The sequence below is a fragment of the Lampetra fluviatilis genome, chromosome 61, assembly GCF_964198595.1.
Source record: "Lampetra fluviatilis chromosome 61, kcLamFluv1.1, whole genome shotgun sequence".
Taxonomy (NCBI): Eukaryota; Metazoa; Chordata; class Hyperoartia; order Petromyzontiformes; family Petromyzontidae; genus Lampetra; species Lampetra fluviatilis.
The window spans coordinates 7027788-7099876 of record NC_136335.1 but is presented as its reverse complement, the minus strand read 5'-3'; positions in this window follow the sequence as shown (position 1 = coordinate 7099876).

The window sequence follows — 72089 nt, the reverse complement described above, 5'->3', positions numbered from 1 at the left end:
TGAGGGCAGCGGTGGAGCTGCAGTGAAGGCAGCCGGAGGACTGCACAGGGGATTCTGCAGCGGAGCTGCAGAGGTGTGGAGGCTACGGGAGCGAGGGCAGCTATGAAGCTGCCAAGGGGAGAGCTCTGAGCGATGGCCGTGTGGGACAAGTGTAAGAACCCGAATAAAGGACAACGGAGACAGACCCAGGATCGAGTCCTTTATTACACTGGTGTCAGAAGTGAAACGGCATGTCAAAACAGCTCAGAAGAAAGAATATTCCTGCGCCATCATCTGCTACATCATCCGACGACGACGACCTTCCTCGGGCGGTCGACCTGCCTGCGATGGAGGAGGAGATCCGTGCGGGAACAAGTGCGGGTCCGGGAGTCCAAGATGTCGCCGCGTCGGTGGACCCGTCTGCACCAGAGGACGTGGATTGGCGATGGAGGCAGATGGCGGCGCAGCTGGAGACACTGAATATCGTGCTCGCACAATTGTGCGAGCTCGTCACGCCGAGGACGGCGTTGGGGAGAGCCGATGGAGGTCCGCAGGTCGCTGCCTTGCCTTCGCTGTCGGCGCCATTGGCCACGCGGCAAGAAGACACCATCTTGGGCGTGGCAGGAGAAGAACGGCGGGAAGCCGCCATCTTGCGCTCTCCGCGGCGAGAGGCCGCCATCTTGAACACGTTGCGATGCGACGCCATTTTGAATATGCCGCCTGGTGACTCATCGGCTGAGGACGGTGCAACAAGGAGTCGCAGTCGTCATCTCACGACCGTCAAAGAATTCTCCATCGGGGGCAATTGGAGTGCTTTCACCTGCAGATTTCTGGTGGCGGTACGCTCAGCAAGGTGGACGGACGCTGAGGCATTGGAGGTTTTACCGACTCTTCTCGATGACGAGTCGGTGAGATTCTTCCACTCTATAAAGGCCGAGAAGAAGAAAACATTGAGAGGAGTTTTCGACGAGATGGCAGATGCATATGAGCCACCGGATGATGCTCATCGCCGGTTTGTTCAACGTCAGCGAGCACCGGAGGAGTCGCCGGTGGCATGCAGGGGTGCAGTATTGGAGTTGGCCATGGCTGCATACCCGGAGACGGAGCCTGACCTGCTCGAACCTCTCATCTTGGGTAAGATGCTCGAGCTGTCCCGGGATTTGGGGATTCCTATGCCGGTGTGTGGCCATGAAAAGCTCACATCCCGGGCGGCCGCTAAATATCTTGATGCCCAGTTCAACCTGCGCCGCTGGAAGCAAGTCACGGCGTGGACGGGGGGGCCCATCGTCGAGGGAGGTGCCGCGGGTTGGGATCCCAAGAAGGCGGTGTACGTTCCTGACGGGGGGGGGCCCGCAGGAGCTGACAGCCGCCTCTGCTCAGTGGTCGGCCCGCAGTACGCCGGGGCTGCGATCTGCGCCGCCGCCACGGGAGCGTCGGGACGGGGTGCCTGCGGCGCGGCGCAACAACATCGACTGCTTCCACTGCGGCCGTAAAGGCCATTACGCTAAGGACTGCTGGGCCCGCGTCCCGGGTCCGCCCCAGCAGGAGGCCTCGTCAGTGGACGTGCCACGGAAGGATCCTCCAGGACAGGCAATTCGGTGTGCACCAGACACCCGGCAAGGCTTGACACCTCACTCATCACCGTTGTCGTGCGATTCGGGTGTTGTTAATAACGGGGGGAGGCCATCGACTGGGCCACGTCGCTCGGTAACGCAGTGGCATAAATTGGCATGGCGGGTCGTCGCGGCCACTACTGGTTCGTCCACTGTACTTGGTTCTATACAAGGGGTGGACGTACCTGTGTTAGTGGATTCCGGGGCGTCCGCAACCATTATATCGGATGTCATTTTCCATCTGTTGAACATCCCACCTGAGGCCGTGCGTCCGGTTTACGATTCCTGCGTCGCTGCCAACGGGGGTAGCATGGGCATTGTGGGCCAGGTGGACGCTACAATATCTATCGGGGGAGTGTCGGCCTCGGGAATTGTGTTAATTTCGAGGTCCCTCGCGGTTCCTTGCTTGTTGGGAACTGACTTCCTGGCCAAGATGCCCATTCTAATTCGAATTAATCAAAACTGCATTGAATTACCGGGTGGGCGAAAAATTACATTAATACCGTCGCCCTGGGGGCGACCTGCTCCGGTCGCTCAGGTGCAGGCGCTGTCCGAGGTATCTGTTGATATTCCACCTGGCTCACAGATGCTTATCCCCTTGCGATATCGGAAGCCTGTACCTGGTCGTCAGGGTGCAATTGGGATTTTGTTGTCGCCGTCCGCCACTATAACGGGCGGAGCGGCGCTCGTTGGGGCGCAAACTATTGTCCGGCCTGACCAGCAGCCGTTTCTGCAGGTGCTTAATGCAGGTACCGAAAATGTGTGTGTGCCGGCTGGTACGGTTGTGGCACATGCCACTACGGCGTTTACGGCACAAGATCATCTGGGCAGCCAGGTCGTGGTTGGTGGTGTTTCAGGTCCTGCTGCCGCTGATAATCGCTGGATCGCCGAATTGTGTGGGGAAAATTCTTCCCTTTCCGTTGAACAACGTTGTGCGCTTCGTAAATTATTATTGAGTTATTCTGATGTGTTTAGCTCCGACGATTTGGACTTGGGACGCACCTCGTTGCTTTACCATCATATTGACACAGGGGACGCTGCCCCTATTCGGTTGAACTCGCATCGGATGAGTCCGGCGGAGCGAGATCAGGTTCGAGGGGCAGTGGATGACATGTTGGCTGCGGACATAATATCTCCATCTAACAGCCCATGGGGCGCGCCTGTTGTTTTGGTTAAAAGAAGGATGGCAAATTGCGATTTTGTGTCGACTTTCGAAAATTGAATAAAGTGTCTGTGGCAGATGCGTACCCCCTGCCGCGTATGGACGACTCCCTCGATGCCTTGTCGGGGGCGAAGTTCTTTTCAACGCTAGATCTCTCTTCGGGATTCTGGCAGCTTCCCCTTGACGAGCCCTCCCGGGAGAAGACTGCTTTCCGTACGCCGCAGGGGTTATTCCAATTTAATTGTCTTCCGATGGGGCTGAATGCTGCCCCTGCCACATTTCAAAGGTTGATGGAGTTGGTGTTAACGGGGTTGCAGTGGGAGACATGTCTGATATATTTAGATGATATTATCGTCTTCAGCCGCACATTTGATGAGCATTTACTGCGATTGGAGGCGGTGTTCGCCAGGATGCGTTCCGCAAATTTGAAATTTAAGCCTAAGAAATGTCACCTACTGCAACGGTTTGGCCAGACATCTCGGAAGAGGCCGACGCACCCACACCAGAGGGTCGGGCAACCTGCGGCTCCGGAGCCGCGTGCGGCTCTTTAAGGACTGCGTCGTGACCGTTAGTTATTAAAGGCCCCCCACTCGTGGGCCCCCTTCTCGTGTTCACACGCATTGCGGCTCTTGGAATACTGAGTTGGGTGGACAGAGGCGGTGGTGGGAGAGGATTTTAAAAGACTTGCCCCATTGTTTCAACTGAGAGCAACGTGGACGTCTCCACGGGGGTCGTCGTCCCGGCCGTGTGCGGAGTCATCGCCGTGCTGCTGCTGAGCGGCGTGCTCGCCAAGATGGGGCTCGACAAGGCTGCGGACGCGGCCAGGAACATCAACTAGGCCTACATGGAGGCCTACATAGAGGCCTACGTCGGGGCCCACGTGGGGGCCTACATAGAGGCCTACGTCGGGGCCTACGTCGAGGCCTACGTGGAGGCCTACATAGAGGTCTACGTCGGGGCCCACGTGGAGGCCTACATAGAGGCCTACGTCGGGGCCCACGTCGAGGCCCACGTGGGGGCCTACATAGAGGCCTACGTCGGGGCCTACGTCGAGGCCCACGTGGAGGCCTACATAGAGGCCTACGTGGAGGCCTACATAGAGGCCTACGTCGGGGCCCACGTCGAGGCCCACGTGGGGGCCTACATAGAAGCCTACGTCGGGGCCTACGTCGAGGCCTACTTCGAGGCCTACGTCGGGGCCCACGTGGGGGCCTACGTGGGGGCCTACGTCGAGGCCTACGTGGAGGGTGCTCGTCAATGGAAGCAGAACAATGAAGCTGATGGGCCAAACATCTCGCCTCTCCACGTCCACATCATACAACTATTCGGCCTCGGCGCCTCCAGGCCGCACGCCCGCTGCTGCTCTGCTGTAGTACACACAGCTGCGGCTGCTTCGTGTATGACTCCTGCAACTGCAGTTGGGTCGGCTGCAGCTGCTACAGCAGCTACAACAACAACAACAGCAGCTGCAACAACAACAGCAGCTGCAACAACAACAGCAGCTGCAACAACAACAGCAGCTGCAACAACAACAGCAGCTGCAACAACAACAGCAGCTGCAACAACAACAGCAGCTGCAACAACAACAGCAGCTGCAACAACAACAGCAGCTGCAACAACAACAGCAGCTGCAACAACAGCAGCTGCAACAACAACAGCAGCTGCAACAACAACAGCAGCAAGATGGCGGCGGCGTGTGCGGCCGTGTGTGCGTTGTGCTGCATGGGTGTGGGCTGTGCGTGAGAGTGGGTGAGGGTGAGCTGCGTGTGAGTGAGCTGTGTGTGTGTTTAAATTTAGTGTTTTAAAGATGTCAATTCACCTGCTGTGTATCTTACTACTGTCCCTCCCGGCCATATCTAGTGCCACACTCAACTCTACAAACGGCTACCCGCGTTACTTCGCGTCAATACTTATTGCTAAATTTGCCACTACACCTGCTAATGAAACAACTTATAGACACTTCTACACTCCATCATTGTATCCTTTTAAACCCTATCTTTGTCCCATTACTTCACCAGCACTCCTTCCAAACTTCATTCTGCTCTTAAAAATAACACCATCTGCGAGCTGCTGCTATTCGTCCAAGGTTCGTCGCTCTTCATCCTTTCACAGAAAATACCTGTGCAAACTATTAATTCTACTTTTCTTATTTCTGGGTGGTATTGAGCTTCATCCTGGCCCAAATGTAAAGAACTCATATAATTCTGTAGATTTTTCTGGCAGAAAAGGTGTTGGTGTTCTACATGTCAACATCAGAGGGCTTTTGATTAAATTAAGTCAACTAAAACTAGAAGTGGCAAATCTTGACCCGGACATATTTTGCCTAACAGAAACATTTCTCACTCCTGCCGTCAATGACTTGCAGATTACGATTGACAACTACAACCTTTTTCGGCTTGACCGAGGATCTAAAGGAGGTGGAATTGCCATCTATGTTCGTAATACTATTGCATGTTCACCAGCTCACTCCTTGTTTAAAAAATGTTGCTTTGAAGGTCTGGCTCTCAGAATAACTCTCCCTAATAATCAACACATATTGGTAGTGTGCTGCTATAGACCGCCTAGTGGTAAGGATGTTGAAGCTGCATCTGCACTGAGAGAGCTTCTTGGGGGCCTCCCTAAAGGTGAAATAGTTTTAGTGGGTGATCTAAATTGGAATTGGCTAAACCCGCCGGCCGTGGCCACAAATTTTGCAGATGAATTTAACCTGTTTCAATTAATAAATGTCCCCACAAGACCCAACCTAAAAAATCCGGGACAGTCATCTCTGCTTGACGTCCTATTGACAAATGCCCCTCACAATTTCGCACTGACTGGTGTTCTAGGTAATAACCTTAGTGATCACTCCTTCATTTTTGGGGTGAGATCATCAGCCAGACACAAAGCCCCCCCTAAATTGGTTGAGAAGCACTCCATGAGACACTTCAGCATACAGGCATTTACTAATGATGTGCTTCACTCGGATATTGACAAGGTCTGTGATATTCCAAACCTGACTACGGCTTGGGAGACCTTCAGGTACACGTTTCTACAAATTCTTAACAAACATGCTCCGTTGGTTAAATTTAAAACTAAAGGCAATCGTCCACCATGGTTTGATCCTTTGATTACAAAACTCATGAAAACTAGAGACAAGGCTTGGGCATGTGCTCAGAAAAGTAATTTGGTTAATGACTGGCTAGAATACAGGATTTTAAGGAATAGATGCGTCAAAAAAATACGGCATGCAAAAAATGACTACTTCTCTTCTACTCTCCTTGAATCTCATGGAAATGCCAGGATTTTCTGGAAAACAATCAAATGTATCGAAAAGGCATCCAAAACAGATCATCTGCCCGTTCAGCTTAACCGAAATGGGGAATATTTTTCAGATCCCCAAAAAATAGTTGACAATTTTAACCTTCATTTTTCTGAAGCTGGTACCCTATTTGATAATCTATTGGGAGTCACCCCTGCTCATGCAAATTCCTACACCCCTATCCAAACATTAAGCGAATTTAGTTTTCAGCCAATCCACGAAAGTAATGTTCTGAAACAACTGTCCTTCCTCAAAGGGTCCTCCTCTACCGGAGCAGATAGTATTCCCGTCTTTGCTCTACTAAGTGTTGGTCACCTAATATACAAACCTATAGCCCATATTTTCAACCTGTCCATCAAAGAAGCATCAGTTCCTCTAGAATGGAAACATTCCTATGTTCGTCCACTTCACAAAGGGGGCCCTAAAGATGATCCAAATAACTACCGACCTATCTCAATTTTGTCCCCGTTGATGAAAATTTTTGAAAAATTATTGAACTACCAAATTATCAGTTTCCTGTCCGCCAACAATCTATTACATCTAAAACAATCTGGGTTCCGAAAAAAATACAGCACCACATCTGCTGCATTAGACTCTATGAATCACATTTACAGTAGCCTTGATAATAAGCAGTACTGCGCCTGTCTTTTTCTTGACTTGTCCAAAGCTTTTGATACAGTAGACCACAACATCCTGCTTAGTAAAATAAGTTGCCTCGGTTTTTCCGAAAACACAGTAAAATGGTTAAAAAATTACCTCTTTTCTCGCACCCAAACTGTATTCACAGATGGTTGGAGGTCAAACAGTGTTAAGATAACAAAAGGGGTTCCACAGGGTTCCATTCTCGGCCCCCTCTTGTTCTTTCTTTATGTAAACGACTTGGGCACTGAACTGGATTATTCCAGGGTAAATCTTTTTGCAGATGACACGGTACTAATTACTGCTGGCCGCTCTCCGGATGACGTGATTGCTAAGCTCCAGAGTGATTTCAACAAACTACAACATCAGCTAGTTGCTCTTAAACTAGTCCTAAATCCTGCCAAAACCAAGGTGCTATGCTTCTCACCAGGACTAAAGCGGGAAGTTATTTTCCCCAAATTACATTCCTTAAATAATGATCAAATAGAGCAAGTTAAGATCTATAAGTATATTGGGATCATCCTGGATTCAAAACTGAATTTTGAAGATCACATTGATTATATTGGGAAAAAGACAAAAATTAAAATTGGTTTTCTATATCGACACAAGCACTGCTTCCCCCCTATGTTCCGTTTGGAATTGATTAAAGCTACCATACTGCCTCTACTTGATTACTGTGACATTGTTTATAAATCAGCCCCAAGTACTGTACTGAAGAAGCTTGACTCAATGTATCACTCGGCCTTAAGATTTGCATTGAACTGCCCATATAGGACTCACCACTGTGACCTCTACATTGGGTCAAACTTAACATCTCTGAATGTTCGACGGCTTGTGCACCAGATCTTATTTATTCATGATGTACTTGCAAAAGAATCTGCAGATTACCTGCTGGATCTCATCTCTGTTTCAAAGAACAAATTTGACCTAAGGTCTACACTCATTTACCAGCTTAATATTCCCTATTGCCGTACATATACTGGAGGAAGGGCCTTTGCTATTGATGCCCCCAGGGTCTGGAATGCTGTTGCCAATAAATTGAAACTTGAGTCACTACCTATGAGATCTTCACTCAAAACTGCTCTAGAGGAGTTGTACACCCCTAGCTGCCAGTGCTATTCAGTGACCTAAAATAAAATGTTTCGCTCCGGATGATCGCTACAAAGTATGACCTGTGTTTTGATTTAGTGTGCTGATCTTAAAGGTGGAGTGACTCATGCAGCCAGCTATGGCTGCAGGGTTTTGGTAGTACATGTTGTTTATGCCATTTATTGTGAAAATTCTGTCACAGTTCCTATGATTGCTTTTTCATTGCTTTCATGGCTTTATTTTGGTGATTTCGAAAAGTGTATTGGTTTAGCCATGTTTGTTTGTTGTAGTACAGAGTTAGACTGATGGCCTTAATCTAAGCTGTCTTGTGGTTGTTGTTGTTGTTGTTTGACTTGCATCCCACTGGGATTTTTGCACACAGCGTTGGTGTACGGTGTTTTTTCTGCAATATTTTGCTGTCTTTTCTTGGATTTTCTGTTTGCACTTAGTCACATATTCACTTTAAGATGTTTTTTGTTCATGTTTTTGTTTTTTGTTTGTTGCGGTTGCACCCGATTCAAGAGCTGAATGGCTCACAGGGCTATACCTAATAAATGAACTTGAACTTGAACGGTCCGTGCGCTATTTGGGCATGTCGTAAGTGCGGACGGGGTGGCCACGGATCCGGACAAGACAGCATGCGTCCGTGACTGGCCAACCCCGGCCACGGTGGGGGATGTACGTCGCTTTTTGGGGTTTGCCTCATACTATCGGAGGTTTGTTCCGGATTTCGCGACAATCGCAAGGCCCTTGCACCTCCTTACGGGTAAAGGAAGGAAATTTGCTTGGGGACCGCCGGAAGAGGCGGCGTTTCAGGGCCTGCGTGATCGACTGGCTATGGCACCGACGTTAGATTATCCTGATTTCGATCACCCCTTCATTCTGGATACGGATGCGAGTGACACGGGCATGTGTTGTCTCAATCAAAAGGTGGTGTGGAACGCGTGGTGGCGTATGGTAGCCGGGTTTTGTCTCCCGCAGAAACTCGCTACTGCGTCACACGCAGGGAACTTTTGGCTATTGTTTTCTTTCTCCGCCAATTTCGACCGTATCTCTACGGTCGTTCGTTTATTGTTCGCACGGATCATGCGGCCTTGCAGTATGCTCTTAAGATGGACCAACCATCCGGCCAGTTGGCGCGGTGGTTGGACACGCTGCAAGAATTTTTCTTCCAAATTCACCATCGGAAGGGGGTGCGTCACGCGAATGCGGACGCGCTTTCTAGGTTGCCGCAGCGATCCCCTTGCGCGTGCGCGTCGGGGACGCATAGATGTGCGCCGATTCAGCAACCCCTTCAGCCTGTTGCGTTGGCGGTCGACGTGCCTGAAGCTCCAAAGGAGCCGGGACCGGCTGATGGGATTCTGAATCTTCCAAGGGCTGTGTGGATTCGGGAACAAATGTTGGATGGTTCATTGGTCTCGTTACGGAATCGGACTGCGAAGAAGAGTGGGGGACTGGGTACGGGGGGTATGCCAGAAACCGCTCTCCGCGATGGTCTGCTGATGTGGAGGGAAGGGTTACAGGAATGCTGGCGTCTGGTTGTACCGGCATCCTTGCGGTACGAGTTGATTAGGACTCTGCATGGGGACACGCTTTACATCTGGGGGTGCAGAAGACCCTATTGACGCTGCAGCTAGACTATTTTTGGCACGGCATGACAACGGATGTCGTCGGTCACGTTCGCGCGTGTCCCGATTGTGCCCGGCGAAAACCACCTAAACAACCATATGTGCCGCCCATACAGTCTATTCAGGTGTCTAGAGTTAACGAATTGGTGGCGTTGGACATTTTGGGACCCTTCCCGCCATCCGCTAAGGGAAATAAATACTTGCTAGTTGGGGTGGTGTACCTCTCCCGCTGGCCGATGGCCTGGCCTTTGCCTGACCAGTCAGCGGCGTCTATCACGGACGCCTTTCTATTCAGGTACGTTATGGACAAGGGGGCGCCGGAGAGGCTCCTCACAGACCAAGGCCGTAATTTTTCTTCTAAATTGTTGGGGGAGGTGTGCGCGGCTCTTGGAACTAAAAAGATACGGACATCTCCCTACCATCCGCAAATGGATGGTATGGTCTAACGGCTAAATCGGACATTGTCCGCCATGTTGTTTCACACCGTGAGTGAAAAACAATCGGATTGGGATTTGCATATCCCTGGGGTACTTTCGGCATACCGAATGACGCCGCATGCGGCTACAGGATATTCGCCGTTTTTCCTTATGTACGGTCGCGAGAACGTGCCGCCAATGGATGTGCAGTTGGGAACTGGAGTGAGGGGACCGGCTAAGCCTCTTCCTGATTACATTCGGGATACTGTTCGCCGGGTTACTGAGGCACGGGAGGGGGCCCGCATGGCTGCTGCCAAAGCCCAGGCCCGGAACGAGCGGTGTGCTCGACGCTCGAAGGGGAAGTGCCCCTGGAAGGTGGGGGACATGGCCTGGCTCCATTGCCCGCAGGTGCGGCCAGGTACCTCTCCTAAATTACACAAACCATGGCAAGGGCCGGTCCGCCTCATCGAGGTTCCCAACCCACAGTCTGCGAGTGTTCGGTTTGGATCTCGGCGTTGGTTCGTTCACACGTCGCGCTTGAAACCATATGTGGCCCCTCGAGACGATGCGTCATCTCCCGATGTTGCCTTGCCGGGGTCTGTGGCTGCCGACTCATCCTTGCCTGTGCCTGTTGACCTTGCAAGAGCGCCTGTCGTGCCTTTTACAGACAAGCCGGCCGTGACATTGCTGGAGACAGGAGACTCTGCTCGGGGTGTGCCTACCACAGCTGCGGGGACTCCGAGCCCCGCCGCCCTTCCGACCCCGTCGCAGACACGATCGCGACGCACCCCCGACGCTGGGCCTTCAGGGACACGGGACCGGGACGTTGACGGGCCTCCAATAGCGACAGGAGGACTTCATCCTGTCGCTCCTAAAACCCCGTCACGTTCCCGGTCTGCTGGAGGGCCGCCGCCCGTCCGGGACGGACCGGCGACCCGAACGCGCTCAAAGTCCCTTACATTTCGTTGATTTTTACTGTTGTGTTTTGTTGTTGTTGTTATATTTATTGTATGCTTCGTTGTCCTTGAATGTGTGATGGTTGTGTTCGCTCGCATTACTTGTCTCGTTATTGTTCAGCCGAGGTCGGCTGGATTTTCTCTACGGGGGAGGGTGGTGTAATGCGGGCGTAAACGGCTTCGCGGATATGACGTCACGGGGGGGAGGAGTTAGGTCACGTGTGAGAGAGGGGTGAGGTCTTAAGGGAGAGATACCGGAAGAGACGGGAGAGTGTGGGAGATAGAGTTAGAGTGAGGCCACGCAGGGCGGAGGTCGAGGAGTGGCGAGATCGCCACACACACGGAGAGTAAGACTTGGCACCGTCGGCCAGCGGTGACCAAGCACGGAGGAACGACGGGCAGCGGTGGAGCTGCAGTGAGGGCAGTGGTGGAGCTGCAGTGAGGGCAGCCGGAGGACTGCACAGGGGATTCTGCAGCGGAGCTGCAGAGGTGTGGAGGCTACGGGAGCGAGGGCAGCTATGGAGCTGCCAAGGGGAGAGCTCTGAGCGAGGGCCGTGTGGGACAAGTGTAAGAACCCGAATAAAGGACAACGGAGACAGACCCAGGATCGAGTCCTTTATTACACATGTACAAATTTGCTATAGCAGGAGATAAAGGAGAGGCCATTGCTGCTCCCTCCCTTTGTTTAAAGAATTCGCCTCTCCATAAGAAGTAAGTGTTATTTAAACAATGGTCTGCGAGTTTCGGAATATCTTTTGGTAAACCTGTATTCTTTACCAGTGTATCAAGTAATTTAAGCGACTCGCTCACTAAGGTTCCAGTGAGCGAGTCGCTTAAATTTCTTGATACACTGGTAAAGAATACAGGTTTACCAAAAGATATTCCGAAACTCGCAGACCATTGTTTAAATAACACTTACTTCTTATGGAGAGGCGAATTATTTAAACAAAGGGAGGGAGCAGCAATGGGCTCTCCTTTATCTCCTGCTATAGCAAATTTGTACATGGAAAACTTTGAAACCAGAGCACTTGCCTCGAGCACATTAAACCATCCTTTTGGTTTAGATATGTGGATGACACTTTGGTTGTCTGGCCACATGGTAAAGATACACTTAACGATTTTCTAAATCATCTCAATGCACAAAACCCGGCCATTCAGTTCACCATGGAAATGGAGGTGAATAACACACTCCCGTTCCTGGATATTTTACTTGGGCATGGCCTAAATGGTAAAATAACACACAGCATTTACAGAAAGCAAACGCACACTGATGCCTATCTGAATGCAGATTCGCATCATCACCCAGCTCAGAAATCCTCTCTTATCAAGACGCTCATACATCGGGCTAAAACAGTGTCAGATGGTGAAAGTCTAGTGAGAGAGATTAAACATGTTAAAGAAGCACTAAGACAGAATGGCTACAATAATGCTCAAATTAACAGAGCACTAAAAGCCAAATCACGATCCAAAGCAACACTGCTGAAAGCGATCAGATTATTAAAACAATAAAAATACCATTTATCTCAGGAGTAACTGACAAATTAGCCCGTGTTTTGCAAAAAGCAAAACATTACAGTAAGATTTGGTACAGTACACAAAATTCAACAACTAGTAACATGCACTAAAGACGAATTACCTAAATTATCAACAGAAGGTGTATATCGGATTAATTGTGTATGTGGCAGATGCTATATTGGACAGACAGGGCGTAACGTTAGTGTAAGACTAAAAGAACACCAGATAAATATTACACTATCACAAACACAACTGTCGGCAGTGGCAGAACATGCATGCCAACAGGGACACTCAATTGATTTTGACAACGTGGAAGTGTTGTGTAAAACTAGTTACTACTGGCAAAGACTAATTAGAGAATCGATTGAAATTGAGAAAAACAGAAATAACTTTAATCGCTCAGACAGCTACAGGGTTAGTGCGGCCTGGAAGCGTATTATTAAATAAGATACATTACAATTCCTTATAAGGGAAACAAACACTAACTGATTACTAATGTAGCATAATCACAATAAAACACATTCCAAATGATTACTAATCTACAACTCGCATCGTAACAACAGCCTGATTACTAATCTAGTATATAATTACAATCACTCCCCCCTTGAATCTTTGCACCTGATGAGTTAATGAGTTAATGATGACGTCACCCTGCTGCTGCTCTATATAAGAACGGGAGACACAGCAGAGCCTCACCATTCTGGCGAATTGCCCAATGATGCTGGATGCAATTGCCGGCGAAACGTCGTACTCAAATTGTAAATGTTGTGGCTTCAACACACCGGTGGGCTAAAGCAGTGAACTATTTGTCTTTTGTCAACGTGACATATTTTTACTGATTGGCCGTGTCGGGTGGTGGAGGGTTACGACACATTTATAAATAACGCGATCTAAACCCAAAAACGTTGATTATGAATTACCTTGTTATCTCGGTATCTCTTTAGGAAGGCCAGCGTCTCGAGAAGCTGTGACTTCTTGTCTCGTTGTCTGTTAAAAACTCTAACAGATAGGTGGAATTCCTCCCCGTAGAGGCTATTAATTCTAGATTTGAAGCTTTCGTGACTGCAAGGATTCATATTCTTAAGTTTTTTCGGTAAAGTCACGTAGGTAAAAATTTTAAATTAATAAAAGTAAAATAAAAAATAAAATAAGAATCACGACGTTTCGGAGGCAACACAAGCTTCTGTCTTCAGGTGGAACTGTCACAGCACGATAGCTGTATCAAGTGAGAGAAATTCCAAGAACACAGTATTTGTATATATACTGGTTGAGGGTGGGAGGAGCCAAGGTAGGCCCTGAATATTATTTTGTGAGGTTCGGTGCGGCTGAAGCACGCTGTTAAGAATGAGCCTTTGTTTTTAAACTAGATGCGGATGATGTAAAGGTGCGTGTAAAAGGGACTGAGCCTTTTTGTTATGTAGAGATGATGCGGCTAAAATCCCTGCCAGGAAATGAGTATTTGTTGTGTAGAATGGTTGACTGAGCCTATTATTATGTAGAGGTGGTGCTGCTTAAATCGCTGTCAGGAAATTAGTCTTTGTTGTGTAGAATGGTTGACTGAGCCTATTATTATTTAGCAGCATCACAGTCGTTAAAAAGTGATAGAATCTGCAGGTGCAATATTATAGGAATGCAATGTTTGTTTCTGTATAATAACCCTATTTTATTTATTTGAAATGTGATCACTATGGGCTTAGAATGTTAGTTTGTAATCCATCAGTAAACCCAAGTATTTGAAGCACTCCGCTCGTTAAATGACGTTGTATCTCATATCCATAATGTTGAAGAGAATTAAACTGGATTTTTGTTTTAAGAAAAGAGCATGATCTTCGTTTTTTGGGGGATTTCGGAGCGACTTTGGTGATGACACTTGATATTGCATGAACTCGAAATCGTGTTGGAGAGTATGTTTGACTTCGTTTGGAAATTTACTCCATACTAGTGTAGTGGGTTCACTTGAGAGACACACTTAACTCAGGAGGCAACATGTTTATTCTACGACCACAACGGGGTCAATATATAAACATAACCACAACGGGATAACTACATAAATGGGTCAGGTCAGTCAGCACACTGCCTGACCCACGATGCCGAGCACGAAGACCGGAGACCGAGGAGAAGAAGTAGCACGGCGGGTTCCATGCCAGCAGACAGCCCCAATGGGACCCCGGGACCTCCCTTTCATGCCCCCCAGTGTGGCCTCGCTCCGCTCTCGACCACGCCCCCTGCTGGAACTTCCCAGAAGGTTCTGGGCCATACACATCGTGACCCTTCTGTCACCTTTGACCCACATCCTTACCCTGTCCTGTCACGTGCCCTTGCCAGCCAACCGGGCTGCTATGTCCTCAGATGTCCCCTCTCTGCCAGCCACCAGAACCATGCCCCCCAGGGACCATTTTCCATGACATAGCATACCCTGCTGGCAAAGAGGGCTACTTACACTCCCAGTTCTCTCTGTCAGTAGCTGGCGCTAGGCGCCATAGTGACCCATTATATATCACTACACTAGCATGACAATGTTATCAGCAACGATATTGAATTATGAGCGATTTATGTGGTCCAAAATTGTTTAAATATAAAGGGAACAGAATTGCAACCAGCATGGAACCTCGTGGATCACCCTTTGTTATTTTAATATTTGTGGACGAGATGTTATCGCCATGCACATTTTTCGAGAACGGTCTGAAAAGTAACTTTTAAACGATTTTAATGTACTGTTTGAAAAATGTAGTTTCCCAAATCTGGCGAGTAGAATACCATGATTCAGCGGTGTCAAAGTCTTTTGACACATCGAAGAAGAGTGCACAGCAGTAGTGGACTTTATCCAGGTTACTGAAGAGAAATTTTAATTTTAATACTGTCATCTTCACGAAAATCAGACTGTTTACTGTGCAGCAGATTGTGACTTTTTAGGTCGCAGTTCATTCGTGATTTAAGTATATTTTCGAATATTTTAGTAACTGATAAATATTTTAGTAATACAAAGCTGCTTATCGCTTGATTACATTTTCAGTGTACCGGTATACCCTAAGCTGGCAATATCGGGTTGTCAGGAGCTCTTGGTTGGGACTGCACGCTCTTGGGTGGCTGCCAGATGCACCTCGCCATTTAGGATGAGGAAATCCCCTTACGGACACGTGCCACATTTTCAGTTACACAGTGTTGTCGGGGGGGGGGGGCGGGGGTGAGCACCAGAAGGAGAGCCGTCCATAGGGGCCGGGGGCAAATCCCACCGCGTGGGCTTCCCGCCGACGCCCTCCAATGAAACTGGAAAAATAACATCTGACAGTTTTTTTTACGTGGAAGCGCGTGCCCCGCCCCCCCCCCCCCCAAGCGCGGGGCCCTGGGCGGTCGCCCCGATTCGCCCCATGCCCCAGGGGGACAGCTCCGACCGGACGAACCGTGTGAGTGGATTTGGCGGAATACAAGGGAGATGATTACACCTCCATGTCCGCCACACCTCTCAAAGATACGACGCGTGGGGCCTCCTTTTGAAAAGAGGTTTGCCGAGTGCTCAGCGGTTACAGCCGTGCATTACGCGGAGGTAAGGTGCTCATTTAGTGCCACAGGCTGCAGGGTTATCATTGTCCAACAGGCGGGCGGGCGGGAGGGCAGGCGGCCTCTTGTCCCCTTTGATGGCCTCACCCTCTCTCGACCACAGGAGACGGACCACCTACGAGGGTTGTTGTCTTCCGAATGCGACTTGTTTGCTCAACCTTCACGAAAACAATGAGCATCACCAATGGGCAGGGGCGGTTTCTTCATTAGGGCGATTGGGCGACGCACCACCAATGTGTGAAAGGGACTTTTTCAATCACATTAACAATCTCATTCAACCACAGAGCTATGCTAGCCGTTACTGTGCCTCTGGATATAGTCCAATCAGCGTCATGTCACGTTCTGTGGAGTACCGCCTCTTTTTGGGCGATTTCACTCCGGCTGAGAATCGCCCAGAGTGGTCCCATAGACTTACATTCAAAGATGATTTTTTTCGAAAGGCGGGCGCTGCAATGCATTCTCTATGGCTTCCGGGAGGGCTCGCACTAACGTGCTTACGTCATCATACGTCAGCACGTTTCAGTCAACAATTTTATTTGTCGCCACCTAGTGGAATTTCGATTTAAAGCTTTCGTGACTGCAGGAATTCATCTTCTTGGTTCTTTCGGTAAAGTCACGTAGAAGGGAAGTAATAAAAGAATAAAAATAAAACATAATAAAATAATTCTCACGACGTTTCGGCCACAACGCAAGTAGCCGTCCTCAGGTGAAAACCAGGTCTGTCGAGGCGACAGCGTCTGAATAAAACAGCACACGTGCTTGGAGCATGTATTTCAGCTGGGTTGGAAGGGGGGAAGAAAGGCGGAGCCTTAACAAAAGAATATGAAATATCAAGAGGAATTTAGCATATTTATGGGAAATGCAGGTATGTGACTAGTACTGCATATGCCCGTGCATTATGCAGGATTAGCAGCATCAAAGGGAGGGGATAAGGGTAGCATTAATGAAGGGAAGGAGTGTTAATAGTATGTAGCTGCAGTAACTAAAACCACCACGTAAACAACTAAAGTATAAACTACATATTATCATCAGTATACTAAATATACTCTACAATACGTTGAGTTACTAACAGTAAGTAATACATTACAATTCTACGTCCTAAAAAATATATATATAATATGCTTGCATCTAAACTTTATTCTCTTACATCACACGAGTCTACACCCTACTATATACTGCCATAGACAAACCCAACATTAAATTATATACTGTATTGCACACCAAAGAAAGGTTCTCCTTTTCCGACCACCTTGTAAGTGCCACGCTGCTACAAGGAGAGATGTTTCAACAGCATGGCCATACATTCCCTGTTGAGGCTCTGAACATCACTGTCAGGGCATACCCTATGTTAAATAAGGCGAAGCTGAAGACTGAACTGTCTGTCATTTATGAGAGTCCAGAATTCAAGGGCTGCTGTGGTGCACTAGCGCTGTACCAGGTTTTGCTGAAGTACAACCTCCATGATACTTTTTCAGAGACTGTTGCTCTGTTGAACATCCTCATAACCACTCCCATGACAACTGCTGAAGCTGAGAGGTGTTTCTCAACCTTAAAGAGAATCAAGACATTCCTGAGAAATGTAATGGGACAGGAACGTCTGAATGCAATGGCTATGCTTTCCATGGAGAGGGAACTAGTCAGGAACATGCCTGCTTTCAATGAGAGAGTAATTGATCACTTTGCTACTTTGAAAGAGAGAAGAGCAAAATTTCAGTATAAGTAAGCAGTGTATTAAGCGAGTAATGTGATGTAAGTAGTGTAATAATAGTGAGTATAGAAACAAACAAGGAGATGTATTGTAAGAGTCACTTTATTTTTCATTAATATTAAAGTAGTGAAGTTGCCTTTACATGCTTAAGCTGTTAATTTATCCATTGCATGGGTGGACCTTATCCTTATCAATCATCCAAACATTTGCCCCCCCTGAGAGATTTTGCAGGAGCCGCCACTGCCAATGGGTGGAGGGAAGATCGCAGAGGAAGGCGCGACTCTATTTCCCGGGCACCGGGGCCGTCTCGCGGTGACCCCCAAGCGACTGGTGAAATGGGCCAGAGGCGGGTCGCTCCGTGCGTGGGCGACACGCGGGAGCCAATCGCTGAGATTGCGAGCTCCGGGTGGCGGCCGTGGCTGAGAAGCCGAGTTTGTAGCATTGGAACTCGGCGGGGGAGGGGGTGTGGGGGGAAGGGGGCTGAGGATTAAGGGCAGAAGGGGAGGTGGGGGCGCCTAGGAATATTTCCACTCATCCGCTGGAATGTTTTCTTCAGCTCAGCCACAGGAAGCTCAGCAATGAATGGTGGCGCATCGATTGATGTTGACGAATGGATGAGCGGAGCACTGCGATATGGGCCCAGCGACCCGCGTTCTATTCTCGATCCGCGACCAAAAACAGTGACGACTATTTTAAAATGAGTACCCGGTTCTGCGTGGAAACTTCAACACTGGGGAGACAAAGGTGGAATGGCATGCTGTATCGGCCTTCATAAGTGCTCTTTAACATCACTTGCCTCATCAGTCTGTTAAAGGCTATACGGGAGATATTTGTCTTTGGAACGAGTAAAGAATTTCATTGCGTGAATGTTGAACAGAGTTAATGGCTGGGTGAGTTTCTGAGAGTTATGAATGAGTCTAATTGGCAATGACTTTTGTCGGTGAATGATGAGAGAATGACTAAGGGACGAATGAACGAATGGAAATCTGTAAATTGGCGGGGGTGAATGATTCAGCGACGAAAATGAAATACATTCGTGAGTGGGCGAATGAATGGCGAAATTAAGAGATGAAGAGTCAATAAATGAGTAGATGTCATGAATGGATGAGTGCACAAATGAATGAATGAATGCATGAATCTATGAATCAAGGAATATATTAGCGAGTTGAACGGCTGTTGTGGGTAAGTGGAGGTGCGAGGCGCTGGGCCTCAGGCGTCCCCGTGGCTCTGAAGAGCCGAGTCCGACTCTTCTCCCAACTCCTCTGGCACTGGCTCCAGCTCCCTCCCCCAGTTTCCCTCACTGCCCTCATAGCCCTGCCCAGGTACCTGCCCACTGCCCTCCCAGGCCTGCCCTGGGACCTGCCCACTCCAATGCCTATTCTGCCCACTGCCCTCCCAGGCCTGCCCTGGCACCTGCCTAATGCCCTCCCAGCCCTGCCCGGGACTCTCTCCGCTGCCCTCCAAGCCCTGCCCTGGGACCTGCCCACTGCCCTCCAAGCCCTTCCCTGGGACCTGCTTAATTCCCTCCAAGCCCTGCCCTGGCACCTGCCCAATTCCCTCCCAGCCCTGCCCGGGACTCTCTCCGCTGCCCTCCAAGCCCTGCCCTGGGACCTGCCCAATTCCCTCCCAGCCCTGCCCTGGGACCTGCCCACTGCCCTCCCAGGCCTGCCCTGGCACCTGCCTAATGCCCTCCCAGCCCTGCCCGGGACTCTCTCCGCTGCCCTCCCAGGCCTGCCCTGGCACCTGCCCAATTCCCTCCCAGCCCTGCCCGAGACACTCTCCGCTGCCGTCCCAGGCCTGCCCTGGGACCTGCCCATTCCAATGCCTGTCCTGCCCACTGCCCTCCCAGGCCTGCCCAGGTACCTGCCCACTGCCCTCCCAGCCCTGCCCTGGACTCTCTCCGCTGCCCTCCAAGCCCTGCCTTGGGACCTGCCCACAGCAGCGCGGCCATTCTGTCGCGTCCAGCAGGCGGCGGTACTCGGCGATCTCGGCCTCGAGTTGTAGAGGATCCGAAGGGCGTGGGGGGAGGGGTCCCAGGGGGAAGAGGGGGCGGGGCCGGCCCTGTACGTCCCCCCGGAGCGCGCGCTCCCGGTGCTCAGTGCGCACGCGCAACAGGATCCTGCGCAGCGCCGCAGTCTGGGTGAGAAGGGGGGGGGGTGATGGGGGGGGGTGGTGGCGCAGCGGTTAGCGTGGCGCTGCGCGACGTAACCCGACTGACGAGCGAGTTTGATTCCCGCTCACGGCGGTAAGGGGCCGTCCATAAATGACGTCACGCAATTTTGGACGGTTTTTGACCCCGCCCTCCCCTCGTCACACGGCGTCACAAAAAGTCAGACCCCCCCTCAAAAATGACGTCACAAAGCTCTGCCCCTTCCCCCCCCCAAATAAAACATGCTTCAAATCGCTTTAAACTATTGTCATTGTAGTGCGTATTTAATGTGGCGCTGCACTCTGATGTTGTAGGAGAAAACATTTATTAAAAAGTATATTTAATTAAGTAGAACGTGTTGTCTATATTTATTTCAATTTGAGCATTTTGATGTGACGTCAAATTTCTCACACATCGTCACAAATGTCTGACCCCCCCCCCCTAGGTGCGTGACGTCATTTATAGACGGCCCCTACACACCAGCGATGATTGTCTGAACCCGTCCTGGGCCTCCCCTAGGTCGACTCAGCTTTAAATTATGAAGCCACTTCGTCGAGCTATCATATGTGGCCAGGGCGCTTCTGACAAATCAGCTATATAGCTCAGTGGAGCCTTACCCGGTAAAAAAAAAAAAATCAAATGCGTACGGTGCGGTGTATAAACATCGCCACCAGAAAGACAAAGGCGGCCGGGCGTAGTGTCGGCCACACCACCCCTCGTGTGCCGTGCCGACATTTCTAGGTGCTACTGGCGAACAGAATTTGCCCCAACAGTCTGTCAAAGGCTATTCGAGCAATCTGTTGCCTTTTGGTCAACTCAAACGAAGCACCTGCTCTGCTTGCATATGTTGTGCCACCAAACACTCCACAGTCCACCCCATTAACTCCACATTGGAGATGCAGCGGTTGTGGAGAGAGTGGAGAGTTTTCCGAACCCTGGGCAGTGTGCTTAGGGGCGTCCATAAATGACGTCACGTGATATTTTTGACCCCCCCCCCTCGTCACCCAGCGTCACAAAAAGTCAGACCCCCCTCAAATATGATGTCACAAACCTCTACCCTCCCCCAAAACCATATTTCCATTTTTAAAATAAAACATGCTTCAAATCACTTTAAACTATTCTCATTGTAGTGCGTATTTCATGTGGTGCTGCGCTCTATTGAAGGAAAAACATTTATTAAAAAGGAGGCGTTGGATAGCTGAAATTTAGCATAAAATTCACTTGAAAATATTCATCGTCCAACTAAAACTGCAGATGTTCCGAATATTATATTGAAATAATATTATAATTATTAAATATGAAAAGTAATTATAACTATAAAAATGTTGTAGTAGAACGAAGCAAAATGGAGAGTACAATTGTAGAGTAGAGGAGAGTAGTGGCGTCGTGTGCGCTGTCCAGTGCGATGACATCACGGGACGTGGGGTCACGCGCGCTGGACAGTGCACATGACGTCACGTCTCCTAGGGTACTTAAGGGATACCCCGTGACGTAAGCGGGGTCACCGTGGGAACGGGTAGATTAAGCAGGGTGAAGAGGGAACCAGGGGTAGAGAGAGGGATCGAGTGGTGAGTCTGGGGAGAAGCCGGTGGTAGCCGTAGCGGTGCTTCTCTCTCCGGTCGGTGGAGTCGGCAGAGTCCACGATCCGACACGAGAGAGAGAGACCGGAGCTAGCCGGCAGGGACCCGGACTCAGAGTAGGACCCCTAGCCCCTGGGAGTTGTGTACCCTGTGTAATATTGTAACAGCTTTAATAAACCCTGGCGAAAGCCCTTAACTTACCTCCGTCTACAAGTACGTCCGTCGGAACTACTCAACACAATTATAACAATCACATATTCATTCCACAGAATGAAAAGCCCTGGTAGAATCATGAAAATCTGAATGTTGAATAACAAAATGTATGCTTCTCCATTCTCCCATGGAGGAGCAAAATGCTCCTTCGTGGAATAAACAAAAGGTGACCTTAGTAAATTTAAATAATCAAATAGTTAATAATGAAAATGAATAAAAATTTGTGTTGTTATAACAATTATATTTAATTAACTAGAACGTGTTGTTTATATTTAAAGTTGCGCATTTTAATGTGACGTCACATTTCTCAAACCCCCCCCCCTCGTCATACATCGTCACAAATGTCTGACCCCCCCCCCCCCCAGGTGCGTGACGTCATTTATGGACGGCCCCTTACGACCAAACTCTGGTTTGACATCGGAGGTCTAACTCAGAATCACCCGAGCGGCACTACCTTTTCACCGGCTGCGTAACGCTGTATAGGAGCTACCTGACCTGCCGGTCAACACGAAGCTTGGGGTCGTCTTGGTCACAGCCATGTGTTTGTGAAACGTGCAGCCCATTAATGGAACATTTTCGCCAGTTATAAACATTCAGGCTGGCCTGCCTACGACCCCTCCTGGATTTAACCAGGCCGGATTGTGTGAGGAGCTCACAAATCCTTTAAAGATCTGGACAAAGTCCCATCGATGAGCTCCTCCAGCAGGCAAGGCTGCATTGGCTGGGTCATGTTGCCCAAACAGATTTTGTTCGGCCGGATAGAGGGGGATAAACGGGCGCGGCAAGGGCTACATAATAAATTAAATTACGTGGTATGCGAGGATATGGAGCTGAGTGTACCAGCAGTGTCAAGCTCAGCCTTTGTGGAGTAGGTTCGTGAAGGACGCTACAGGGCAGTTGGAGGCAGTCGCCCTCCATCAACAACGAAAGGCAGAGGAGTGATGCTCACAGCAATGAGTGGAGTGACGGGCGGTTAAATCACAACACGTTGGCACAGTAAAGAGCACAGGTAGTGCATCTGCCAGTCATCTCAGTCAGTTAACCCATGGCACCTGGGTGTGTCCCGTGACCTCCTGCCAGCAGGTATTCGACATTTCACTTGGCCGTAAAGTGCACATAGCCTGGCACAAGCGCCGTGGCGATGTCACCGCTACTTAGTAGCAAATGGCGGTTGTTGGTGCTGCTACTGATAGAGGAAGTGGTGGAGAAAGTGGTGGTGGTGGAGGACGTGGTGGTGGTGCTGGAGGTGGTGGAGGAAGTGGTGGTGGTGGAGGAATTGGTGGTGATGGAGGCTGTGATGGAGGTGGTAGTGATGTCACCTGTGCGAGCAGCTCGCTTTTCTCCACCTTGAGCTGCTGCTCCTCCCTGCGCAGGGCTCTGCACACGCCCAACGCCTCCAGCGCCTTCGCCCTCTCCTGCGAGGGTCACACACACGGAGTGGCACACAAACAGAGTGTCACAACAACCGCCATTCGCCACTCAGTCACCACGGCGCTTGTGCCAGGCTAAGTGTACTTTAAGGCGACGTTAAGTGTCGAATGCCCGCTGGAAGCAGGTCACGGGACAGACACAGTTCCCATGCGTTGACTGATGCACCACCTGTGCTCCCTACTGTGCCAACTTGCTGTGTTTTAAACGCCAGGCGCTCCGCTCGTTGTTGTGAGCGTCGATCCTCTGCGCTCCGTTGTTGCTGGAGGTCGACTGCCTCCAACTGCCCAGTAGCAGCGTCCTTCACAAGCCTATTGCACAGAGGTCGATCTTGACACTGCTGGCACCAGTTATTGGCAAGTCCACTCAGCACCACATCCTCCTGTACCACATCACTCCATCTCTTCTCTAGCCCGTGCCGCGCCCGTTTAGCCCCCTCGATCCGGCCGAACAAAAGCTGTTTAGGCATGCGGTGGCTGGGCATGCGGGCTACATGACCCAGCCAACGCAAACTTGCCTGCCGGAGGAGCTCACCGATGGGACTGTGTTCAGATCTTTATATGATGTGTGAGCTCCGATTTAAAGCTTTCGTGACTGCAGGGATTCATCTTCTTGGTTCTTTCGGTAAAGTCACGTAGAAGGGAAGTAATAAAATAATAAAAATAAAACATAATAAAACAATTCTCACGACGTTTCGGCCACAACGCAAGCAGCCGTCCTCGCCTGAGGACGGCTGCTTGCGTTGTGGCCGAAACGTCGTGAGAATTGTTTTATTATGTTTTATTTTTATTATTTTATTACTTCCCTTCTACGTGACTTTACCGAAAGAACCAAGAAGATGTGTGAGCTCCTCACACAATCCAGGCTGGTTAAACCCAGGATGGATCGTAGGCAGGCCAGCCTGGATGTTTCTAACCGGCGAAGATGTTTCATTTGGGCGATCCATGTTTTGCAAGCATAGAGAGGGCAGGGCATAACCATGGCCGAGAAGACCGGAAGCTTCGTGCGGAGTGACAGACCAGGTAGCTTCTACACAGCGTTACGCAACCGATGAAACGAAAATGCCGCTCGACTGATTCGGAGTGAGACCTCTGCTATCAAACCGGAGCCAGTCATGAGCACACTGCGCAGGTATGGGAAACTCTCCACTCTCTCCACAACTGCCCCATCACCGATTGGGAGTTGTGGGGGTGGAGTGCCTGATGGTACAAAATACCCAGGCAGGTGCTTAGTTTTGGTTGTGCTGATGGTAAGGCCCTACCTCTTAGTGGCAAGCTCCAGTTTCAGTAGCAGTGCCTCCAACTCCTCCTCTGAATGAGCAGCTATTACCAAATCATTGGCATACATAACGTGGTTGACCAATAGGGAGCCATCCCTTGACCGCACCCGGGCATCGATCAACCCTCCCATTGTATCTGTACCAGATGTAAATGTCTCTGGTACAGCCATCAAAGGCTTCACGAACTACGTGGTCGAATTATGCTGTTAAATAATGTGGGAGCCAGAGGACATCCCTGTCGCACCCCAAGGTGAACAGGGAATGACTCCGACTCCCGACCACGTAGTTTTACCCGGGCCCGCTCACCATCATGAAGGTCCTTAATGATCGTGAGCAGAGGGTCAGGGACTCCGAAAGCACGAAGAACAACCCAGAGCCCAGGCCTACTGATGGTATCATAGGCCTTGACCAGGTCAATAAAGCAGAGATGTAGGTCTTGTTGGAATTCCCTACATCTCTGCTGTAGCAGACGGACATAAAATATAGCATCTGTACTGGACCGCCCTTTCCTGAAACCAAATTGGGGCTCTGCAAGCCTCTCCTCAGCGTGCCTAGCAAGGCAATGTTGAATAATCCTTGCCAGGACCTTTCCCGGCACACTGAGGAGTGAGATTCCCCTGTAGTTGTTACAGTCAAATCCTGCGGAACCCGTCCAGTGGTCCAGACTGTTGCTATGATTGTCATGTAGGGCAGCCTGTGCACAAACGCCACCCTCCCTCAGCATTTCGCTTGGGAGATCATCTCTGTCCGGTGCCTTTCCTGGTCTCAGACTCTGGATCGCCTTTAGTACTTCCTCAACAGATAGCACCTCAGCCAGCCACTCACAGGGGGTGACTTCTTCTTCCAATATTTGAGGCACCGCAGCCTTAGCAGGTTCATCCCCACTTTGTCCCACGATGTTTTCCATGTCGAGGGATTTCCCCTCTTCACAGACATGCTCAGCAAATTTGCAAACCTGTTCCTGGGGGTCAGAGATTGGATCACCGTTTTTTCCCCTAATTATGGTAATAGGTGTGGCGCTGCAGCTTACTTTTTTGATGGAGTTAAATGGGATTTGTGATCGCGGGCCATTGAGGGAGACTCCATCTCCTCAGCAACCCGCGACCACCACCCATCCTTGCAGCGCCTCACGGCTCTCCGAACCTCTGAGCGAAGGCTGCGGTAAGCCTCCTCATTCTCTAGCGTGGGATGCTGTAGACGATTAGAGTGGTCCTGTTGCTTTTTCTCAGCCAGCTTGACCACCTCCCCTGTCAGCCAGGGTCTCTGGGGAGGTCTGGACCGCGTATCCAAAGCAGCCATTGCAGCTGCCTGAGTCACAGTCCTAAACCTCACCCATTTACCCTCGACATCTGGAGGAGTGGGGGACGATGCCAACCTCAGCCGCAAGCGATGATGAAATTCTAGCTTTCAACTTTCATCAGCTAGCTGAGACCAGGCCACCTTAGATTTGAATGGGGTCCTGGGTGCACCCACCACCGGAGTGGAAGAATTACAGGCGCATCTTACAGATGACAAGTCGATGGTCAGAGGGCAGATCAGCTCCACCGTTGGTCCTGGTGTCAAGGACATGGGCCCGTATTAGCTGTTCCGTCACTATGTAGTCAAGCAGATGTTCTTGCTTGGACCTGGCATGCATCCATCATGTTGTGTAGATGTGCCGATGCCGGAAGATGCCTTCTATGACCTCCTGTGACAGGAGGTCATAGCAGGCATCTGACTCATCGGCCTTGCCTTCAACCCTCCACGGATGCTCGTCTTCGGTGGGGGCATAAGTAACCACGACCACCACTCCTCGCCTCCGGTTGATGGGAAGGCGAGCCCAAAGTATCCTGGGGCTTACAGCTTCCCACACTTCACCGCCATGCTCCCACGCCCCCTTCATTCTTTTGTTCAGAAGAAGAGCCACTCCCTGTTGTTTGATAGTCTCCTGCCCCGAGTAGAGGACTGTCCACCCCTCATGGTGGCAGGAACCAGAGCCGGTACACCGGACCTCCTGAATACCACAGAGATCCAGGCGGTGCTGGTCCAACTTTCGACAGAGTAGTGGCAGCCTCTCCTCCGCAGTGAGTGTTCGAACATTCCACGTGGCCATCCGTAGTGGCTTTTTGTTGTTTCTGGAGGAGCCCCGAGGGTAAAGATTAATTTCCTGGCGCCGCCAAATGGGGTTTGGCCAGGAGACGTCATAGACACCTGTCCCCCCGGGGCCTCCGGCACAAGCTAATTAATTACATTTTTGCGTGAGTGACACACACGGGTATCACCTGTGTGGGTGAGTGACACGTGGAGTGACACACACGGGTATCACCTGTGTGGGTGAGTGACACGTGGAGTGACACACACGGGTATCACCTGTGTGGGTGAGTGACACGGGGGCTGCATGGAGGCGCGTGGTGCTGCCCCCTCGCAGGCAGAGCGCAGCTGCTGCAGGGCGCATGCACACGGACCCCCCACGACCCCCAGGCCCCCCACGACCCCCGGGCCCCCCACAATCCCAGAGCCCCCCACGACCCCACGAGTCTCCTCCGCGTGATGAGTAATTTCCTAGGGGTCGGGGGGAGACGGGGGTCACAGGGCTCTCGGAAATAACACAATCAGAGACGGTTATGATGGAGATGATGATGATTCCTGAGATAATGATGGTGGAAATTCTGATGATGATGATGATGGAGATGATGCAGATTGAGATGATGCTGATTATGCTTGAGATGATGATGGAGATGATGATGGAGATGATGGAGATGATGTAGATTGAGATGATGCTGATTATGCATGAGATGATGATGATGATGGAAATTATCATGGAGATGATGGTGATGATTCTTGAGATAATGTTGATGGAGATGATGATGATGATGATGATTGAGATGATGATGGTCGAGATGATGATGATAATGATGACAGATAATGATGATTGAGACGGTGAGGGTTAAGATGGAGATGATAATGATGATGGAGATAATGATGGTGATTATTAAGATGAAGGAGAATGACGATGAAAATGATGGAGACGATTATGATGAGTAAGATGACGATCATTGAGATGATGAGTATAGGATGCAGGAATGAATTCACACTGGTCAGGAACAACGCTCCCCTGTGTGTCGCTCCCCTGTGTGTCGCTCCCCTGTGTGTCGCTCCCCTGTGTGCCACTCCCCTGTGTGTCACTCCCCTGTGTGTCACTCCCCTGCGTGTCACTCCCCTGTGTGTCACTCCCCTGTGTGTCACTCCCCTGTGTGTCACTCCCCTGCGTGTCACTCCCTGTGTGTCACTCCCTGTGTGTCACTCCCTGTGTGTCACTCCCCTGCGTGTCACTCCCCTGTGTGTCACTCCCCTGTGTGTCACTTCCCTGCGTGTCACTCCCTGTGTGTCACTCCCTGTGTGTCACTCCCTGTGTGTCACTCCCCTGTGTGTCTGTACTGGTGAATAAATACTCACGTGCTGGTGATTGTGAGTACGTGTGTGAATGTTAGTACGTGTGTGAGCACTGGTGAGTACGTGTGTGAGTACTTTGTCTGAGTGTAAGTACTCGAGTATTTGTGCGAGCCCTACTTGCTGGAGATAGACGGATGCCCGGCACTCAGCGTGGTTCTCAGCGTGGCTCTCAGCGTGGCACTGAACGTGGCACTGAACGTGGCTCTCAGCGTGTCTCTCGGCGTGGCACTGAACGTGGCACTGAACGTGGTTCTCAGCGTGGTTCTCAGCGTGGTTCTCAGCGTGGTTCTCGGCGTGGTTCTCAGCGTGGTTCTCAGCGTGGTTCTCAGCGTGGTTCTCAGCATGGTTCTCAGCGTGGTTCTCAGCGTGGTTCTCAGCGTGGTTCTCAGCGTGGTTCTCAGCGTGGTTCTCAGCGTGTCTCTCAGCGTGGCACTGAACGTGGCACTGAACGCGGCTCAGCTCGTGGCTCAGCGCGTGGCTCAGCGCGTGGAGTCGCGGCTCGAGCGCCAGGATATGAGCGAGACTCGAATCTCGACGCTGGCGCGACTCGGCGCAGCGAGCCTCGGCGAGGAGACGCAGCCCAGATTCACGGTGACACCTGGCGAGGGTGAGCGTGTGGGTGAGCGAGACAGTAGGTGGGGTGTGGTGGTGAGTGGGTGAGAGAGTGAGTGGGTGAGTGAGTGGGTGAGTGAGTGGGTGAGTGAGTGGGTGGGTGAGTGGGTGAGTGAGTCAGTGGGTGAGTGGGGGAGTGGGTGAGTTGGTGAGTGAGTGAGTGAGTGGGCGAGTGAGTGATTGAGTTAGTGAGTCAGAATGTGAGTTAGTGGCTGAGTGGGTTGGTGAGTGAGTGGGTGAGTGGTTGAGTAAGTTGGTGAGTGGGTTGGTGAGTGGGTTGGTGAGTGGCTGAGTGAGTTGGTGAGTGAGTTGGTGAGTGAGTTGGTGAGTGAGTGGGTGAATGGGTGAGTGAGTTGGTGAGTGGGTTGGTGAGTGAGTGGGTGAGTGAATCGGTGAGTGGGTTGGTGAGTTGGTGAGTGGGTGAGTGAGTTGGTGAGTGAGTTGGTGAGTGAGTGGGTGAGTGAGTGGGTGAGTGAGTGGGTGAGTGAGTGGGTGAGTGAGTTGGTGAGTGAGTGGGTGAGTGAGTGGGTGAGTGGGTTGGTGAGTGGGTTGGTGGGTGGGTTGGTGAGTGGGTTGGTGAGTGGGTTGGTGAGTGGGTTGGTGAGTGGGTTGGTGAGTGGGTTGGTGAGTGAGTTGGTGAGTGAGTGGGTGAGTGAGTCGGTGAGTGGGTTGGTGAGTGAGTGGGTGAGTGAGTTGGTGAGTGGGTTGGTGAGTGGGTGAGTGAGTGGGTGAGTGGATGAATCTCACCGTCTTCTCAGTGTCTCCACCACTCGCTCCTCCTCTCTGATCTCCCCCTCGAGTATCGCGCACTCCCAGGTCACGTGCTCCACCTCCACCACACATCAGCATCATCATCAGTTCATCATGGTGAGCCCACCATGATCATCAGCGTCATCTCAGTATCATCATCATCTATATCATCGCTAGTTTATCATCAGCAGGAGCCGCATGCGTTCACAATCATCATCAGTTGACCACCGTCGTCATCACCGTTAGTTCATCAGCAGCATCATCATGAACATATTGTCCTCATTATTATCATCAGTGAAGTATCGGAAAATGACGGCAGGAAACTCCTTGACGGGAACACACTTCTTTTATTAAATCTTGACTTGTAACGATACAACGCGTGGCCTCTCTTCTTCACAATGCGGTCACCATACAACGGTACAACTCGTGACCTCTTCTCTCCGCCCTACGCTTCTCTTGACTCTCTTAGATTCTGTGCTGCTGGCTCTCTGTGCCTCGTGTAGACTCCGCGCCTCGGCTACACTCTTCTCTCGTCTCGTGTAGACTCTGCGCCTCTGCTACACTCTCCACTCGCCTCGTGTAGACTTTGCATCTCTCTCTGGCTACACCGTATGCATACTCGGCTCGTGTAGACCTTTCTCTCTCTCTGGCTACACCGTATGCATACTCGGCTCGTGTAGACCTTCCTCTCTCTCTGGCTACACACTATACATCACTCAGCTCGTGTAGACCGTTCTCTCTCTCTGGCTACACACTATACATCACTCAGCTCGTGTAGACCGTTCTCTCTCTCTGGCTACACACTATACATTACTCAGCTCGTGTAGACCGTTCTCTCTCTCTGGCTACACACTATACATTACTCAGCTCGTGTAGACCGTTCTCTCTCTCTGGCTACACACTATACATTACTCAGCTCGTGTAGACCGTTCTCTCTCTCTGGCTACACACTATACATTACTCAGCTCGTGTAGACCGTTCTCTCTCTCTGGCTACACACCTATACCTTACTCTCCTCTACTCTCCATTACTCTCCTCTCCGGGCTCTATCTCTGCACCTTCGTCTTCATTCTTAGATGGTTCCACTTCTGCCCCCCTACTCCTCTGTGCATCACCTTATATATCTCTTCTTCCCGGGAGACGGAGCGGATGCGGACCTCAACGTCGGCACCGCTCCTCAGTTACCCAATCACCACGCGCTATCTCTACGATCCGGTTCCGCCCAGCGCGTGTTTCCACTCCCCGACCAATCACACCGCGCTGCCACCCGATCACTCCCTCTCAGCGCGTCACCGGCACACAGCCAATCAGCAGCACTACCCCCACCCGCGCACTGACGCCTGCTCCTCCCCGTCAGCGCGCGTCACCACACACACACCCGTACATACGCGCTGGCACACGACGTATACACCCAGCGCGTATCACCACTACATCACCCCCTCCCACATAGCTCGCAGCCGACCCGGCTGCTAACAACAACCAACCGCGACGATAAGACGACAACCAACAAAAAAAACCCGTAACCCCCCGAGTGTGCCCCGTAACATAACAACAACAACAACAAGAATAACTATGTACAGATTGACAATGAACACGAAAAGTCAACAATAACACGATACAAGCAAATTCCAAAAAACGAACGCGCCCCACGTCCCTGCGACTACACGCAGTGACGAGGCGCTCCAACTGCCCCGACTCCTCACGAGGCAGGTCATGCAAAGTAGCACGACCTGGCGCGAGTCCGTCTGGCTGGTCCGTCGTATGGGGCGGGACACTGACGACCGTCCGGCGGTTCCGGCTGCTCCAGACGGCGCGGAACGGGCCTGAAAGGGCCGGCCCCGCCGCGGAGATCCGGCCGCCGGTGATCGGCAGCTGTCAGTTCCGAGACACCTGGGAGCAGATCAGGCGAAAATACGTGTGGATCAGGCAGAGACATTTCCCCCTCTGGGTCGCCGGTCACGTCACACGCCCGGCCATCACGACACAAGGGGAGGCCATATGGAGGCGAGAACGGTTTCAGTCGGGAGGGGTGAACGTACCAACGGCGCTTTCCCCACTTTATCTGAACGCACTGGGGCCGTGCAAGCGCACGACCTCCACGGGTCCCCTCCACGGTCTCAACAATTTAGGCGACGTAGCCAAGGGTGCCTGAGGGCAATGCAGCCAGGCCCTGTCACCTGGTTTCCATTCGTGCATGGACACCTTCCGTGCCCGCAACCCTTCATTAGCAATTTGGCGAGCCCGCGAATTAAGCCGTGCGGCCTCCCTCGCCTCTGTCAGCTTGTGAATATTAAACTTAATATGTTCTGCCAAATTAGAATTAGTTCGTGGAGCGGACAGGCCAAGTTGCGTTTCCATTGGCGGGTCAGCTTCCCGACCGTACATCAAATAGAATGGGGAAAACCCCGTAGCTGCATGGGGGGCCATTCTATACGCGGCAAGGACTCCCGGGACCTGCAGGTCCCAATCTACATGTGCCTCGCACACCTGCTGGCACAGCATGGAAGTCAAAGTTTTGTGGAGTCTCTCCACCATCCCGTCTGTCTGCGGGTGGTACGGGGAGGTACGCACCTTCTTGGTACCCAACAGATCGCACACCTCTTGCAACAATTTACTCGAAAAATGTTTACCTTGGTCGGTCAGCAGGCGTTCGGGAGCCCCCTTGTCCAGGACATAGCCCTGGACGAAGGCATCCGTCACAGCCGCTGCCGACTGGTTAGCGAGAGGCCACGCCATAGGCCATCGGGTAAAGTATTCGACCCCCACTAACAAATATTTATTCCCTCTCGGCGTGACTGGGAAGGGCCCCAAAATATCGAGTGCAACGAGCTCGTTGGTACGCGAGACCTGAATAGATTGCAGCGGTGGATTAGCTGCCACAGGCGGTGGTTTACGCCTGGCGCACTCAACGCACCCCTTCAGAATATGTACCACATCACTTCCCATTCCCGGCCAGTAATAGTCACGCTGAAGCAGGGCAAGCGTCTTGTTAACTCCCAAGTGCAAGAGGCGTTCGTGTGCCGCCAAGACAACCCTCCCCCTCACAGCGGAAGGCACCACGAGTGCGTTCCGCCGGGACAAACTGTCCCATCTCAATAACATGCCCTGCTCAAGTACATAGGAGCCGGTACGCTCCTGGTCCCCCTCGGGACCCCCAACCTTGCGGCGCAATGCTAGCAGCGAGCTGTCCGCCATCTGGAGGCGGCCCCATTCGCTGAGCGACAGCGAGAGCAGCGAGTCCCGACCCTGAGAGGCAGTGGAATCATCCACGATCGGTGCGCCCGCTGTCGCAGCCAGTGCCCCCATCTCCCCCGCAAGCGTCGGTTTACAGCGCGCCGATCCCGACAAACACGCGCATTCATCACAAGGCAACAACCGCGACAAGCAATCGGCATTTGTGTGTCGCAACCCCTTACGGTACGTAGTCGTAAACTGATAGTCCTGGAGGACTTCCAACCAACGCGACAACTGGCCCGAGGGCTGGGCGACCCTCAATGAATACTGTAGCGCCGCGTGGTCCGTTCGGACTGTAAAGTGACGACCATAGAGATATGGCCTAAACTGCTGCACAAAAAAGACAATGGCAAGCAGCTCGCGACGGGTGACGCAGTAGCGCTGCTCCGCCGGAGACAACACCCTACTACCGTAGGCGACAACTCTTTCGACACCCCCAACGACTTGGGATAGCACCCCCCCAATGCCCGTGTTGCTAGCATCCGTGTCCAGCAAAAAGGGACTGGCAAAATCGGGATAACACAAGGGTGGGGCACCCACCAAGGCGTCCCGGAGGGAGCGAAACGCGGCCTCCTCCTCCGGTCCCCATTTGAACTTCACTCCCTTCGCCGTTAGAGCGTGCAAGGGTTTTGCAATAGTGGCGAAGTGCTCAACGAACCGCCGATAATAAGAAGCAAACCCGATGAAACTACGCACGTCGGAAACGGACGTAGGTGTCGGCCACGAACCGACACAATCCGTCTTCGCGGGATCAGTGGAGATCCCCGAAGAATCGACAATGTGACCCAAGTATCTAACCGACCTACGAAGGAGGTGACAATTGGCCGGTTTAAATTTCAACTTAGCCGATCGCATTCGCAAGAACACCCCTCTCAATCGCTGGAGGTGTTCTTCAAACGTTTTACTGAAAACAATGACATCGTCCATATAAATCAAGCATGTATCCCACTGCAAGCCCGACAAAACCAGCTCCATAAGTCGCTGAAACGTCGCTGGAGAGGAGTGAAGTCCCATGGGTAACCGGTTAAACTGGAACAGCCCCCCTGGAGTCCGAAATGCTGTCTTAGGTTTCGACTCTTCGTCGAGCGGCAACTGCCAAAACCCCGATAACAAATCAAGAGTCGAAAAATATCGCGCACCAGACAATGCATCGAGGGACTCATCCATCCTGGGGAGCGGATACGCGTCAGCCACAGAGATCTTATTCAGGCGACGGAAATCAACGCAGAATCGCAGGGACCCGTCCTGCTTCTTAACCAGCACAATAGGCGCTCCCCACGGGCTAGAGGAGGGCGAAATAATATCGGCTTCTAGCATATCGTTAACAGCCGACTGAACATGTTCCTTCTCCACGGGACTCAGTCGGAAGGGATTTAGCCTGACCGGCGCCGCATCGCCCGTTTCAATGTGATGGTGCAACAAATCCGTGCACCCAATGTCATACTTATGTTTACTGAATACATCAGAGAATTCAATGAGCAACTCGCGCAGCGCACCCAACTGCGCCGCCGACAAATCGTCCGAGGCGGCACATAGCGAATGGACCCACTCAAGGTCTTCCCTTGGCTCAACGTTCCGCGCGGGGCTCGAGCCCACCTGCGCAACCAACCCATCATCCACAGGGACCTGCGCCGCGTGAGCCAGCACGGTGCCCTGCGGAATGACAGCTGGTCGCGACCCCGCGTTCAAAACCATCACAAACGGATCCCTGTCAGCCCGCACCAAAGTGTGAGCCACCGATAAATCAAGACCCCCGACAGCCTTGTTAGAAGGACCCAAAAACATACTTTGTCCCGAAGCCTCCCTCACCCATGGTTTCCGCAACCGGAGGGGAATCAACATCTGTGAACCCGGGGGCACTTGCACTGTCTGCGTCGCCACCGCTTGTATCGTAGCGCACGCCGTCCGAATGTCAGTAGGGCCCGTCAAAAATGAAATCCGGCGACCCGATGGCAGTTCAATGCATCGTTGATCGATAAGAATTTTAATAGGCATTTTAGCCAAAAAATCAGTGCCCAAAAGACACGGAACTGACAAAGAAGACGAAACGAAAACGGGTCCCGACAATTTGATATCTCCAATGCAAATGGACGCCCTAACCTGACCGATAATGCCCAACGATCCCCCATTAGCGGCGTAAAATGGCACATCCACTGGAAGCAGCGGACGACATTGGACTGGAAGAATATTATAAATGAGGTCCGATATAATAGTTGCCGATGCCCCCGTGTCCACTAACACCCTAATCTCAACCCCATCAATAGATCCCGTAACAACGGACGAACCCGCCGAAGCAGCCACAATTCTATGCCCCAATTCCGCCCATTCAATGTCTCCCTGGTCCCGGCCGAACCCCCCTCGCCGAACCGAATCCCCGAACCTTAACCGGCCCTCCTCCGCCGCAACGCGGCGTCCCATGTGTGCCGAATAAACAGGCCGAGCGTGTGAGGTGCCGCGACTTGCCGGGGATTGTAGAGATGACTTGGGCTCTCGGTCGTCGTCCAGCCGAGCTCCCATGGCGCGCTGCCGCGGAGCGCGGCACCCGGACGCCACGTGGCCCCGGAGGCCGCAGTTATAGCACGTGACGAGGGTCGGAGTAGATCTTGGTTGCTCCGACTTTCGGCCCGATCGCAGAGGCGACCGGGCCCCCGGCCTCCAGTCCCCTGGTCGTCCCGTGGCGAACGCCTCCTCTCGTGGGCTGACGACTTGGGGTTCGGCGACCACCAAACCCGGGGCTGCGACGACAGCAGCGTTGCAACCAACGCCTTGCTTCCGTTGTAGGGCCTCGTGCGCTTGAATACTCGTGGCGACTCTCAAAGAAGAAATATCAATCTCGTCAGCTGTGTTGATAGGGACCCCCAGGTCCTGCGCCAACTTAAGCAGCTGCTCCAAAACCATCGCGTCTTGGCCCTCCTCGTCCATCCGAGGGAACGCAGCATCAGCAAGAGCCAGCAACGCCGTGCGATAGGCCAGCGCGGTCTCCGTGGCCGCTTTCCGTCTTGCGTAGAAATGATGGCGGCACGCCGAGGGAGGTCCGTAGACCCTGGCCAACAAACCCAGCGCATCCTTCAGCGTGGAGCGGTCCGACTTCCGTGCAGCCCTGAAGGCCGCGAGCGCATCGTCGTCCAGCATGGCGGGCAACGCCCGCAGCGCCGTAGCATCGGACCACGCTGACATCTCTTGATGCGCCAAAAACCTTCGCTGAAATTGGCCCCAGTCTCCGCCTTCCGCCTTGAAGGCTGACAACGTGGGCAGGCGCTGCTGAAAAATGAAGTCATCCGCCTCGTGGTTCCTCTCCGCCTCTCCGTCGGTGTGTAAGATGGCGGCTCCAGCAGCAGACGTAAAATGGCGGACCCCCTCGCGCGCTGATGACGTCGATGCGCGCGCTTGGGAACCCACCACCACGTGGCGCTCGCCGTTCCCGCCAAAAGTAGGCCCAGGCGCAATGGCGGGAATCCCCCATTCGTTTTGGCGGGAATCTGCGGGGCGACCTTGTAAAATGTCCCCCACCGTCCCCGCTCCTCCCGACGAGCTGATCTCCGCCAAGATGGACGCGGCGGCGAGCAGCAGCTCCGCCAGTCGGGAGTGCGCCTCACGAAGCCCGGCGTCGGTCCCCGGTCGCTCGGCCGGCGCCGTCGACGGATCCTGTAGCGTGGGCAAGTCCTCCTCCTCACCCCCCGCCACCAGCGGCCCCGAGTCGTCCAGGTTTTCCTCGCGGTCAATCCCGTAAGTCCTACGGGTCTTCCTTGTCTCCATGCTTGGAAGCCCGTTTCACTTCTGACGCCAGATGAAGTATCGGAAAATGACGGCAGGAAACTCCTTGACGGGAACACACTTCTTTTATTAAATCTTGACTTGTAACGATACAACGCGTGGCCTCTCTTCTTCACAATGCGGTCACCATACAACGGTACAACTCGTGACCTCTTCTCTCCGCCCTACGCTTCTCTTGACTCTCTTAGATTCTGTGCTGCTGGCTCTTTGTGCCTCGTGTAGACTCCGCGCCTCGGCTACACTCTTCTCTCGTCTCGTGTAGACTCTGCGCCTCTGCTACACTCTCCACTCGCCTCGTGTAGACTTTGCATCTCTCTCTGGCTACACCGTATGCATACTCGGCTCGTGTAGACCTTTCTCTCTCTCTGGCTACACACTATACATTACTCAGCTCGTGTAGACCGTTCTCTCTCTCTGGCTACACACTATACATTACTCAGCTCGTGTAGACCGTTCTCTCTCTCTGGCTACACACCTATACCTTACTCTCCTCTACTCTCCATTACTCTCCTCTCCGGGCTCTATCTCTGCACCTTCGTCTTCATTCTTAGATGGTTCCACTTCTGCCCCCCTACTCCTCTGTGCATCACCTTATATATCTCTTCTTCCCGGGAGACGGAGCGGATGCGGACCTCAACGTCGGCACCGCTCCTCAGTTACCCAATCACCACGCGCTATCTCTACGATCCGGTTCCGCCCAGCGCGTGTTTCCACTCCCCGACCAATCACACCGCGCTGCCACCCGATCACTCCCTCTCAGCGCGTCACCGGCACACAGCCAATCAGCAGCACTACCCCCACCCGCGCACTGACGCCTGCTCCTCCCCGTCAGCGCGCGTCACCACACACACACCCGTACATACGCGCTGGCACACGACGTATACACCCAGCGCGTATCACCACTACATCAGCATCAGGACACCTTCATCACTAACAAAAAACAAAGATCCCCCGTATAGTCTTAACAGACTGTTCAGGCAAGGACTGTTAGCGTGCACTGATGAAGGCCAGAACGGCACACGAGAGGATGGGTGGCCAGCACCACGCCCGGTCGCCTTTGTCTCCCTAAGCGGCGATGTTTACACACCGCACCAGGTACTCATTTGAGGCTGAGTCGACCTGGGGGAGGCCCAGGTCCGGTTTCAGATAATCGTTACGAATTATTGGCGTGAGCAGGGATCGAACCCGGTTGGTGGGTTTGGTAGCAGAGTGCGCGAACAGCTGGACCAAGTCACCAACAAGCAAGCACGATGTTGAACTTCTTTTGCACCGTACGTAGACAAAGCACAGCAGTATTGGGTGTGATCGTTGGCCCAGCAACTCACCGAATCACTCCTCGAGTCACTCGCTCGCTCACTGGCGGTCAGTCACCCCCGTGTCACTCTTGTCCCGCTACTACTGAACTCCTGACATGGGGCTGTCCATAAATGACGTCACGCAATTTTGGACGATTTCTTACCCCCCCCCGCTTCGTCACACGGCGTCACAAATATGACGTCACAAAGCTCTGCCCCTTCCCCCCCCAAAAAAAATAAAACATGCTTCAAATCGCTTTAAACTATTGTCATTGTAGTGCGTATTTAATGTGGCGCTGCACTCTGATGTTGTAGGAGAAAACATTTATTATAAGTTTATTGAATTAAGTAGAACGTGTTGTCTATATTCATTTTAAGTTGCGAATTTTGATTATTACGTCACATTTCTCAAACACCCCCGTCTCCCTCGTCACACATCGTCACAAATGTCTGACCCCACCCCCCCTAGGTGCGTGACGTCATTTATGGACGGCCCCCATGGCTACCGTAGGAAGTGAACTTCGCTCGTTGATTTCTCTACTCGTGTTGAGGACGCGGTCTCTACCGGACACGGAATGTCTCATCTCAACCACCACCACCACACTGCAGGTCACAACAACACTCTCCTACTCACTCAACCACTCAGTCATTCAGGCATTCAGGCATTCACTCACCCACTCACTCACCCACTCAGCCACTCACCCACCCACTCAGCCACTCAGCACCACACTGCACATCACAACAACACTCTCCCACTCACTCAACCACTCACCCACTCACTCACTCAGCCACTCAGCACCACACTGCAGGTCACAACAACACTCTCCCACTTACTCAACCACTCACCCACTCAGTCATTCAGGTATTCACTCACCCACTCACTCACCCACTCAGCCCCTCAAGCACCACACTGCACGTCACAACAACACTCTCCCACTCACTCGACCACTCACGCATTCACTCACCCACTCAGTCATTCAGGCACTCACTCACTCACCCACTCAGCCAGTCAAGCACCACACTGCACGTCACAACAACACTTTCCTACTCACTCAACCACTCACCAACTCACTCACCCATTCGCTCATTCATCAACCCACTCACTCACTCACCCACCCATTCACAGATTCACTAATGCACGCATTCCCTCACGCACACATTCACCCACTCACACATTCACTCACTCACCTATTCACTCACTCGCCCACCCACCCACTCACTACCTCACATATTCACTCACTCATCTATTCACTCACCCACCATTCACACATTCACTCACTCACCCACTCACTCACCTCTGCTGCTGCTGCTTCTGCTAAGAGATCTGAATATCTCGCTGATAGCCGTGTGGCTCAAGCCCCAGCCGTCTGACTGTCTCAGCTCAACTACCAGGCAGTGTGGGATGACCGTATCACTATTAACCCACAGGTTCTCTACCAGGGGTAGGTGGACCCCTGGGGAGTACGTGGCAATGTCCCAGAGGGGTACGGTGAGATGATCGATACATGCGTGAAATGTTCTTAGGTTTTTTCGTTAAAGTCACGTAGGTAAAACATTAAAATTAATAAAAGTAAAATAAAATAAAAATCACGACGTTTCGGAGGCAACACAGGCTTCCGTCTTCGGAAGCTTGTGTTGCCCCCGAAACGTCGTGACTTTAACGAAAAAACCTAAGAATATGAATCCTTGCAGTCACGAAAGCTTCAAATCTAGAATGCGTGAAATGATATCATACGTGAAGGCCATTGGTGAATAATCAAGTATGATGAATCTTCCAGTAAAAAATAACTACAATTTAAAAACCAATTGTGTTGAGTTTGTTTTCCTTCCCTCGCGCGTTGGCCACGTACAGTGCAAAAGAAGTTCAACATACATACGATACACTATACACTACATACTACACTATACACTACACTATACACTACATACTACACTCTACACTGCATACTACACTATACACCACACACTATACACTACATACTACACTATACACTACACACTATACACTACATACTACACTATACACTACATACTACACTATACACTACACACTATACACTACACACTCCTAGATACACTACATGCTACACTATACACTGCATACTACACTACCCACTATATACTACACTATACACTACATACTACACTATACACTGCATACTGCACTATACACTGCATACTGCACTATACACTGCATACTGCACTATACACTACACTATACACTACATTACACTACACACTACATAATCCACTACATACTACACTATACACTACATACTACACTATACACTACACCATACACTGTTCTACACACAGAGTGAGTGCAGGTTGTGTGTTCTCTCCCCCTGTTCTACACACAGAGTGAGTGCAGGTTGTGTGTTCACTCCCCCTGTTCTACACACAGAGTGAGTGCAGGTTGTGTGTTCACTCCCCCTGTTCTACACACAGAGTGAGTGCAGGTTGTGTGTTCACTCCCCCTGTTCTACACACAGAGTGAGTGCAGGTTGTGTGTTCACTCCCCCTGTTCTACACACAGAGTGAGTGCAGGTTGGGTGTTCACTCCCCCTATTCTACACACACAGTGAGCGCAGGTTTGTGTGTTCTCTCCCCTGTTCTACACACAGAGTGAGTGCAGGTTGTGTGTTCACTCCCACTGTTCTACACACAGAGTGAGTGCAGGTTGTGTGTTCTCTCCCCCTATTCTACGCACAGAGTGAGTGCAGGTTGTGTGTTCACTCCCCCTGTTCTACACAGAGTGAGTGCAGGTTGTGTGTTCTCTCCCCCTGTTCTACACACAGAGTGAGTGCAGGTTGTGTGTTCTCTCCCCCTGTTCTACACACAGAGTGAGTGCAGGTTGTGTGTTCACTCCCCCTGTTCTACACACAGAGTGAGTGCAGGTTGTGTGTTCACTCCCCCTGTTCTACACACACAGTGAGTGCAGGTTGTGTGTTCTCTCTCCCTGTTCTACACACAGAGTGAGTGCAGGTTGTGTGTTCTCTCTTCCTGTTCTGCGTGAGTTTCCTCCGGGTTCTGCAGCTCCCTCCTCCCGTAACTAAACCCACACCCACAGTGGAACTGGACCCAGAATAAAACCCACCTCGTCCATGAGCACCCCCAGGTCTCCATCGCCCTGCGCGTGGTCTCCGCTCCACGCGGCCGCCGGGAGGTCACGGACTTCGTGGCTCCATCTCCACCACGGGGGTCCCCGTGGTGCGGCCGGGCAGGGCTCTCCCTCGCTGCCGAGACCCCTGCTCCACGGCGGGGCTCCCACAACCCCCACGGCTCCCACAACCCCCACGGCTCCCACAACCCCCTCGGCTCCCACAACCCCCTCGGCTCCCACAACCCCCTCGGCTCCCGTCCCTGGCCACGTGCCCGCATCTCCCGTTCCCTTTCCTTCTGATGCCCCTGTCCACGCCCCCAATTCCGCACCCGACCTTGACCCTAATCTTGACCCCGAGCCTGACCTCGCCCTGGCCTCGTCCAATGCCCTCTCCACTTCGCATGATACCAAGAGCGGCCTTGCCCCTAACCCTGCCCAGTCCGGCTCCTCCCTCCGTGCCCCCAACTCTTTCGCTGGCCTTGCCCCGGCTGCTGTTCCTGCCACTTTCAATGCCCCCCGCCTTGGCCCTGGGAGATGAGACTCCTCCCGATTCGGCATCTGCTTCCCATCACCACCTCCATCACCGCCATCACCACCCCCATCACCGCCATCACCACCACCATCACCACCACCCCCATCACCGCCATCACCACCACCCCCATCACCACCACCATCCTTGTCGTCACCACTGCCGTTACCCTGCGAGCGGCCCGTGACCGCAGCCCGTCGAGTTGGACTCCAGTCCCGGTCGTCCGACGGTTCGGCTCCCTCCTTGGGTCCCGCACCGCGGCTCACGCGCACCCAGCGCCGCGCGACCCCCTCGCGGCCAGGGGTCTCGGGGGGGTCGTGGATGAGTTGTTCAGGGGCCTCGGGGGTCAGGGATCTCCGTCGCGGGGGTAGCAGCAGCACCGGCTCCTTGCGCTGTCGCTTCTGCTGCTGATGATCATGATCGTGATTAAGCTGCTGCTGCTGATGATCATGATCGTGATCAAGCTGCAGCTGCTGCTGATCATGATCGTGATCAAGCTGCAGCTGCTGCTGATGATGATGATTGTGATTGGAGCTCTTCAGGAATATGACCGGCACCACGGAGCCCGTGTGGGGGCTCTGTGAGGGGAGCCCCCCGCCGGGCAGGGAGTCGCACAGTAGCAGCAGCATCGCGCCGTGAAAGGGGAGCCCCCCTCGAGGGGTGCCGATGTCTTTAACCAACTCCCCCCCTCCCCCCAGGGACCCCTCCCCCCAGGGACCCACCCCCCTGGGACCCAATCCCTCAATTGCAAGGTTCATGAAGTGCCTCCCCTCCACCCCCGCTAATTAAAGCGAAAACACAAACAGAGATTTGCTAATTAGGGCGAGGGGCGGGGCTGTGGGGGTGTGAGAGAGGTGGGGGGGAGGGGGCCGAAGCAGCGAATTGGCACGGTAGGGGAGCGGTGGTGCAGCGGTTGGCGCTCGCTGCGCTACGGAACCTGGCGATTGTCTGAACCGGTCCTGGGCCTCCTCACCTAGGTCGACTCAGCCTCAAACGAGTACCCGGTGCGGTGTGTAGTAAACATCGCCACTAGGGAGACAAAGGCGGCCGGGCGTGGGGCCACCCACCCCATCGTGTGCTGTCAGCCTTCGTAGTTGCTACTCGCTCACAGCACTTGCCCCAAAAGTTTGTTAAGGTTATACGGGGGATCTTTGTTTTTTTGGGGGGGGAAAGCGATGCAGATAGTTGGCACGGTAGGGGGCACAGCTGGTGTTGGCATCTGTCACTCATCTCAGTCAGCTGGTGGTGGCATCTGCCACTCATCTCAGTCAGTAGGTGGTGGCATCTGCCACTCATCTCAGTCAGCTGGTGATGGCATCTGTCACTCATCTCAGTCAGCTGGTGGTGGCATCTGTCACTCATCTCAGTCAGCTGGTGGTGGCATCTGCCACTCATCTTAGTCAGTAGGTGGTGGCATCTGCCACTCATCTCAGTCAGCTGGTGGTGGCATTTGCCACTCATCCCAGTCAGCTGGTGTTGGCATCTGCCACTCATCTCAGTCAGCTGGTGGTGGCATCTGCCACTCATCTCAGTCAGTAGGTGGTGGCATCTGCCACTCATCTCAGTTAGCTGGTGATGGCATCTGTCACTCATCTCAGTCAGCTGGTGGTGGCATCTGTCACTCATCTCAGTCAGCTGATGGTGGCATCTGTCACTCATCTCAGTCAGCTGGTGGTGGCATCTGCCAGCCATCTCAGTCAGCTGGTGGTGGCATCTGCCAATCATCTCAGTCAGTAGGTGGTGGCATCTGCCACTCATCTCAGTCAGCTGGTGGTGGCATCTGCCACTCATCTCAGTCAGCTGGTGGTGGCATCTGCCACTCATCTCAGTCAGTAGGTGGTGGCATCTGCCACTCATCTCAGTTAGCTGGTGATGGCATCTGTCACTCATCTCAGTCAGCTGGTGGTGGCATCTGTCACTCATCTCAGTCAGCTGATGGTGGCATCTGTCACTCATCTCAGTCAGCTGGTGGTGGCATCTGCCAGCCATCTCAGTCAGCTGGTGGTGGCATCTGCCACTCATCTCAGTCAGTAGGTGGTGGCATCTGCCACTCATCTCAGTCAGCTGGTGGTGGCATCTGCCACTCATCTCAGTCAGCTGGTGGTGGCATCTGCCACTCATCTCAGTCAGTAGGTGGTGGCATCTGCCACTCATCTCAGTCAGCTGGTGATGGCATCTGTCACTCATCTCAGTCAGCTGGTGGTGGCATCTGCCACTCATCCCAGTCAGTTGGTGTTGGCATCTGCCACTCATCTTAGTCAGTAGGTGGTGGCATCTGCCACTCATCTCAGTTAGCTGGTGGTGGCATCTGCCACTCATCTCAGTCAGCTGGTGGTGGCATTTGCCACTCATCCCAGTCAGCTGGTGTTGGCATCTGCCACTCATCTCAGTCAGCTGGTGTTGGCATCTGCCAGCCATCTCAGTCAGCTGGTGGTGGCATCTGCCACTCATCTCAGTCAGATGGTGGTGGCATTTGCCACTCATCCCAGTCAGCTGGTGTTGGCATCTGCCACTCATCTCAGTCAGCTGGTGGTGGCATCTGCCACTCATCTCAGTCAGTAGGTGGTGGCATCTGCCACTCATCTCAGTTAGCTGGTGATGGCATCTGTCACTCATCTCAGTCAGCTGGTGGTGGCATCTGTCACTCATCTCAGTCAGCTGATGGTGGCATCTGTCACTCATCTCAGTCAGCTGGTGGTGGCATCTGCCAGCCATCTCAGTCAGCTGGTGGTGGCATCTGCCACTCATCTCAGTCAGCTGATGGTGGCATCTGCCACTCATCTCAGTCAGTAGGTGGTGGCATCTGCCACTCATCTCAGTCAGCGGTGGTGGCATCTGCCAGCCATCTCAGTCAGCTGGTGGTGGCATCTGCCACTCATCTCAGTCAGTAGCTGGTGGCATCTGCCACTCATCTCAGTCAGCTGGTGATGGCATCTGTCACTCATCTCAGTCAGCTGGTGGTGGCATCTGTCACTCATCTCAGTCAGCTGGTGGTGGCATCTGCCACTCAACTTAGTCAGTAGGTGGTGGCATCTGCCACTCATCTCAGTCAGCTGGTGGTGGCATTTGCCACTCATCCCAGTCAGCTGATGTTGGCATCTGCCACTGATCTCAGTCAGCTGGTGGTGGCATCTGCCACTCATCTCAGTCAGTAGGTGGTGGCATCTGCCACTCATCTCAGTCAGCTGATGGTGGCATCTGTCACTCATCTCAGTCAGCTGGTGGTGGCATCTGCCAGCCATCTCAGTCAGCTGGTGGTGGCATCTGCCACTCATCTCAGTCAGTAGGTGGTGGCATCTGCCACTCATCTCAGTCAGCTGGTGGTGGCATCAGCCACTCATCTCAGTCAGCTGGTGGTGGCATCTGCCACTCATCTCAGTCAGTAGGTGGTGGCATCTGCCACTCATCTCAGTCAGCTGGTGATGGCATCTGTCACTCATCTCAGTCAGCTGGTGGTGGCATCTGTCACTCATCTCAGTCAGCTGATGGTGGCATCTGTCACTCATCTCAGTCAGCTGGTGGTGGCATCTGCCAGCCATCTCAGTCAGCTGGTGGTGGCATCTGCCACTCATCTCAGTCAGTAGGTGGTGGCATCTGCCACTCATCTCAATCAGCTGGTGGTGGCATCTGTCAGTCATCTCAGTCAGCTGGTGGTGGCATCTGTCACTCATCTCAGTCAGAAGATGGTGGCATCTGCCAGCCATCTCCGTCAGCTGGTGGTGGCATCTGTCACTCATCTCAGTCAGCTGGTGGTGGCATCTGCCACTCATCTCAGTCAGCTGGTGGTGGCATCTGTCAGTCATCTCAGTCAGCTGGTGGTGGCATCTGTCAGTCATCTCAGTCAGTTGGTGGTGGCATCTGCCAGTCATCTCAGTCAGCTGGTGGTGGCATCTGTCAGTGATCTCAGTCAGTTGGTGGTGGCATCTGCCACTCATCTCAGTCAGCTGGTGGTGGCATCTGCCAGCCATCTCAGTCAGCTGGTGGTGGCATCTGCCACTCATCTCAGTCAGTAGGTGGTGGCATCTGCCACTCATCTCAGTCAGCTGGTGGTGGCATCAGCCACTCATCTCAGTCAGCTGGTGGTGGCATCTGCCACTCATCTCAGTCAGTAGGTGGTGGCATCTGCCACTCATCTCAGTCAGCTGGTGATGGCATCTGTCACTCATCTCAGTCAGCTGGTGGTGGCATCTGTCACTCATCTCAGTCAGCTGATGGTGGCATCTGTCACTCATCTCAGTCAGCTGGTGGTGGCATCTGCCAGCCATCTCAGTCAGCTGGTGGTGGCATCTGCCACTCATCTCAGTCAGTAGGTGGTGGCATCTGCCACTCATCTCAGTCAGCTGGTGGTGGCATCTGCCACTCATCTCAGTCAGCTGATGGTGGCATCTGCCACTCATCTCAGTCAGTAGGTGGTGGCATCTGCCACTCATCTCAGTCAGCTGGTGGTGGCATCTGCCAGCCATCTCAGTCAGCCGGTGGTGGCATCTGCCACTCATCTCAGTCAGTAGGTGGTGGCATCTGCCACTCATCTCAGTCAGCTGGTGATGGCATCTGTCACTCATCTCAGTCAGCTGGTGGTGGCATCTGTCACTCATCTCAGTCAGCTGATGGTGGCATCTGTCACTCATCTCAGTCAGCTGGTGGTGGCATCTGCCAGCCATCTCAGTCAGCTGGTGGTGGCATCTGCCACTCATCTCAGTCAGTAGGTGGTGGCATCTGCCACTCATCTCAGTCAGCTGGTGGTGGCATCAGCCACTCATCTCAGTCAGCTGGTGGTGGCATCTGCCACTCATCTCAGTCAGTAGGTGGTGGCATCTGCCACTCATCTCAGTCAGCTGGTGATGGCATCTGTCACTCATCTCAGTCAGCTGGTGGTGGCATCTGTCACTCATCTCAGTCAGCTGATGGTGGCATCTGTCACTCATCTCAGTCAGCTGGTGGTGGCATCTGCCAGCCATCTCAGTCAGCTGGTGGTGGCATCTGCCACTCATCTCAGTCAGTAGGTGGTGGCATCTGCCACTCATCTCAATCAGCTGGTGGTGGCATCTGTCAGTCATCTCAGTCAGCTGGTGGTGGCATCTGCCACTCATCTCAGTCAGCTGGTGGTGGCATCTGTCAGTCATCTCAGTCAGCTGGTGGTGGCATCTGTCAGTCATCTCAGTCAGTTGGTGGTGGCATCTGTCAGTGATCTCAGTCAGTTGGTGGTGGCATCTGCCACTCATCTCAGTCAGCTGGTGGTGGCATCTGTCAGTCATCTCAGTCAGCTGGTGGTGGCATCTGTCACTCATCTCAGTCAGCTGATGGTGGCATCTGTCACTCATCTCAGTCAGCTGGTGGTGACATCTGCCACTCATCCCAGTCAGCTGGTGGTGGCATCTTTCAGTCATCTCAATCAGTAGGTGGTGCATCTGTCAGTCATCTGAGTCGTTCAACCCCATGTGAACCTGCTGGGTCTGTCCAGTCCACAGCGGCGAGAGCCTTTGACACTTCACGCGATAGCCTCAAAGTGCACCTTGCCTGGCACGGCGCCGTTGTGACGTCACCGTCGCTTTGTGGAAAATGGCGCCTGTTGGTGTTGGCATTGGCGTAACCCGGCGACTCAAGTTTCATTCCCGCTCACGGCCACCAATACAAGTGACGATTGTTTGAATCGGCCCTGGGCCTCTCCTAGGTCGCCTCAGCCTCAAATGAGTACCTGGTGCGGCGTGCAGGAAACATCACCACTGGGGAGACAAAGCCGGCCGGGCGTGGTGCTGGCTACCCACTCCTCGTGAGTCGTCGCAGCCTTCATTTGTAATATTCGCTAACAGCACTTGCCCCAACAGTCTGTTAAGGCTTTATGGGCGATCTTTGTCTTTGGTGTGTGAACCATATCTGCTCCATCAACAGCGATAGGATGGTCGACACGATAATCGCCACACCGTGACGATTATCGCGACATAGAAATCCAGTGGTGGTGGAAACGCTGCACGTGGCGTGGCTGCCTGTGATCCTGCCGTGCTGTGGAGGCAGCAGCAGATAGGGAGTTGGTGGATCACGCACGGATGGGGTTGTGTGGACTAATCTCCATCTGTTCCATCTCACTTCCTTCTACCAGTGTGTGGACTAATCTCCATCTGTTCCATCTCACACCCTTCTACCCGTGTGTGGACTAATCTCCATCTGTTCCATCTCACACCCTTCTACACCGTGTGTGGACTAATCTCCATCTGTTCCATCTCACTCCCTTCTACACGTGTGTGGACTAATCTCCATCTGTTCCATCTCACTCCCTTCTACCCGTGTGTGGACTAATATCCATCTGTTCCATCTCACTCCCTTCTACCCGTGTGTGGACTAATCTCCATCTGTTCCATCTCACTCCCTTCTACCCGTGTGCAGACTAATCTCCATCTGTTCCATCTCACACCCATCTACCCGTGTGTGGACTAATCTCCATCTGTTCCATCTCACTTCCTTCTACCCGTGTGTGGACTAATCTCCATCTGTTCCATCTCACACCCTTCTACCCGTGTGTGGACTAATCTCCATCTGTTCCATCTCACACCCTTCTACACCGTGTGTGGACTAATCTCCATCTGTTCCATCTCACTCCCTTCTACCCGTGTGTGGACTAATCTCCATCTGTTCCATCTCACTCCCTTCTACCCGTGTGTGGACGAATATCCATCTGTTCCATCTCACTCCCTTCTACCCGTGTGTGGACTAATCTCCATCTGTTCCATCTCACACCCTTGTACCCGTGTGTGGACTAATCTACATCTGTTCCATCTCACTCCCTTCTACACCGTGTGTGGACTAATCTCCATCTGTTCCATCTCACACCCTTGTACCCGTGTGTGGACTAATCTCCATCTGTTCCATCTCACACCCTTCTACACCGTGTGTGGACTAATCTCCATCTGTTCCATCTCACTCCCTTCTACCCGTGTGTGGACGAATATCCATCTGTTCCATCTCACTCCCTTCTACCCGTGTGTGGACTAATCTCCATCTGTTCCATCTCACACCCTTGTACCCGTGTGTGGACTAATCTACATCTGTTCCATCTCACTCCCTTCTACCCGTGTGTGGACTAATCTCCATCTGTTCCATCTCACTCCCTTCTACCCGTGTGTGGACTAATATCCATCTGTTCCATCTCACTCCCTTCTACCCGTGTGTGGACTAATCTCCATCTGTTCCATCTCACTCCCTTCTACCCGTGTGTGGACTAATCTCCATCTGTTCCATCTCACACCCTTCTACACCGTGTGTGGACTAATCTCCATCTGTTCCATCTCACTCCCTTCTACCCGTGTGTGGACTAATCTCCATCTGTTCCATCTCACTCCCTTCTACCCGTGTGTGGACGAATATCCATCTGTTCCATCTCACTCCCTTCTACCCGTGTGTGGACTAATCTCCATCTGTTCCATCTCACACCCTTGTACCCGTGTGTGGACTAATCTACATCTGTTCCATCTCACTCCCTTCTACCCGTGTGTGGACTAATCTCCATCTGTTCCATCTCACTCCCTTCTACCCGTGTGTGGACTAATATCCATCTGTTCCATCTCACTCCCTTCTACCCGTGTGTGGACTAATCTCCATCTGTTCCATCTCACTCCCTTCTACCCGTGTGTGGACTAATCTACATCTGTTCCATCTCACTTCCTTCTACCAGTGTGTGGACTAATCTCCATCTGTTCCATCTCACACCCTTCTACCCGTGTGTGGACTAATCTCCATCTGTTCCATCTCACACCCTTCTACCAGTGTGTGGATTAATCTCCATCTGTTCCATCTCACACCCTTCTACCCGTGGGTGGACTAATCTCCATCTGTTCCATCTCACACCCTTATACCCGTGTGTGGACTAATCTCCATCTGTTCCATCTCACTCCCTTCTACACCGTGTGTGGACTAATCTCCATCTGTTCCATCTCACTCCCTTCTACCCGTGTGTTGACTAATCTCCATCTGTTCCATCTCACTCCCTTCTACACCGTGTGTGGACTAATCTCCATCTGTTCCATCTCACTCCCTTATACCCGTGTGTGGACTAATCTCCATCTGTTCCATCTCACTGCCTTCAACCCATGTGTGGACTAATCTCCATCTGTTCCATCTCACTCCCTTCTACACCGTGTGGACTAATCTCCATCTGTTCCATCTCACTCCCTTATACCCGTGTGTGGACTAATCTCCATCTGTTCCATCTCACTGCCTTCGACCCATGTGTGGACTAATCTCCATCTGTTCCATCTCACTCCCTTCTACACCGTGTGGACTAATCTCCATCTGTTCCATCTCACTCCCTTCTACCCGTGTGTTCACTAATCTCCATCTTTTCCATCTCACACCCTTCTACACCGTGTGTTGCCTAACCTCCATCTGTTCCATCTCACTTCCTTCTACCCGTGTGTGGACTAATCTCCATCTGTTCCATCTCAATCCCTTCTACACCGTGTGTGGACTAATCTCCATCTGTTCCATCTCACTCCCTTCTACCCGTGTGTGGACTAATCTCCATCTGTTCTATCTCACTCTCTTCTACACCGTGTGTGGCCTAATCTCCATCTGTTCCATCTCACACCCTTCTACACCGTGTGTTGCCTAACCTCCATCTGTTCCATCTCACACCCTTCTACACCGTGTGTTGCCTAACCTCCATCTGTTCCATCTCACTCCCTTCTACCCGTGTGTGGACTAATCTCCATCTGTTCCATCTCACTCCCTTCTACACCGTGTGTGGACTAATCTCCATCTGTTCCATCTCACTCCCTTCTACCCGTTTGTGGACTAATCTCCATCTGTTCCATCTCACTCCCTTCTACACCGTGTGTGGACTAATCTCCATCTGTTCCATCTCACACCCTTCTACACCGTGGGTGGCCTCATCTCCATCTGTTGTTATGAACACGGTGACGTCATGCAATCGGCATTGCCAATTAGCCGAGCGCCCGGTTTGGCTCGCCATCAATTACAGCCGCTTGTGTGTTTAGCGGAGTGTTAATTAGTTTGTTTATCCATTCACAAGCGCTTGTTTATCAGGACGTCAATAATCGTCGACAATGACGAGGGACGATAACGACCATGCGACCATAGCACATGCAGACAATACACACAGGTGTGTGTGTGTGTGTGGAGGTGTTACACACACAGGTGTGTGATACAGGTGATACACACACAGGTGTGTGTGTGTGATACAGGTGATACACACACACAAGTGTGTGTGTGTGTGATACAAGTGATACACACAGGTGTGTGTGTTTGTGTGTGATACAGGTGATACACACAGGTGTGTCATACAGGTGAGACACACACACAGGTGTGTGTGACACAGGTGTGTGTGTGATACAGGTAATACACAAGTGTGCGTGTGTGATACAGGTGATACACACACACAGGGGTGTGTCTGTATGTGAGAGATACAGGTGATACACAGGTGTGTGAGAGAGATACAGGTGATACACACAGGGGTGTGTGTGTGTGTGAGAGATACAGGTGATACACACACAGGTGTGTCGGTGTTCATCGTCTAATGGCATCACTCGTCATCCCCTTAATTTACCACCGCATTAGCGCGCAGGGCGCCGCGAACTTCTATCGCTGCTGTAATTAGCGAGTGCCTGCGATGACCCTGCCTCGAATCCGCCTGCTGCTGTTGTTGCTACCACTCAGCCGTCACCTCTCACACAGCGGATTTCTCTCTCCCTCCCCGTGTCCCTCTCTTTTTTTACGATCAGAGGAAACAAGAATATGCTCGAAGTAGTCGGCACTTTGCTTCGTTCATCATTTCGTTTTTTTATGCTTTGCTTTATGTAAGCCCCCCCCCCTTTTTAATGAAATATTTTACGCTCTGCTCTCCTTCTTCGTACCCTTCCCCCTCTCTCCCTACTACATGTCTATGTTCCCCCTGTTTTCTATGTCATATTTTAAATAGTATTTTCACATTTTTTTCTCCATCTCCCTCTCTCTCCGTGTCCATTTCTCTCTCTCCGTGTGTATATGTGTGGGTGGGTGTACACGCGTGTGTGCGTGTGGGTGAGTGTGCACGCGTGGGTGAGTGTACACGTATGCGTACGTGTGGATGAGTGTACACGTGTTGGTGTGTACACGTGTGGATGAGTGTACACGTGTTGGTGTGTACACGTGTGTATGTGTGTACATGTGTGGGAGAATGTACTAGTTTATGTGTGTGTAGTAGGTTCGAATTAGGTGCACACACACGCAGCTTGGAGGCAACACTATTTATTAAACGGTAAATAACATAACGCTGTACATGAGGTGGTGACCACCTTCCTCAACTCACTAACACTCTGGAACGCGACACAGACTGGACCAGGCAGGCAACGGCCTGCCTGGCCCAGGACGACGACTCGGGACTTGACGACCGATGATGTCTTCACTTCGGAGTACAGTACAACAGCCTTGCTCTGCGTTCACACCACGCTTATATCTGGTTTGGCGTGGCTGGCTCCGCCCCGGCGTGGCTGGCTCTCTTCAGGCCACGCCTCCCTTCCCAGGACACGCCTCACTTCCCCCACCTCTGGGAAGGTCCGGATCCCTCCACCACGTGACCCCCCAGGCACCCCCTTGGGGCCCCCAGCCTTCGTACAGGCCAACACAGTAGTGACCGTTCTGTCACTACATCACCCCCCCCTGTATAAACACACAGCCGTCCCCGGCTGTAACACAACTGTGAAACATCGAAAAGGTGTGCCTCCGAACCAGCAACATCAATAAATGACCGGCGACCGATAAGAAATACAATCACGTAATATATACAGAATCGACGAGGGTAAGAGGGAACCGCATAGAAAACGGGGAATTAACAACAAATATACATGAAAACTGGCTAACCCACTTACACTCCAGCACAGCCCCCCCCCCCCCCCGTTAGAATCACGCATGCAATGACAGTCACCCGTTAGCACCCCCCCCCCCGCCTTTCCGACGCGGCGTCACAACCAGCAGCACGCGTCGGCCATATCGGTGGGATTTTAACCCAGTCTCTCTCCAAGACTCGCATCGCAGCATATAGCTGTACCGACCGAGCTGAGACGACCCAGTCTCTCTCCAAGACTCGCATCGCAGCATATAGCTGTACCGACCGAGCTGAGACGACCCATCGTTCACTCACTGCACAACATGCACCCTAACAACTGAGGGATACAGTCTCAATGTAACAGGACAACTCCACCTGAACCTTACGAATCTCCAGCCCACTGTTTCAACGCGCTTCGGAGGGTCTCAACCTCCGAGCCGTCAGGTCAAGCTGTCAGCCATAGCATGACGGGACCACACTCCCTGAGCCATGTGAGCGCACAGCCCACAAGGCTAGACAAGCCACATAGTGTCTCGATCTCCGGGCTGTCAGGTCAAGCCGTCAGACGCAGCATGACGGGACCACACTCTCCGAGCCATGTGAGCACACAGCCCACTAGGCTAGACATGCCACGGAGTGTTTCGATCTCCGGGCTGTCAGGTCAAGCCGTCAGCCATTGCATGACGGGACCACACTCTCCGAGCCATGTGAGCGCACAGCCCACTAGGCTAGACATGCCACGGAGTGTTTCAATCTCCGGGCTGTCAGGTCAAGCCGTCAGCCATTGCATGACGGGACCACACTCTCCGAGCCCTGTGAGCGCACAGCCCACTAGGCTAGACATACCACGGAGTGTTTCAATCTCCGGGCTGTCAGGTCAAGCCGTCAGCCATAGCATGACGGGACCACAACGTTCATGTTAGACACGCAACACTCACTGGGCCATCCTGGTCAGGACCTGCGCCCCAAGATAGGTGACAGCCAGCAGCACAATTCCAAATCCCTGGCAGCATGTCACCATCGCAATTTAGCACCATCACAACACATACAATTTGAATTATGATCCCCCACAGAACTGATCCAATGCCGAACAGGTACGCACAATTTGTGACGATCCCGAATATTCAATGGTCACAACAATACACCTCACATCCCGTATCCGTACACATCATCTCCGAGACTCGCATTGCAGCATGCAGCTGTACCAACCGAGTGGAGAGAGCAACGCAATTTGACAGCAATGAATGGAAACGCACCCCCGATCGATGTAGAACACAAGGGGCATTCCCGCACAAAAGACATCATCTGTGCCACAACGGACAGGAGCCAACCAGTGAGGTTGAAACACACCGAACCTGTCATTTCAAAAACCCCTTCAACATTAACCATGGGACTCAGGGCATTCGAATTTTGAGAGCAAAAAAACTATACACAAACCCCAAGAATCGCCGAATTGATTAATACAGTATATGCAGTATATGAAATTCGTACAGTCAATCATTTGGCGCAATGCTCCATCCAGTCCCCACATGGCAACACACACAATCAATACTCCAGACAATCCGTACATAGTAAATAATCACAAGCAAGTACCCAACATTCCATACACTGTTAACAATTCCAAGCAAAGCTCCATACGGTCTGTACCTTGGCAACAATGACGATCAAAGTTTCTTACAGTTACACGTGACAATCACGAGCGAAACTCCATACAGTATACACAATAACAATGGCGATTTTGCAACAAAACGATGTAACAACACGAGTCGTTAACACGGCAACCTATAGCATATCAACGGAGCTCGGGACACCAACAACGAATTAATCATTAACTACACCCAGAAGATACCGATCACGACGCCGTAATTAACAACAACACTGTTACAAGCAGAAACCCGCATGGTCGCCGCGTCACTTTATCACGCACACAACCGGACGAACACGCTCCGCAAAACAGCGAGTTAAAAAAAAAACACCCGCGATCGCAACCCGGCACACGCAAGATGGGTGAAGTTATTATTATTTTTCTCGTGTCATGTCACGACTCGCCTGGCAAACTGTGAATATCGGAGGGCGGCAAGGTGGAGCACTGGGACGGCCCGAAGAATCTTTCATGGTGAACACGGCCTGCTCTTGCGAACCCATCCACCTCTCGCGCTCGAGCAGAAGGCTGGAACTCCCCCTCTGCAGGCGTTGATGTCGGCGGGAGCGGCATTTCGGCAGCAGGAGCGGCGTTTTGGCGGGAACCGCGCCCCAACCAGTCCTCGAGTTGGCGGGAACCGCGCCCCGACCAGCCCTCGAGTTGGCGGGAGCGGCGTTTTGGCGGGAACCGTGCCCCGACCAGCCCTCGAGTTGGCGGGAACCGCGCCCCGACCAGCCCTCGAGTTGGCGGGAGCAGCGTTTTGGCGGGAACCGCGCCACGATCAGCCGCCGAGTTGGCGGCCCCACCGCGTGGCCCGCATGCCTGGGCCTCCCCCCGCCAGCCCCCGCAGAGACGACGGTGTCCTCTCCCCGCGGCTCCATCGCTCCGTTCCCGATGGCGGCGAAGCAGCGGTGCGATGCCAGTCCCGCCGCTCCGCGTGCAGCGCCATCTCTCTCTCTCTCTGTCACCGGGGCTGCCATCCCCGGGGCTGTCCAAAGGATGGTCGTCACACCATCCCCGTCGTACGAAGGCGTCCAGATGAGTTTTGTCTTTGTTTTTCGTGTGCCCATTTTACTTCCCTAGGATAACACCTAGCAATATTTATATTTCCACAACTTCTGACACCAAATGTAGTAGGTTCGAATTAGGTGCACACACACGCAGCTTGGAGGCAACACTATTTATTAAACGGTAAATAACATAACGCTGTACATGAGGTGGTGACCACCTTCCTCAACTCACTAACACTCTGGAACGCGACACAGACTGGACCAGGCAGGCAACGGCCTGCCTGGCCCAGGACGACGACTCATGAAGTCTTCACTTCGGAGTACAGTACAACAGCCTTGCTCTGCGTTCACACCACGCTTATATCTGGTTTGGCGTGGCTGGCTCCGCCCCGGCGTGGCTGGCTCTCTTCAGGCCATGCCTCCCTTCCCAGGACACGCCTCACTTCCCCCACCTCTGGGAAGGTCCGGATCCCTCCACCACGTGACCCCCCAGGCACCCCCTTGGGGCCCCCAGCCTTCGTACAGGCCAACACAGTAGTGACCGTTCTGTCACTACATGTGTATACACGTGTGGGTGAGTGCACACGTGTGTGTGTGTAGTGGTTCGCGCGCTACGCTACGAACCTGGCTACCCAAGTTCGATTCCCACTCACGGCCAACACCAGTGACGATTGTCTGAACCGGTCCCGGTCCTGGGCCTCTCCTAGGTCGACTCGGCATCAAACGAGTCACTGGTGCGGTGTGTAAACATCGCCACTAGGGAGACAAAGGCGGCCGGGCGTGGTGCTGCCTACCCACCCCCTCGTGTGCCGTGCCGGCACCTTCATAGCTACTTGTCTCCGTACGCACAGTACATGGAGAGGGGTGAGAGAGTGGTTAGCGCACCGCGCTACGAACCCGAGTTTGATTTTCAGGTCAGAGTCAACAGCAGTGACGATTATCTGAACCACTCCTGGGCCTCCCCGACGTCTGCTCAGCCTCATGTGAGCACCGCCGTGCAGGGACAGCTGCCCCCGAGGTCCCCTAGGACACAACGATGTAAAATGCTGCATGTAAGCATGGGAATGCTTGTAAGGCGCTTCGAGATGGTGGCGTTGAAGCCAGCGCCCTGTCCGTACACCCAGGCAGGTGCGGTGGATACGTGTCTGTGTACGCGCGTGTGTGCGGTGTGCGCGTTTGAACATTCCACCAGATCATCAGCCTGCATTATACGACCGCGGCATGTACGCTCATGGTCCGGTCATTGCGGCGACCTCAGACAAGGAGTTGGAGGCGCTGCTAAGGTGGGGCCTGACCATCAGCCCCAAACAAAACGAAGCACCCGCTCCTGAGTATGTTGTGCCATCAAACACTCCACCCCCTCAACTTTCCGTTGGTGATGGTGCAGTTGTGGTGAGAGTGGAGAGGTTTCCATACCTGGGCAGTGTTCTTTGAAAACGAATTTCTTTAGAAATGCTTTTTGAGTTTAGTTTGTTGTCATTCCCAAGCACCTCCGATTAGCGCGGGTGGCTACGTACGGTATGAAAGATGTTCAACATACATACACACGGTGTGCTTGTGACCGACTCCAGTTTGACAGCAGAGGTCTCACTCCGAATCAGTCAAGCAGCATTATCTTGTCATCGGCTGCGTAACACTATGTCGAAGCAACAGTGAGGGAAAAAAGTATTTGATCCCCTGCTGATTTTGTACGTTTGCCCACTGACAAATAAATCAGTCTATAATTTTAATGGTAGGTTTATTTGAACAGTGAGAGACAGAATAACAAGAACAAAATCCAGAAAAACGCATTTCAAAAATGTTATGAATTGATTTGCATTTTAATGAGGGAAATAAGTATTTGACCCCTCTGCAAAACATGATTTAGTAGCTGGTGGCAAAACCCTTGTTGGCAATCACAGAGGTCAGACGTTTCTTGTAGTTGGCCACCAGGTTTGCACACATCTCAGGAGGGATTTTGTCCCATTCCTCTTTGCAGATCTTCTCCAAGTCATTAAGGTTTCGAGGCTGACCTTTGGCAACTCGAACCTTCAGCTCCCTCCACAGATTTTCTATGGGATTAAGGTCTGGAGACTGGCTAGGCCACTCCAGGGCCTTAATGTGCTTCTTCTTGAGCCACTCCTTTGTTGCCTTGGCCGTGTGTTTTGGGTCATTCTCATGCTGGAATACCCATCCACGGCCCATTTTCAATGCCCTAGCTGAGGGAAGGAGGTTCTCACCCAAGATTTGACGGTACATGGCCCCATCCATCGTCCCTTTGATGCGGTGAAGTTGCCCTGTCCCCATAGCAGAAAAACACCCCCAAAGCATAATTTTTCCACCTCCATGTTTGACGGTGGGGATGTGGTTTTTGGGGTCATAGGCAGCATTCCTCCTCCTCCAAACACGGCGAGTTGAGTTGATGCCAAAGAGCTCAATTTTGGTCTCATCTGACCACAACACTTTCATCCAGTTGTCCTCTGAATCATTCAGATGTTCATTGGCAAACTTCAAACGGGCATGTATATGTGCTTTCTTGAGCAGGGGGACCTTGCGGGCGCTGCAGGATTTCAGTCCTTCACGGCGTAGTGTGTTACCAACTGTTTTCTTGGTGGCTATGGTCCCAGCTGCCTTGAGATCATTGACAAGATCCTCCCATGTAGTTCTGGGCTGATTCCTCACCGTTCTCATGATCATTGCAACTCCACGAGGTGAGATCTTGCATGGAGCCCCAGGCCGAGGGAGATTGACAGTTATTTTGTGTTTCTTCCATTTGCGAATAATCGCACCACCTGTTGTCACCTTCTCACCAAGCTGCTTGGCGATGGTCTTGTAGCCCATTCCAGCCTTGTGTAGGTCTAAAATCTTGTCCCTGACATCCTTGGAGAGATCTTTGGTCTTGGCCATGGTGGAGAGTTTGGAATCTGATTGATTGCTTATGTGAACAGGTGTTTTCTTTATACAGGTAACAAGCTGAGATTAGGAGCACTCCCTTTAAAAGTGTGCTCCTAATCGCAGCTCATTATCTGTGTAATAAAAGACTCCGTCAGGCACTGCTGGTCTCCGTTGGTCTTTTATTAGGTTCTTTCTCCGCACCCTACTGGTCCTGTCCACGGACCAGCGTCGTCTCGCGCGCGCCCCACACGCACTACCTTGTCAGCTCCTCTACTCTTCCTCACACCCCGCTAGTCCTGACAAGGGACTAGCGTCTCCTCTCGCGTAACACGCACGCTCCTCCATTAGCTCCTCCACTCCCGCACTCCGCACACCGCTGGCCGACGGCGTGCTGAAGGTCCTTCGGCCACGTGGCCGATGGCGCGGATCTCCTCTCACCACCCAACGTGGCTCAGCCTCTTAACTCCCCCAACTCCCCTGATCTCTTCCGGGCTCCCACTTATATCTTCTCCCCCACGTGACCCTGACTCCTTCCCTTCCGGATCGTCAGATCCGGCCTTCCCATACTGCCCTGCTGGCTCCACCCCCATTCACCTCGCTTCCCATTGGAGCCGAGGTGAACGGCGGCCCCTCCCACACGCCCCTCATACCGGGCTCCGCCCCCCAATACCCCGGGCCGTGTGATTGGGCCAGAGCCCAGCAGCAAACCCCATTTACGCTCGCATTACATCTGTATTAAAGGCACCTGGGAGCCAAAATCTTTCTGATTGAGTGGGGGTCAAATACTTATTTCCCTAATTAAAATGCAAATCAATTTATAACATTTTTGATATGCGTTTTTCTGGATTTTGTTGTTGTTATTCTGTCTCTCACTTCAAATAAACCTACCATTAAAATTAGAGACTGATCATTCATTTGTCAGTGGGCAAACGTACAAAATCAGCAGGGGATCAAATATTATTTTCCCTCACTGTACGAGTTTTGCCTAATAGGAGCTGTATCAACAGTGTCAAGAGGTGCGGCCTATATCAAATTTTCCCTGGCTGAAAATATCAGCGAATTCCCGCAGCAAAGTACGCAACTTGTCCTGTTGCTCTCGAGACAAGTCCGGATTCTCCACGTACAACTTGTCTGCCCATGTGCTATCCAACTTGCCTCCCTGGTCCACCATGGCCACAACCCTTTCTACAGATGGGTCGAAAGCTTCACAAGCTTCACATAACCAGAAGGCAAGGCACCGCTAACGTCCTTGAAACCAGTACATGACTGGATATCTCGATCTCACCAATCCTGATGCACGCCTCTATTTGCCCGACAATCCCAGGGGCAGCAACACACGCGTTCATGACTGGCCTAATACAACGGTTCTTTGGGGGCAACAATTCATCAATCACATCTGAAATTATGGTAGCCAATGCACTCGCATCGACTAAGACCTGTACTCCTACCCCCTGGATAAATCTCGCTACCGCCGACGAGCCCGCCGTGGCCGCTATGACTCAGCGCGCCAACTTGGTACTGGAATTTGGCCAACCATCTACCGTCGGAACCCATCGTTTGCGTTTCATGACAAGATGATGAGGGGGTGAAAATGGAACTGGGCGCGAGAGACAATCTAGATGCGTGAGATGGTGGCTGAGGCCAGGTGTCCGATGTGTCGCGACTTGCCTATCGGGCTTGATGAGCGGTGATCAGCGGGGCGGAGGGCCTCAAAGGTGTCTTCGATGTCCTGATGCCGATCCAGCATCCTCTTGCAATGTGGCCCGGCTGGCCACATTGGAAACAGGCACCGGCTGATCTCCATGACAGAGGGGCCTCTTCTTTTCCCCGACCCTACCCTGGAGGCCGCCACCCCATGTCCTGTCTACACGGCCCCTGGCCCTATATCACCGCCGCAAGCTCCAGCTCTCGCCACAAAGGCCCCTCAGCTCCCTAGGCATGCCCCGACCAAGCGGCCACCTTGGGCCATTGCTGGATATTTACATCAGCTTGTACACACTGGGCCACTCGTAAGGACGTCAGCTCTTCCTCCTCTATTACGGGCAGCACGACACCCAACTCCTGCGCCAATGCCAGTAGCCTCTCTACCGCCAAGGAGTCGAGTGCCGCCTGGTCCATATACGGGTGTGCCGTCTGTCCCAACGCCCACAGTGCACTGCGGAAGGCGAGAGGCGTCTCAGCCTCCCCTCACCTCTGCTGCAGAAACCTCCTGCGGGCATTGGACGGCGGATCAAATATGGCCGCTATGTGGACGTATGCCCACTGTAGCGTGGCTCGATCTTTTTCAGGGATAGCCCGGAATGCTGCCAGCACGTCGTCGTTGAGGGCCGTAGGCAGAGCTTCCTCCTCTGTCCATCTGACAGACAGGTAAGCCACCTCGAAGTGGCATCAAAAAGCGGCCCAGTCACCTCCAGCCACGACGAACTCGCGGATGGGAGGCAGTCACCTGGGGCAGCTCATCACTCCTTCGTGCGCCGCCGGAGTAGACGCGCCTTTGACCATGCCACTCTCAGCGGGCAAAATGGTGGGCAGGGACCGCGTGGCCTCCACAGTGGGAACATCGGCGGCTGGTGGTGTCTCCGATGGCTGGCGCGGCTCTTGCGCCGCTACTCCTCCACCCGGTGCAGCCGTAGACAGCTGCATGACCAACTGTGTGACGGTCGCGAGGAGGAGGTCGAGGCGGCTTGCCACCTCTCACCATCCATCCTCAGTGCGTGGCTGTAGGGGATCTACAACCCTCTACCCCGACTCCGCAGCCACCGTTCCCATGCCCGCGTGGTCCTCGACCGGAATCGTGGATTTCGGGGCTGCCAACAGGGTCTCCTCATCATCTTCTTCTTAGGTTTTTTCGGTAAAGTCACGTAGGTAAAAAATTACAATTAAAATTAATAAAAGTAAAATAAAAAAAAACAAATAAAAAATCACGACGTTTCGGAGGCAACACAGCACGCTTGCTGTGCTGTGACGGTTCAACCTGAAGACGGAAGCTTGTGTTGCCTCCGAAACGTCGTGATTTTTATTTTATTTTTATTTTATTTTACTTTTATTAATTTTAATTTTCATTTTTTTACCTACGTGACTTTACCGAAAAAACCTAAGAATATGAATCCTTGCAGTCACAAAAGCTTCAAATCTAGAACTCCTCATCATCGTCGCCCTCATTCGAAGTCGGCACAGGTGGGTTTGTTTCTTTATACTTTTAGAAGTAATTCTTTTCACTTCTGACACCAAATGTAATGTACGACTCACGAGACAATAACCGTAGAGGCACCTTCCTATTTATTTCTCGTAATTCATGCTGTTACACTCGCTAGCACAACACTGACCACCTAGCAACGACGGCACTGACCAACTAGATAGCTGGTTAACTAGCAGTGGTGACGTCGAGCGATGACAGAGACGGCAGCAACGACGGCGATGAGGACAACAGCAACGACAAGATGACCCTGACTCCCACAGATAGCCACGAGGATCCTTCTCTCACCCTCTTTTATCCTTCCAGCAGGGCCCGGCCCAGTCCTGGCCACGCCCCCCTTCTGGAACCATCTAGCTGGTTCCTGGGGGCTACAAGATGGATCTCTTCCACGACCCTTGGCCCAGTTATTCTCCCTTCCGTGACCCTTGCCCCAGATCTTCCCTTTGGTGGATATGTAATGTAGTAACTCGGCGGGAGACGACTTCACGGGTAGCACACTCTTTATTTTACCAAACTCGTTCACAGGTGACTAACACCCACTTAGTATCTCGGGTGACAAACACCCACTTAGCTACCCTGGCGACTAACGCCCACTGAGCTACTCGGGTGACCAACACCCACTTAGCTACCCTGGCGACTAACGCCCACTGAGCTACTCGGGTGACCAACACCCACTTAGCTACTCGGCGACTAACGCCCACTGAGCTACTCGGGTGACCAACACCCACTTAGCTACTCGGCGACTAACGCCCACTGAGCTACTCGGGTGACCAACACCCACTTAGCTACCCTGGCGACTAACGCCCACTGAGCTACTCGGGTGACCAACACCCACTTAGCTACCCTGGCGACTAACGCCCACTGAGCTACTCTGGACACTCCCTGCCCGGGGTGTCCGTCTTGACTGTGGGTCCCCAGCCCGACCCACGTGGGCGCCGGACCCCGGGTCCCACAGTCTCGCCTCCGAGCCACACAGGGCCCCGGTCCCTACAAGGACGGCGGGACTAGGGGTCTCGGGGCACTAGGTCTTCAACTCCGTCTTCTGGTCTTCAACTGGGTAACTCTCCCCGAGTGCTCTCGCGCGTCCCCCTTTATACCCCACCTGCGGACGTCGCTGCGAGCACCCATCCTATTCGACCAATCACTGGGCGCTGGCTACGATCCTGTTTTCCCACATCTCAGCGTGCCTCACCACCCACGCCGCGCCGCCCCGTCATCTGTCACTCCCGGCGCGCGCGTCCACACCACGCCCACAACGCGTGCCCAACCCCGCACCCCGCGCCGCCCCGTGATCCATCACTGTCACAGTCGGCGCACGTCAACACCACCACTACAGATATACCCGTAATTGCTACCCCTGGTCGCCAGTCGGCGCTGCTACACTACAGCACGCCCCCCCCCCCCCACCTCTTTAGAAACATAGCCAACCCGGCTAATATTTAGCAATTACAATATTTAGGGCAAAGCCACATCCCACAGAACAAGATAATCACGAGTAGGGCAGAACAACGACCCAGTTCAACACAACACTAATAACGCGACGCAAGGGCGAGAAAAGTAAAAAAAAACACAACCCGTCATTCGGTGAATCACAATTCTGACACACAAAATATGCAACGTGGGATGGGACCTCTGATTAGCGGTACTTTCCACATTTGGACCGGGTCCTCGACGCCAGACCCCCATCTCGGGCAGGGTCTTGTTTTCCTTGGGGCTCTGGGGATTCGCACAAAGGGCCTGAAGGGCTCGGCCCCTCCCTGGACTCATCCGAAGGACTCGACCGGACTCCCGCCCGGGGTCCTTCGCCCGAGGTGGCCTCGGGAGGATTCCTGGTCGTCAGTGGCTCGGATCCTGTGGGCGGCACAATGCAACTTTTCTGAGGCTCCTGCAGCTGACTGCCCCGGCTCGTCGGACACATCAGCCACCAACTGTACTGGTCACCCCTGGTCGCCAGTCGGCGCCGCTACACTACACTTATATTTGTGGGAATTACAGACGCATATAGACCAATAGAGATACATAGAGACCCATACTCAGAGACCCATGCTTATAGAGACCCACAGAGAACCACTCATAGAAACGCACAGATGTCCAGACTCAGAGACCCGCAGAGACCCATACTCGTAGAGACCCATACTCATAGTCGCCCACAGTCATAGAGACCCATACTCAGACCCACAGAGACCTACACTCAAAGACCCACAAAAACCCATACTCAGAGAAACACTCGTAGAAACAGACAGAGACCCGTACTCATAGACCTGTACTCATAGAGACCCATGGATACCCATACTCAGAGACCCACAGATACCCATAACCCTTAAACTCACACACAGTGTGGATCGAACCCACACCCTCCTGCACGCCAGGCGAGGTAGAGAACATACCATAGCCACCACAAGCACTAGAAACCCAGCATTCATACCAAGTGTCAGATACAACGAGAGTAGATATTCAAACAGATTGGCACGTCGCAGCTTCAAGGTAGGGCTGACCCGATCGGCATGTCATGAGGAAATATGAGCCGATGGGAAAATCCCCATTGACAATCAATCATATTTATAAATAAATAACTCTTTGTTTTCGAGTAGAGATACCAACAACAGTGCCCACGTGTAACTCCTAGGGGGCCTCATGGCCGAGTCTATTCGAGGCTGCCAGGTGAGATTCTTCACCGGTGCTGCTGACACAGCGAGTGCTGTAGAGCGACAGCGATGCAGCAGCGAGGGTTGATGATGATCTATGGCTCTTCTGTCGCCCAATGTGCGTGCAGCTGAACAGTCTTCTAAGTCAGTGGGGGTACGGGGACCCCCTTGGGGTAACGGGAGGTGATTCCTAAAACGGATGAAATAATCGAATTAACATGTAGTAGGCTCCATAATGGGGGTATTTCGGTAAGATCGCGTAGAAATGTATTTGTCGTTAAACCCGCCACCAACCAATCAGTAAGATTGGTCATGTAAGCAAAACGTGCCCATTCGTTATTCGTAGAGCACACGCCTGTTTGTGTGTTGGAGCAGAAAACCCACAACATTTACAATTCGAGGACTGTGACGTTTCGCCAGTAGTTAGAACTAGCACCATCTGGCTGATGATGATAGTTGTATCATCTGGCTGATGATGCTATTTGTAGCATCTGGCTGATGATGATAGTTGTACCATCTGACTGATGATGATAGTTGTATCATCTGGCTGCTGATGATAGTTGTATCATCTGGCTGATGATGATAGTTGTACCATCTGGCTGATGATGCTAGTTGAACCATCTGGCTGATGATGATAGTTGTATCATCTGGCTGATGATGATAGTTGTATCATCTGGCTGATGATGATAGTTGTATCATCTGGCTGATTATGATAGTTGTATCATCTGGCTGATGATGCTAGTTGTATCATCTGGCTGATGATGCTAGTTGTATCATCTGGCTGATGATGATAGTTGTATCATCTGGCTGATGATGATAGTTGTATCATCTGGCTGATGATGATAGTTGTATCATCTGGCTGATGATGATAGTTGTATCATCTGGCTGATGATGCTAGTTGTACCATCTGACTGATGATGTATCATCTGGCTGATGATGATAGTTGTACCATCTGGCTGATGATGCTAGTTGTAATTACTGTCGGGTGGTGACGGGTTTAATGACACATTTATATTTACGAGATATAACCCAAAAACCTTTATTATGATAATGTTGATCGCGAAAGCACTACTACTACGTGTTAAACTGACGGAGTAGGCTTTCGCAACAAATATTATCCATAAGGAAATTTAAAAATATATTTACACGATCTACCCCCCCCTCTCTGCCCTCCAAAAAAATCTGTGTGTCAAATATTGTACGTGAGAGTCATTGGTGAAGAAAATCACGTGTGATGAACCTGCCAATGTAAAATAGCTATAATATTCGGATCCATATGGTAACCTGAAACGATATAAAATACCTTTCTAAACTAATTGATTGTAAACAACGCGGTGTCCAAGAGTAACCGGCGAGTAGTAACTCGTAACAAGTTGAGTCAAGCTGACAAGCACTACACCACACTGCACACGACTAAACCCTAAACTACTATGCACTTTACTACGACACCCTACACTTCTATACCCTACACTAAACACTACACTGCTATACACTACATTATACACTACACTTCTATACCCCACACTAAACACTACACTGCTATACACTACATATACACTACACTTCTATACCCTACACTAAACACTACACTGCTATACACTACATTATACACTACACTTCTCATGTCATCATCATGGCTTGGCTTCGCGAACGAAGATCTAGGAAGGACATCCACGTCTTCTGCAGGCACGCTGGTGGCTGAAGAGGCCTATGCGGGACAAGCAGGTCTTGCCACAACAGCTGCAAGTATAGGTCTCATCTGGGATGGGTGCTGAGGGATCATGGTTCTTCCTCCTTCTCCTTTTGTCCTCCATACGGGCCCTGCGGGTATCTTCGAAGAAGGAGGTGGCATGGTGGACTGTGTGCCGCCAGGAGTTGCGATCAGCTGCTTGTGTTGCCCACTGACGGTGATCGATGCAGCAAGCAGTGAGGGACTTCTTCACTGCTATACCCCACACTACTACATATGTAATGCGGGCGTAAGCGACCTTCCGGATGTGACGTCACGGGGGGTGGAGTCATGTGACGTGGGTGGAAGGTTCGGGTCCTTAAGCGGGTAAACCGGAAGGGGAAGTCAGTCGGGTGTGAGCGGAAAAGAGTGAGGCCACGCGGGCGAGTGAGAAGAGGGGGGGGCACCGACGGCCATCGGGAGCCAACCCCGAAGACAGGAGGAAGCTGCGGAGTGGTGTGCAGCTGCAGAGGAGACAGCCAGAAGGGCTGCGTGTTAGAGGCAGCGGTGTGGCTGCCAGGTGGAGCTGCGGAGAGAGAGAGAGAGACAGCACGAGGCTGTCAGAGCTGCGGAGAGAGAGAGGGAGACAGCACGAGGCTGTCAGAGCTGCGGAGAGAGAGAGGAGTTGCAGCGAGTACAGCCAAGGGGGGCTGTGTGAGAGAAACAGCAGCGGGGCTGCTGTTGTGGATCGGGCCGACATCGGAGTCAGCACCGTGGAGAAGCTACAGAGTAGAGACAGCCGTGTGGGAGTACAGCACGAACCGAATAAAGGACACTGAGCCAGACATCGTGGTCCAGTCGTTTATTACACATACTACACTATACACTAAACTACTATACACTACTGTACAATACACAACTATAGCCTACACTTTACACTATGATACACTACACTGTAATACCCTCCAAGATACACTACACTATATACTACTATACCCTATACTATGCACTACTATGCAGTACACTATGATAGCCTACATTAGACACTACACTATACACTACACTAGACACAGTACATTACACTACATGCACTCCACTATACACTACGCCACTATACACAGTACTCTACTATACATTACACCACAATATACTACTAAACTACACGATATACTGCACTACTATACACTACACTACACACTACCCCACTATACACATTACCATACACTACACTGTTATACCCTACATTATGCACTACATAACCATATAACACTACACCACTATACACTACGATACACTACAATACACTACACTACTATACACTACACCACTATAATCTACACTATACACGACACCACTATACACTACACTATACACTACACCACTATAAACTACACTATACATTACACCACTATATACTACGCATTACACTACACCACTATATGCTACACTATACACTACACCACTATGTACACTACACTATACACTACACTACTATAAACTACACTATACACTACACCACTATAAACTACACTATCCACTGCACCACTATATGCTACACTATACACTACACCACTATAAACTACACTATCCACTACACCACTATACGCTACACTATACACTGCACCACTATACGCTACACTATACACTACACCACCATACACTACACTATACACTACACCACTATACACTACACTATACACTACACTATAAACTACACTACACCACTATACGCTACACTATACACTGCACCACTGTACGCTACACTATACACTGCACCACTATACGCTACACTATACACTACACCACTATACACTACACTATACACTACACCACTATACGCTACACTATACACTACACTATACACTACAGCACTATATACTGCTAAGTGAATGCTCAGCACATTGCGCTGTAGAGCACCACAAGGAGGGGTTTTCTACGACCGGTCACCGCGTCTGAATTTGCCTTCTTTAAGGTCAAATTACCTAGCCGGCCACATAGACAAACCTCCCCCAGGTAGCCTCTAGCAGTCTGTAGGGGAAAGTGCTGTTACACACACTCAAAGCTTTCCCAGGTAGCTTATCGCAGGCTGTAGGGGCAAGTGCTGTTACACACACACAAAGATCCCCCGTGTAGCAGGCTCTAGGAGCAAGTGCTGTTTAGTTGGACTCAGAGACTTAAATAGAATCATACAGACCTTTAGAGATCTGTATGGTTCTATACAGATTCGTAGATACCCACAGCGACCAAGAGACTTATATAGACGTATACAGACCCATAGAGACCCGTAGACACTCACATAAATCCAGAGACCCATACTGCTCTCAACGCATGGCGTTGATTCTAAACGTGGAGAGAAATAACCGGAGGACCTGGAGACAAATCCACGCGACCACCATGGGGAGAGAGAAAGAGACGCAAATTCCACATACACAGCAGCAGGCATAGTCAGATGGGGATCGAACTGACGACCTCCTGCGCACCAGGCAAGGGAGATAACATCTGCTGACCACACTGGCCATAGAATCACACATAGTGAGGGTCACTCACGACCTCCTGCACCACAGGCGAGGGACGTAGCATTTCATAGCCACCGTGGCGCCCCTGGATCGTCAGCTGTAGCATCAGCTCGGTTCGACATACCTTTGTAACACTCTTTATATATTTATCATACAAACATTTATATCCCTCCACTAACATTCACAGCATATGTGACAAAGGTCGAGACATGGAGGTGTGGTCTCCCCGTCTCTCTGGCTCACAACTTCTATAAGAGACGGGGGCACGGCACGCAAGCTGCACACCGCCTTCCTTCGCCTGCAGTGAGTGAGTCGCTATTTGTGTGTCTGTGTATCGGTGTGTGTGTGTGGTCCACTCAGCCTCTAATGGGTACCTGGTGCGGTGTGTAATCATCGCCATTGGGGAGACAAAGGCGGTCGGGCGTGGTGCTAGCCACCCACCCACTCGTGTGCCGTTCCGGCCTTTATAGGTGCTTGCTCACAGCACTTGCCCCGATAGTCTGTTCAGGCTATACGGGGAATATGTCTTTGTGTGAGTCTGTGTGTGAGTCTGTGTACGTTCGCCTGTGTGTTTGTGCGTGAGTCTTTGTGTGTTTGAGTCTGTGTGTGATGGGTCAGTTGCTGAGAGCTTGTATAAGTGTCCATACCTGGGCAGTGTGCTTATGACCAGCTCTAGTTTGACAGCAGAGGGTTCACTCCGAATAATTCGAGCGGCATTATCTTGTCATCAGCTGCGTAATGATGATGTGTGGAAACTACCTGGTCTCTCGCTCCACAAAAAGCTGCAGGTCTTCTCGGCCACGGTCATGCCCTCCCTTCTACTACGCTTGTGAAATATAGACTCTCTTTACGGAACATCTACGTCGATTAGAAACATTCAGGTTGGCCTGCCTACGATCCATCCTGGGTTTAACCAGGCTGGATTGTGTGAGGAGCTCGCAAATCCTTGAGATGTCTGGACACAGTCCCATCGGTGAGCTCCTCCGGCAAACAAGGCTGCATTGTCTGGGTCATGTAGCCCGCATGCCCAGCCACCGCATGCCAAACCAGCTTTTGCTCGGCCAGATAGAGAGGGCTAAATTGGCGCGATACGGACTGGAGAAGGGATGGAGTAATGTGTTACAAGAGAATGTGGAGCTGAGTTGACTTGCCGGTGACTGGTACCAGCGGTGTCAAGATCGGCCTCTGTACAAGAGGCTCGTGAAGCACGCTACTGAGCAGTGCCAAGCTAGGTGGACATTGAGGCTACTGGGCAGTTGGAGGCAGTCGCCTTCCAGCAACAGAGGGCAGAGGAGCGACGCTCCCAATTACGAGCAGAGCGCAGGACGGCGAAAATATAGAAAGTGTGCACAATAGGGGGCACAGGTGGTGCATCGGCCAGTCATGTCAGACAGCCAACCCATGGCACCTGCTGGGTTTATCCAGTGACCTCCTGCCAGTGGACGTTCGACCCTTCACGTGGCCTTAGTGCAGTCTGTCACAAGCGCCGTGGTGAAGTCACCGCCACTTAGTGGCGAATGTCGGGTATTGCTGTAAGTCTGTGTTGATTGTGTGTTTGTGAGAGTCTCTGTGTGTGTGTAACTTCACTTGTCCCTACACTCTGTTACAGGCTACACGGAGGAGGAAAGATTTGACTTCGTCTTTGAACCGACTGGGCTCGGATCACCCCGACACGATGGAGCAACGCGACGCAGGTGCAGAGACAGCAGCAGGGAGCGAGATTAAACATTCACTAACAGATGTTATCTCTCTCCCCTGGTGGACAGGAGGATGTGGGTTCGATCCTTACGATGTGCGAGTATGTGAGCAGTGTGGCTAGGAGATGTTATCTCCCTCGCCTGGTGTGCAGGATGTCATGGGTTCAATCTCCACCCTGACGATGCCTGCTGCTGCTCTTTTCTATGTGCGAGTCTGCGTCTCTCCCCATGGCAGTCGCATGGATTTGTTCGGTTTCTCTCTCCACGTTTAGAATCAACATCGCGCGTTTAGAGTCTTATGCGTCTCGATAAGTATCTGGGTCTCTATGGACCTCAATGTATTTCTATGGGTCTGTCTCTGTGGGTATCTTTGTCTCGGTGTGTCTCTATGAATATGGGTCTCTGTGTGTCCAAGGGCGTGACGTGGGTAACCAATTCTGGCGTCACAAATGAAATGAAGTCCGCCAGGAGGAAGTGTGGTGTGGGGAGGTTGGTGATTGTTGGGAGGCGAGGGCACAACAACCCAAGGCTCACGCAGATTTAATGGGTTTTAGGTCTTTATTTTGCTCTCACCTTAGATGACGGGAAGTGTGGTTGTTGCGATTTAGCCCCAGCCCCAGCAATGCCACACAGAAACCCTGCCTTATTGCTACAACATCCGTGGCCTTCAGCCAAGGCCGTAGCAATGGAGTCAACATTGGGGGGGGGCAAATCTTCCAGGGGGTCTAGGGGTCCCCCCCCAGAAAAAAAAATCTAAATTTAAAAACTATTTTTCTGCCTAAAATATGAAAAAATTCAATGTACAGCACTACACATAACACTGAACTGTGGATGAGATATTTCGTCATCCTTGCTCTCAAGATCGCAATAAGGTTACATGGGTACAAGTCTGACTCGACTTATTCAATTACATATAACATTCACAATAAGGCAAGTGGCAGGCTTCGTTGTTAATTTGGCCTCATATTTATCATAAAAATGTACCAGCATTATAAAGGCATTTACAGCATTATAACATCCATTCTAACATTATAACAGCATTCCCATTATTATAAGAACATAAACGAACTTAAAGACAATGCTTCTTAAAGTCCCACAATGAAAAGATACACCTGTCTTCACGGAGATTTTATTTGTGCCTCCATTTTGTACTGCATCAAAACAGGAAATTCCTGTGTACACACACCCCCCACCTGCCTTGAGGCAAACACCTGCCGTAAGGCAGAACAAGGCCCCTGGGCTGCAGGTACTGTGAGGCCCCCAGTAATATTTTCAAAAGGAAAACAAAGTAAAAATAAAATAAAAGTTATTTTACAAGGCTAACAACAAATAAAATTCAGCATTCACAAATGAAATAACTTTTCACGTCATCTCTGGAGGCCTTCCAGCTGGCAGAGGCCCCTGAGCTGCAGCCCCGACAGCCCGTGCCTTAATCCGGCCCTGGACCCCATTCAAACCGTTAGTGGCATGGTCTCAGCGAGCTGATGAAAGCTGCAAGAGAGAATTTCATCATCGCTTGCGGTTGGGGTTGGCATCGTCCCCCACTCCTCCTGATGTCGAGGGGAAATGGGCGAGGTTTTGGAATGTAGTTCATGCATCTGCAATGGCTGCTTTGGGTACACAGTCCAGACTTCCCCAGAGACCCTGGCTGACAAAGGAGGTGTTCAAGCTGGCTGAGAAAAAGCGACTGGTCCACTCTCATTGGCTACAGCATCCCACGTCAGAGAATGAGGAGGCTTACCGCAGCCTTCGCTCGGAGATTCGGAGAGCCGTGAGGTACTGCAAGGATGGTTGGTGGTTGCATGTTGCTGAGAAGATGGAGTCTGCCTCAATGGCCTGCGATCACAAATCGCTCTTTAATTCCATACAAAAAGAGTAACCTGCAGTACCACACCTATTACCATCATTAGGGGAAAGAACGGTGATCAAATCTCCAACCCCCAGCAACAAGTTTGCAGATTTGCTGAGCATTTCTGTGAGGTCCTGGGGGAGGGGAAATCCCTCAGCCAGGAAAACAACGTGGGACAAAGTGGGGATGCGGTGCCTCAAATATTGGAGGAGGAAGTCACCCCCTGGGAATGGCTGGCTGAGGTGCCATCTGTTGAGGAAGTACTGAAGGCGATCCAGAATCTAAGACTAGGAAAGATACCGAGCAGAGATAATCTCACAAGCCAAATGTTGAGGGAGGGTGGCCGTTGTGCACAGACTGCCCTACATGACATCATAACAACAGTCTGGACCATTGGACGGGTTCCGCAGGATTGGAAGGATGCCCTGCTGGTCCCCCTCTTTAAGAAGGGGGACCGCACAGACTGTAACAACTACAGGGGCATCTCACACCTCAGTGTGCCGGGAAAGGTCCTGGCACAGATTATTCAACATTGCCTTGCTAGGCACGCTAAGGAGAGACTTGTGGAGCCCCAATGCGGTTTCAGGAAAGGGCAGTCCTGCACAGATGCCATATTTTTTGTCCGTCTGCTACAGCAGAGATGTAGGGAATTTCAACAAGACCTACATCTCTGCTTTATTGACCTGGTCAAGCCCTATGATACCATCAGTAGGCCTGGGCTCGGGGTTGTTATTCATGCTTTCGGAGTCCCTGACCCTCTGCTCACGATCATTAAGGACCTTCATGATGGTGAGCGTGCCCAGGTAAACTACGTGGCCGGGAGTCAGAGCCATTCCCTGTCCACCTTGGGGTGCAACAGGGATGTCCTCTGACTCCCAAATTTTTTTACATATATTTTGACGACGTAGTTCGTGAAGCCTTCAATAGCTGTACCGGAGGAATTTCCATCTGGTACAAATACAATGGGAGGCTGATCATTGCCCAGGTGCGGTCAAGGGATGGCTCCCTATTGCTCAACCATGTTATGTATGCCGATGATCTGGTAATTGCTGCTCACTCAGAGGAGGAGTTGGAGGCGCTGCTGCTGAACCTGGAGCTTGCCACCAAGAGGTGGGGCCTTACCATCAGCCCCACCAAAACTAAGCACCTGCCTGGGTATTTTCTACCATCGGACACTCCACCCCCACAACTTCCAGTTGGTGATGGGGCAGTTGTGGAGACAGTGGAGAGTTTCCCATA